The sequence below is a fragment of the Coptis chinensis genome, chromosome 3 (genome assembly GCF_015680905.1).
Source record: "Coptis chinensis isolate HL-2020 chromosome 3, ASM1568090v1, whole genome shotgun sequence".
Taxonomy (NCBI): Eukaryota; Viridiplantae; Streptophyta; class Magnoliopsida; order Ranunculales; family Ranunculaceae; genus Coptis; species Coptis chinensis.
Window position 1 is genome coordinate 10,761,304 of NC_141458.1, and position 72,089 is coordinate 10,833,392.

The 72,089-nt window shown below is 37.3% G+C and overlaps 4 protein-coding genes and 2 pseudogenes across 4 annotated transcripts; 4 read left to right on the forward strand and 2 right to left on the reverse strand.

The window, feature by feature from the left end:
• Positions 1-18,012: 18,012 nt before the first annotated feature.
• Positions 18,013-24,485, reverse strand: NUB1 (ubiquitin-associated (UBA)/TS-N domain-containing protein). The gene is made up of 11 exons (XM_086600540.1): positions 23,936-24,485; positions 22,565-22,687; positions 22,354-22,450; positions 21,553-21,588; positions 21,282-21,469; positions 21,079-21,181; positions 19,364-19,545; positions 19,199-19,276; positions 18,859-18,961; positions 18,671-18,764; positions 18,013-18,580 (listed from the first exon to the last, which is right to left on the reverse strand). Exons 1-11 carry the CDS (start codon positions 24,280-24,282, stop codon positions 18,189-18,191), a joined length of 1,743 nt encoding a protein of 580 aa, XP_086456666.1. The 5' UTR covers positions 24,283-24,485; the 3' UTR covers positions 18,013-18,188.
• A 5,837-nt stretch (positions 24,486-30,322) lies between these two features.
• Positions 30,323-31,934, forward strand: LOC147507877 (LOW protein: nuclease-like protein). The gene has a single exon (XM_086600541.1). It carries the CDS (start codon positions 30,455-30,457, stop codon positions 31,778-31,780), a length of 1,326 nt encoding a protein of 441 aa, XP_086456667.1. The 5' UTR covers positions 30,323-30,454; the 3' UTR covers positions 31,781-31,934.
• Positions 31,935-38,044: 6,110 nt separating this feature from the next.
• Positions 38,045-39,764, forward strand: LOC147507878 (Transmembrane amino acid transporter family protein). The gene is given in 2 exon segments (XM_086600542.1): positions 38,045-39,582; positions 39,584-39,764. Coding segments are annotated over 2 exon segments (1,443 nt in total). The 5' UTR covers positions 38,045-38,184; the 3' UTR covers positions 39,629-39,764.
• A 1,375-nt stretch (positions 39,765-41,139) lies between these two features.
• On the forward strand, positions 41,140-44,541 carry LOC147507879 (uncharacterized; annotated as a pseudogene).
• Positions 44,542-63,833: 19,292 nt separating this feature from the next.
• On the forward strand, positions 63,834-65,222 carry LOC147507880 (kiwellin-1-like; annotated as a pseudogene).
• A 364-nt stretch (positions 65,223-65,586) lies between these two features.
• LOC147507881 (calcium-binding EF hand family protein) lies at positions 65,587-69,487 on the reverse strand. The gene is made up of 8 exons (XM_086600543.1): positions 68,870-69,487; positions 68,565-68,632; positions 67,893-68,116; positions 67,674-67,757; positions 67,341-67,554; positions 66,334-66,630; positions 65,874-66,235; positions 65,587-65,785 (listed from the first exon to the last, which is right to left on the reverse strand). Exons 1-7 carry the CDS (start codon positions 69,087-69,089, stop codon positions 66,029-66,031), a joined length of 1,314 nt encoding a protein of 437 aa, XP_086456669.1. The 5' UTR covers positions 69,090-69,487; the 3' UTR covers positions 65,587-65,785; positions 65,874-66,028.
• Between the last annotated feature and the right edge of the window lie 2,602 nt (positions 69,488-72,089).

Genomic DNA, 72,089 nt, shown 5'->3' on the forward strand with positions numbered 1-72,089 from the left:
ATGCAATAAACTAAACTCAAAAAGTAATTAACTAGAAATCGGAAACTGGATGCAATTGCATTAAACTAACGTCATAGAATAACTAATGGAAAATTAGAAATTGGATGCAAATTATTGAAAAATATTTAATGGGAAATCGTAAACGGTATGCAAATACATCAAACAAACATCAAATAATAATTAATTAATGTAAAACCAGAAACTGGATGCAAATGCATTAAACTAAACTCAAAAAATAATTAACAGAAAATCAAAAACCGAATGCAACTGCATTGAACTAACCTCATAGAATAATTGGTGGGAAATCAGAAACCGAATGTAATTGCATCGAACTAACCTCAAAGCATAAATAATAAATTGGATGCAAATGCATTGAACTAACCTCAAGAAATAATTAACGGGAAATCGAAAACTGGATGCAAATTCATTGAAATAAGCTCAAACAATAATTAATTGGGAATCGGGAACTAGATGCAAATGCAATCTTATCAAATAATAAACTAGAAATCGGAAAATGGATGCAAATACATTAAACTAATCTCACGGAATAATTAACTAGAAATCAGAAACTGGATACAAATGTATTGAACTGACCTTAAAGAACAATTAACATGAAATTGAAAATTGGATGCAAATGTATTAAAATAACTGCAAGTAATAATTAACGAGAAATCAGAAACTGGATGCAACTGCATTGAACTAACCTAAAAAAATAAATAATGGGAATCGGAAATGGGATACAATTGCATTCAAATAACCTTAAAATATAAATAACGAAAAATCAGAAACTGGATGCAGATGTATTGAACTAATCTCAAAGAGTAATTAACAGGAGATTGGAACCTGGATGCAAATGCATTAAACTAATCTCAAAGACTAATTAACGAAACATCAAAAACTGGATGCAACTGTACTGAATTAACCTTAATGAATAACTAACGGAAAATTATAAAGTGGATGCAATTTCACTGAACTAACTTCAAATAATAATTAATGGGAAATCGGAAACTTGATGGAACTGCATTGAACTAACATCAAAGAATAATTAATGAGAAATTGGAAACTGAATGCAATGTACTATATTAAACTAACCTCAAAGAATAATTAATGGAAAATCAGAAACTTGATGCAAATGCATTGAACTAATAACCCTAAAACATGTTTGTATTATATGTAGGGAGAATAAATGTCTCGACAAATATAGTTTTACATTTTAAGAAGTGTTTATCATATTTTTTTTTTATTATGATTAAGAATGTCATGCTATTCAAGTAGCTTCAATATTATCTTCGTCACATTGGGCATTCTCACAAAGTTTCAATCAAACTTCTATTATTAAATCTAACAACAAAAAGAAGTTAATGAGTTTTATCAAGGTTTGATGCTTCATTTTTATAGAGAGTGGTGCAAAAAATTTGAATGACTAATTAATATAATTTTCATATCTCATAGCTATGCATAGTTGCTAATATTTTTTACAATAATTTAATATAACGACACCCGTTCGTAGGACGGGGTCAAAAGCTAGTGTAACACATATATTAATAGTTCTAACGAATATAGTGTATGTTAATTTTTTTTTTTCTAATATATATATATATATATATATATATATATATATATATATATATATATATATATATATATATATATATATTCAATTTGTGCATATATTCGTAACAACGTCAATTTCCAGGTTGATATAGATTTTTGTTCCGCTAAGAGATGAAAGTGTAATTTTGCCTACAAAAAAATATAGTCAAACACTTTTTTATTGGATGGAATTCCAGGTGTAAAATAAATTTGATATTAACTGATATTTGATACCAGCATAAATTGTCAACAATATAAATGTATATTTACCTTGATAATCTTTTGCATTCAGTGAAGTGCCTATAATGATCACATTATGCTTTGTAATAATGTCTTCTGGAATTGATTTGCCGATATCACCCCACAAAGCCATTGTTATTTCGGTGCCACTAAAAATTTGGAAGAATTTATTAAGTTACAACAATACATTTGATTTGTTAACTAAAGATATCAATGTTTAACTCACTTCTTATCCATGATCACGATCTCTTGTAAATTTGTTCCTGGTTTTTCTTTTTGCTTGCCAACTTTTTTTAATACACCAATAACATCTACGTGTTGACGTCAAAGGAACATTAGAACTTCTGGCATTTAATTTCTCTTGTGAAAAGAATGTTTAATCTAATGTGAAAATATAAATTAGAAAAAATATTTAACTTTAAAGCTGTAATATATAACCTGATAAAAGAGTTTTTCGTTTAGACCTTTCTTGAAGGTTTTTGAAGTCAGTGAAATTGAACTTGTGCCTTGCAATTTCAGTCACTTCTTCATCAACTGCTTCTATTAATGTTTCTGGTTTAAAATGAATCACAAATGGATGAACTACCGGACGATATGTTGTTGCTAACATCACATCAAAGCGTTGAATGAGGTAGATTTTGCCTTCTTCTATCACTTTTCCTTTTGCAAATTTATCAAAGGCTTTAAAGTTTTCCGATGCCAATTTTGCATGTACGTGAGTTCCCTATGGATAAAGAAAAAAAAAAAATTATTTCTTTAAAAATTATCTTAAATCAAATGTGATCGACACGGGCATCTAATAGTAAAATTAAAAGTCTCGCTTAAAACGCCGTTGTTATTCCAAGTGAATTGACTCCCACATTCTTGTTACGAACTTTAACTTCCCACTTGTATGTACCTGTATGGAGATTAGCAAGAAATTGACATGCTTGGGATGCCATTTGATAATGGTTGGTTGGGGAATAAGTTTTTGAAGTGGTTTCGATGGGTTTTCCTCTAAGAGAAGGTATAACTTTAATGAACTGATAAGAACTTTAAAGATAGGGTTGACAGATTATATAAGTTTGCTGAAGCAACAAAGTAAGTTAATATTGTTTATATGTCAACGTAATACAACTTAGAGGATTATTAATTCTTAAAAAGACAAAGGACATGTTTTTTGTATAATGAATATGTTGGCTACTTACGTTAAGCTTTAAATAAGTGTTGTAGATATGCAAATTTAAGGGCTGGTGGTGATAAGAATGTGTGGTACAGAAATGTTTGATCCCACCATTACTATGCAACCAACCAACTTGTTTTTTCCAGTTTTTTTTTCTCATCTATACTATTATTGTTGGTTGTTACCATGAATGAGTGGGGGGTTGTTGTGTAACTTGTGCATGATAGATTTGATTGACACTAATTTTGTTTGATACATGCAAGCATTATGTAATGTGTGATTGACAGGGATGATGTCCCACAATGTGGCAACTTTTTAACAATTCTTTTGATGGTGACTGGAAAATTAAGACATTAACTTCATGTACGTAAAATTTACTCCCGCCCGTGATAAAAATCTGTGGCTCAGAGCTGCTTGGGCCAGTGCTTACGATGAAATCAACCTAGTATTTTTTTTTCATTTTTTTCGTTATCCTCCTAGTCAATGACTTTAATCATAGCTTCGTGGGGGTGGTTAGCTATCAACTGATGATGTTTTTTTAATAATAAATTTGTTCTCAGCTAATGTCAACATCTACATATGGGCTGATGTAAATTTAGGTGTCGTCCGTAATAACAGTGTGCGGCTAAGAGTTGAATGATCCCACTGTCACTATACAACCAACCAATTTGGTTTATGCCAAGTTTTTTTTTTCTCCCATACGATCTTTTCGTTTTCTTTTGGAATGATTTAGCGGGGTTGGTTTGTATCAACTGTGGATGATATATATGGTCCACAATAATTGCGTTTGATATAAAATAACATTATTTAATGTGTTACATTAACACGATGTCTGTTTTACGTTGTAGCTATTTTTTATAGTAAGTTGTTTGTAGTTGTCATCAAAATTCAACTATTGTACATTACTGTTGTTATTTAATTTAAGTCTAATTTAATCAAACTGTAAAGGTCACACGAATTATCAAACTAATATTTTTAAGTGACACTACAAAAAATTTAATAACTAACGGATATTTGTATCTCTTCAGGGCGTTTTAACAATTAGTCAATTCTAATTTGGTGATGTTAAATTGTTAATATGTATGAAAGAAACCTACATTTGAATCACATTGACAATAATAACATCCACGTAAGAGCTATATTAGACTCGACTGGTATTTCAACTACGCCAAAGCCGTACTATTTTTAAGACAAATATATAGTCAATATACATTATTGATTTTTTCTTACTTTAAGTCTAATTTAGTATACCAGTCAAGCGGAGCTCAAATGTCTTAATAAAAAATTAATCTTAAATAAAGAAAACAATTAAATGTATAACGGATCTATGTATTTTTCTACCTCGTGTAAACTATTAGTCAATGCTCATTTGGCGATGACAAAAGTTGAACACGCACGAAAGGAACCCAAATGTGCGCCCCATCAACAAGCTACTTACGTTAAGATTTAAGTAAGTGTGGCAGATATGCAAGTTTAAGGCGATGCCGTTCTAATAAAGTGTCTTTGTCCCGAAAGCTGTTCGATCCAACGATTACTATGCAACAAACCAATTTATTTTTTTTTAGTGTTTTTGCTCATCTATACTATTATTGTTGGTTGTTACCATGAATGACGGGGAGCTGGCTGTGTGTAACTTGTGCATGATAGATTTGATTGACACTAATTTTGTTTGATGAGGCAAGCATAATGTAATGTGTTATTGACAGGGGATAATGCCTTACAATGTGGCAACTTATTAACAATTTTTTGTTGTCGAAAGTAGAAAAGTAAGAAATTTACTTCATGTATGTAAAATTGATTCCTGCCGCCCGCTTAAGAAGAATATGTGGCTCGAGTGCTTGGGCCTGTTCTTACGATGCAATCAACTAATTTTTATTTTTAATTTTTTCGTTATCCCGCTAGTCAATGACTCTAATCATAGCTGATTGGGGTGGTTAGCTATCAACTGATAATGTTTTTTTAATAATAAATTTATTCTCATGTGATGTCGACATCTATATATGGGCTGATGTAAATTTAGGTCTTATCCGTACTAATACTGTGTATGGAAGAGTTGAGCGAACCCACTGTCACTATACAACCAACCAATTTGGTTTATTCTATTTTTTTTTCTCCCCTACAATCTTTTCGTTGTCTTTTGGAATAAGTTAGCGAGGTTGGTTTGTATCAATTGTGTATGATATATATGGTCAACAATAATTTCATTTAATATAAAATAGTATTATTTAATGTATTACGCACACCGATGTCTGTTTACGTTGTAGCGACTTTTTATAGTAAGTTTTTTGTAGTTGGTGTCAACATTCAACTATTGCACATTATTGTAGTTATTTAATTTAAGTCTAATTTAGTCAATCTATAAAGGTCGATTTAATTATCGAGCTACTAATTTTAAGTGATACTAAAAAAAATTTAATAACTAACGGAGCTTTGTATCTTTTTAGGGCGTTTTAACTATTAGTAAATTCTAATTTGGTGATGTTAAGTTGTGAACATGTAGGAAATAAATCTACATTTGAATCACATTAACAATAATAACATCCACATAAGAGCTATACTATACTTGACTGATATTTTAACAACACCAAAGCCGTACTATTTTTAAAACAAATATATAGTCAATATATATTATTATTATTTTTAAAAAAATTAACTCTAATTTGGTATACCTGTCAAGCGGAGCTTAAATGTCTTAATAAAAAAGTAACCTTGAATAAAAAAAAAACAATTAAATGTATAACGGATCTATGTATTTTTCTAAGTCGTGTAAACTATTAGTCAATGCTCATTTGGCGATGTCAAAATTTGAACACGTACGAAAGGAACCCAAATGTGCACCCCATAAGCAATAGTAAGGTGTGCGTCAAAGAGTATAATTCAACAGTGTCTACGTGAGCGTCCGGTTTAATATTTTAACAAAAAATTTACCTATAGCACAATTACTGTGTGGCCTCATAGAATTGTGGAGTTGGTTTGGGCTAAGATGAGCATATATCAGAATTGTTGACATTTTACATACTGACATTGATTTGCTTGCGTAGGTTTCAGTTTGGGTAATCATTTTGACAACCTGATCTCTCAATCAATTTAATTTAATTTCTTAAGGACTGTGATGTTTATGGATGATGTGTCTCCGATAGTTAAGCTTCAAAAGTTGAGAAATTGTCCAAGTTAAAAAATAGCAAGATATCTTATGAAATAAAGTTTTTACAATCTCCTTTTAGAATGTAGCTGGTTAATTAGTCTAAGTTGCTCAGTCATGAAGAACATCATATAGATCAAACAAAAACAAACCAACTTGTTTTTTTCAGTGTTTTTTGCTCATCTATACTATTATTGTTGGTTGTTACCATGAATGAGTGGGGAGCTGCTGTGTAACTTGTGCATGATAGAATTGATTGACACTACTTTTGTTTGATACAGGAAAGCATTATGTAATGTGTTATTGACAAGGATGATACCTTACAATGTGGCAATTTTTTAACAATTTTTTTGTTGTCGAGTGGAAAATTAAGAAATTTACTTCATGTATGTAAAATTGACTCCTTCCCGTCAGAAGAATATGTGGCTCAGAGCTGCTTGGCCGTGTTCTTACGATGCAATCAACTAATTTTTAATTTTTAATTTTTTCGTTATCCTGATAGTCAATGACTCTAATCATAGCTGAGTGGGGTGGTTAGCTATCAATTGATGATGTTTTTTTAATAATAATTTTATTCTCATGTGATGTCGACATCTATATATGGGCTTATGTAAATTTAGGTCTCATCTGTACTAAAACTGTATAGCGAAAAGTTGAGTGACCCCATTGTCACTATACCCAACCAATTTGGTTTATTCTACTTTTTTTTTTCTCCCCTACAATCTTTTCATTGTCTTTTGGCATGATTTAGTGGGGTTGGTTTGTATCAATTGTGTATGATATATATGGTCGACAATAATTTCATTTAATATAAAATAACATTATTTAATGTGTTACGCACACCATGTCTGTTTACATTGTAGCGACTTTTTATGGTAAGTTTTTTGTAGCTGGTGTCAAAATTCAACTATTGTACATTATTGTAGTTATTTAATTTAAGTCTAATTTAGTCATTCTGTAAAGATCAGACGAATTATCGAGCTAATAATTTTAAGTGGTACTAAAGAAAATTTAATAACTAACGGAGCTTTGTATCTTTTCAGGGAGTTTTAACTATTAGTAAATTCTAATTTAGTGATGTTAAGCTGTAAACATGTACGAAATAAATCTACATTTGAATCACATTCACAATAATAACATCCACGTAAGAGCTATACTATACTTGACTGGTATTTTAACTACGACAAAGCCGTACTTTTTTTAAAACAAATATATAGTCAATATACATTATTTTTTTTTTCTTTTAATTTAAGTCTAATTTAGTATACCTGTCAAGCGGAGCTTAAATGTCTTAATAAAAAAGTAACCTTGAATAAAAAAAACAATTAAATGTATAACGGATCTATGTATTTTTCTAAATCGTGTAAACTATTAGTCAATGCTCATTTGGCGATGTCAAAATTTGTACACGTATGAAAGAAACCCAAATGTGCGCCCCATAAGCAATAGTAAGGTGGGCAGTAAAAATATAATTTCACAGTGTCTACATGACCAACCTGTTTAATATTTTAAAAAAAATTTAACTATTGCACAATTACTGTGTGGCATAATAGGCTGGTGGAGTTGGTTTGGGCTAAGATGAGCATATATCAGAATTGTTGACATTTTACATACTGACATTGATTTGCTTGCGTAGGCTTCAATTTGGGTAATCATTTTGACAACCTGATCCCTCAATCAGTTTAATTTAATTTATTAAGAAATGTGCTGTTTATGAATGATGTCTCTCCGATAGTTAAACTTGAAAAGTTAAGAAATTGTCCAAGTTAAAAAATAGGAAGATATCTTATGAAAGCAAGTTTTTACAAACTCCTTTTAGAATGTAGCTGGTTAATTAGTTTAAGTTGCTCACTCATGAAGAACATCATATGAATCATACAAAGTATCCTTCTAGGCCATTTTCAATTGTTGATAAGTTCTGAAAAGTAACTTAATTTTTTTGGAATCACTTTCAAAATATACTGCAAGGATAAAAGCGTTGTGGTAAATATAAAAGTTTCAAATCATATCTAGAGCAGGGAAAAAAATGTTTAATCTGTACAGAAAAATGAGTCAAATCGTTAAACTTGGTTGTTGGATTTTTGACTGCTCTACGTACACAAGCAAAATAAAGTGATATTTGGTCAAGGATGGTTCTTCTTTGGGTTTATATTGTATAATAATGAGACTTGGTCGCTATATAAATTAAACAATATACAGAAATTAATATATGTGTATAAAAAGTAATATTTAAGTTGACAATAGTAAAACGACTTGTTACTAAACACTGCAAGAAGCTAGGATGTCGTTGTAGACGACATTTCGAGTGTAAGTTCCAGGAAGACCCTTGATTGTCCCTTTTTTAACTAAAACTTTCGTTGTCGTTTGTGATACTCCTCTTGATAAAGCAACATAGAGCTGATCGTGCGAGAAAACATGATCGGACAAATAGACCCCAACATTTGGAATGGTTTGACCCTGTGATTTGTTTATTGTCAGAGCAAAACTTAGCTTAATAGGAAATTGTTTCCTAGTCATTTATTTCGAATGGCAAATTTGCATCCTGAGAAGGGCACAGTGGAATGCGAGGCAGGAAAATTCGATCACCAACGGAATTTCCAGTGACAATTTCTGCATCAATTACATGTGTGTCAAATCCTCTGCATATTAGTCTTGTTCCATTACATAGGCCATTTTTAGGATTCAAATTTCTCGTCAGTATAATGGGAGCCCCCAACTTTAGCTTCAATTTGTGAGGAGGTATACCACTCGGACAAATTGAATTCAAGTATTTTTGCTGGTATAGACCACGAGAGTCATTCTAAACTGAATCAAAAGAGTAATATGTGACTTCTTCACCGGGAAATAGGTCAATTATTTCATCATTCAACAGTTGGACAGTATTATTCTTAGGAGTTACTATCGCCATACTGATCATGTAGTCTTTGTTACCAGCATTTCTATCTAATCCTGGAAAGATTTCATTTATAAGCTTAAGACGTGAATGCTCATTCTCCCACGGAATGACAATATCTTTGGGCAGTTCAATTATGTCAGCATCACAAATAATTGGCTGAATCCCATCGCCGATGGCCATGAGTAACTCTGCAAAGGCTCGGTCATTTTTAGCACGCATATTTTCCTGTAGACGTAACACACGAACTTGCTCCCAAAGTGGAGAACTTGTTATGCATGCATCAATAGTATGTTCCCTTGTACCACGAGGAACAACTGGCAACACCTGACGAAAATCTCCACCCATTACAAAAACTTTCCCTCCAAATGGTAAATCACTGTCTGTAGTATCTCTTAAAGTTTTCTCTAACGCTTCAAACGCATAACGATGTGCCATCGTAGCCTCATCCCATATCAGTATGCTCGCCTGCCGTAACAAACTACCTAAATTGCCAGCTTTGCTTATTTTGCAAGTGGAAGTGGATGTAATTGGAATTGGAATTTTGAACCTAGAGTGGGTTGTACGACCTCCAGGCATCATGATAGCAGCAATTCCCGAGGTAGCTGTTGCAATAGCAGCAACTGCGGCGTTGCTCTGAGTCTTGCTAAAATTGACTTATATAAGTATGTTTTACATGTTCCGCCAGGGCCATCAACAAAGTATAGACCACCATTCTTCTATAGAACAGAACTAAGAATCTGGTCAAAAGCAATCTTTTGTTCTAGGTTAAGCTGACTTATAGAAGAAAGATCTTCTGAAGTAACGGGAATAGAAAGTTCCTCTGTGACCAAACTTGATATATCATCTTGGTCAACCTGATCAGAATGCATCTGGGGCAAATCATAATCTGAAATTGACTGTCCATATTGTTCCAAAAACAACTTAAGCTCGCTTAGCAAACGATTTGTCACATAGGTTGTGTTAAAACTCCCTAACGCGTAATCTTCGGCCATACAGCTATTAAATTCATTCCACAAAATCACGCATACTCGATAGGATTACAATAAACCGAATTGTAACAAATAATTGCCGTAGAGAACATGGCATCTGTAGTCCGGATGTTTCAAGCAAACATTGATTTAACGTCATTTGTCTCTTTCTAGCACCCCAATTCCTCGCCAGCCTTCTTTGAATGTAGGGTATAAATTAGATCCAACAGTGCGCAAATGTTCATATGATGTTGGGCCTTTGACATGGTTCAGCAGCATCCTTAAGTAAAATCTTTCACCTTCCATAGGGGAAATTGCAAATAGCCTTCTAATGACACAATTTTTGCCAGCTCTTGGTTGCCAATTCTTACTTGACTTATCCCACACATAATGCTCAGGAATTTCATGATAAAGATATTGTCTAGCAGCAAAATCCACCCTATTCAGACGGAAAAAATCGGTTAACATCGTGCAAGAGTTCCTATCATCAGCCAAAACATCCTCAATCAGCTGGTTACCTTGATAGGTTATTTCATGCATATTTTCCATGTGGACTTGCAAAGAATATACTGACGGGTATATTTGACTTAGTGGAAATTCGAAGATTCTCCAAAAGGCTTCTTGCGGGCAAATCCAACGGCCATCTACAAACTGCTTTATTTCATCTTGTTCATCTCTATTTGTCGACATAACTTCCATCACTACTCGGTCTGACCCCTTGTAAATATACTTGTACAAATACTTGACGCTTTTAATACTCAAGCATATTTCGACATTGATATGGCAGTTGTACTTTTTTAATAACCATGGATTATAAGGAACAACCCAACGATTATCTACACGATAATGCCGACCATGATTCTTAACAATAGCAAAAGCGTTGTTGTCCCGCCTCATATATGTAGCATAAGAATCACTGCCTTGATTAGTTGATGGAATGAATTGCTTTGGGAAATTTTTTGAACACTTTCGATCTCTCATGCAGACACAATTAGGATTAACATTACCGCACAGACCATGCATCATGTATTTAACAACAATCTCATATAGTTCTGCCTCAATAGCCGGATCTAGAATTTCTGCTCTAACAATCTTATCGTAAGCATCTGCAGTAGTTAACTTATCAGCCTCATCAAGGATTAGAAGGATGTGTGCATGCGGCAACCCTCTTTTTTGGAATTCGACTACATGAACATGTGCTGCCACTTTCCCAAGGATTCCTTTAACGAACATATCATTTTTCAACTCTTTCAGCTTGGCACGGAAAATCCTGACTATCAAATCTAGTCTATCATTTGGAACCTGGCCTTCTAACAACTCAGCTTCGATCTCTGACCACGATAGATTGCATGTCATTGTGATAAACAAATCTGGTCTCCCGTACTTTTGAACCAATGCCATAGTATCATGATATCGACGATGCATGTCACGGGGACAGCCCACAAAAGTGGCAGGCAAAATTGTTTTGCGACCGACATTGCCTTCAATTTAAAATAAAAAATGAATTTAAGGTTTTCCATTTGACTAAATTTTAATAAGTTTTTAAATTCAAAGTGTACCTGAATGAAGTTCCCCCGAACTTAAAGAGTCTTGCAATCCTTGGTAAAGTTCAGCCCTTATTTCTTGCTGGTGATCACGTATCCACCTCAATCTTAAAGTTGATATTTTAACATAGTTGTCGACTATGTATTGTTGTAGAAAACGACCACTACGGAGCAAAAGAGAATGATCATATGGGCGAATCTAATAAGGGAATTAGAAATTAGTGGCATCTAATTGGGTCAAAAAATATGTATATATAACATAATATTATAAAATGTTAGTAAGAGGCTTACTTGTAGCAAGTAACAATAAAATTGTTGACATGTAAGTCGGGCCCTATTGGAACAAAACATATGTAAATTCCATCCTGGACTGCCATGAGGAAGTAGAAGAGGGTACTGAAGTGGATTATAATAGCCTGCAGTGTCTGGCATATTTTCAAATTCACCAGAAATCCTTTGGGCTATGATGTCGCGTTCATTAAGGTTACTTGGATCTTCACTACCAACTAAAATCGTAGCTACTTGAGAAGACGTAGGAATACTATATTGATGATTTCCGGTTGGGTTATCTTTAATAACCAGCCGAACATTTGGTGATGTAAATCGTTGCGACACCTGTCGGAAAATTTGGACGTATGGATTCTCTTTTAAAACGTTATGGATGATAGCCAATACCCGTCGGTCTAGTACTCCATTTTCAGCCATCCGATAATCAAGTTCGTGATCTGTGTCATATATATACATTTGTAGAAATCTGGGTCTGTGTCCTGGACTTGGTAATAGGCCACCAATACGGTGATAAATAGCACCCCGAGCTTTATATGTGTAAATATCTTCCCTACCATCAGCGAGCGCATCATCAATGTTAACGCCCATAGAAGTGAAGGAAAAAACATGGTTGTACGCACGTATATTTTTCCTAAATTCAACGCCGATTGTTGATTGAGATGCATATAAATTAATCAAATCAGTTGGCGCTACCATAGGAGGTAAACTAATTGTCCCATTCGAGCAACATAAACTGGGTGGTTCAAGATTGAATAATTTTGCTCGACATTTAGAACAGTTCCGAGGTGGTGGCAAACGATGTGTTGCTACAGTAGAAAAGTCATCATAGCCTCGAGTGCAGTTATAATTACGCCTTCTTCTAGTCACAAAGCATGTTTGTCGACTATTCTTAATGTCACCTGAGGCAACATGCTTTCGATAGTTAATATACGTATTACATAAACCAAGTAACTTAATACAAGTAAATGGCTTATATAGATATTCTTAATTTAAGTAGTGAAGCCAACCTTGCACAGCGACAGAAGGTTCTCTTAAACACGCGTTGTCGCCTCCAATTCCATCAACATCTATTACAGCATAAGCATTTCTTAATGAATTAGTTGTAACCATGTCTCCATATTCGTGGTCAACATATGTTTATACAAATAAAAATAAAGTTATACACGATACGTGAAGGAAAAAATATTGAGTAATTATCAACGCAACCATAAGTTTAGATGTATAACCTATGAAAGGCTCGCCGTCACTGTCACTAATGTTATTAATGCCATTCCGATCTGGATTGATGGTATTGATATCATATTCGTCAGGAATTTCATCGGCATGGATTCCTAGAACTTAACAAAGTTACATTTTATTTTGTAAGTACCACGGTATAAATGGAATAAATCTTTTATCAAGACATAATGGAATTGAAATTACAGCGGAGTAGTTGGTAGAAGGGGGTTTAGCATTACCGTCATTGCTTGCACTTGCGGCTACAGTTGACGTTGCATCGATAACGCTGGAACCATCGCTTCCCAAGTTCTGAGCATATTGTCGTATATGAGTCAACCTTCTTCGCTGTGTAGTACGATCCACATAGAGTAATTGATCGGAAATATTTCTAGGTTGAGGTCGCAGGCGAGTTACCCTCTGAGTAATGCACCTGTTGGAGCGTAATGATACATTATAATTACTGCTTGCACTACCTTATCTATTTGGTGCTGCTTTAATAAATTATGAAACTTCGTTTACCAAGTTGCGAGCGTAACATCTTATATGAGTTAAACGACTTCGTTGCGTAGGTCGACCATCACAAACCAACTGGTTTGCCATATTTCTTGTTTGGTGTTGTACCTGAGTAACCATCTGAGGCATTAAATTGTTGGAGTGCAATGATTCCTCAGTGGGAATCAAGCGAGGAGCTACCCACGCTATACGCATGCGGTCTCTTTGAGCAGTTATTGCTTCATTTCTTTGTCGTCGCATTCGTTGGTAATAATTTCTTCGTAAACGATTTCTTCTTTCGACTACCTGTGTTGAATCCATATTAGCTCGCCTCTCTCGTTCCCTAATCTGCCGATTTCGTTGTTGTTGTCGTTGAGCACTATCATAACTTTGGAGATCTAAATTCGAATTACTTCCATTCAAATCCATATGCTAATGCTAAACAAACGGCAATACAAAGTAGAATGATTCAAATTTCACCGTGTATCTATTTTGCTAATGTTTAAAAGTGGAATACGATTAGAAATACTTGTGTACCTGAAATTGCGTTGGAAACAAACTTCAAAGATTTGGTGACCCAAGCATACGAGTTCAGTTGTTTCTCGTTGAAAACAATCTCGCTATGATTATCCACAGGACAGTGTATGACACTAACGCTGGCAATAAAAATCCTACAGGTAAAGGGCAACAAAAATTTCTTTATGTACCATCTTAAAGCAAATTTCCCAGTTGTTAACGTAAAATAATCATATGAAAATAATATAGCATATCCAACTAATAAATAAGTATATAAATAATTAATGTCTCATAATGCATTTGATTAAAAAGAATAAAGTCAGACTGTAACCAGTATGTAGAGTGGTTAAGGTGAACATGTTAGCTTTAGCTATTCATCATTTTTTTGCGTGCAATCTGTATGTGATGTAGTGATACAATTTAATAACATGCCAATTTTAAGGTGCTACATAGTCAATAAAGCAAAATGCCTAAACAATATTGTTGCCAAAACTATTATTGAAGAAATATTGTTAATGGCAAGTCAAAAAAAAAAATCAATCTTCAAACAAAACCCAATATGCAAAGCAGCTAAGTTTGATATGATAGTTCATCAATTTGAAGCCACAAAATACAATTTATCAACGCCCACACTCTAATTTTTTTTAGGAACAAAAAAAACTATGGTTCTATAACACGTTACATAGTTCATTGTAACATAATAAACATTTTATTATACCTGATTAATGCACTATGATCATATGCAGTTTTTTTTGCCACAATATACTATAATGTTTTTTGTACCACCTTTGTATTACTGGGTACCAAAATTCTGTTCAGTAAATTTGGGCAAACGAACCGAAAATTACCTGAAGACCACAGAGGTCAATAGTTAGTTTAAAAAGCAGTAAAAAAAATGTTAAAACGACAAATGTCAGGGATTGAGTCAAGTAATTTTCCGTTTCAGTTTACCTATCTAAATGGTTTTCAAAGTTGATGAATTAAATTTGGGTAGTTCAAATCGACGTCAAACTGTATTGAAATGGTGGTAAAAAGCGAACCAAAACTGCAAAAATGAATTCATTACAATTTAAATAACAAAAGAGCTAGGGAAAAAAAAAAAAAAAAAAAAAAAAAAAAAAAAAAAAAAATTAGTAGATACCTGGGGTGTTTGACGATTACAAATAAACACTGTATAGCATCAAAGGTTTTTTTTTTTTTGTTCTGCATAAAGCAGTTTAACGATTTTCTTATCAAACACTTATTACAAATGCTGCGCTGAAGTGAGGCGGAGGCAAGTATTTAAAGAGGAAAGAAAATAATGGTGGGGATATTAGAAAAACTTTAAATGTAAAGCAGGTTTGTTGTTTAGTGATGGTGGGGATGAAAATAGTATGTTGAATGAGGTGCTTCAAATTTGGGGAGGTTAGATTAAACATTCTTTCCACAAGAGAAGTTATAGCCACAGAGTTATGCATTTAAACGAGGTCCCACATAAGGCTTTTAGAAAATTAAACAGACACTTATCGGAACAAACAAATAGACAATAGGAAAAGCATGTAGGACTCAAACTCATGTCTAATTTGCACTGCTCAGATGCGTTAAACCCTGTGGAGTGGAGCCAAGCATAAAAGAGGCGTACATTTGATGATAACTTTAAAAATACATAAAAGCCCTCTGTATATGCACTTAAATTTTACTAAATCACAGGCTAGAAATGGAAAGCAAAAAATAAATTACAATGTTGTCCCTTTGTTCGCCAATGGATTTTTTTTTTCTCAACATTTAGTAAGGGCAGCACGCGGGTCTAAAAAGGCTGATTACTTTTAACGTGCCAGGTTATTTATAGTAGTAGTGATATGGGAGAAGCATGGACATGGATAATTGGACACTAAATTTGGAACACAAAATTTTAACCGTAGCAAAAATCACCTTTAGGCTCCTTGCATATGTCGAATGAAATACAAAGTGAGAGTCTACTTTGCTGTTCGTTGCTATACTTTTGACGCCTTGCTTGCTATGAAGCAAATATTTGCGCAGCAACTATAGGTGAGTTGTTGACTTGCACATAACTGGCTCAACTTCAATCACTCATGGACGTCATGGTTTTCTGGAGTTCTTTACCCAAAGGATTTTATGTGCAACAGATTTCACAAAAACTTGTGCAAACTTTTTCGTCACACCTAGCAAGGCCCAACTTTTTTTACTCTGGTTGTTTATGCTGTTACAGAAGATATGAAGATGGTAGTTGCTCAACTCAGTTGAAGATATGAAGATGGTAGTTGCTCAACTCAGTTGTAAATCTCGAATAAGTTGTAATGCTGTAGTCGTTGTCTAGCCTCTAATATGCTGATCACATGATCAACTTGATCAAAGCGCCCAAACGGTTGGAGTTCAAAGTTGTAGAAGATGAATAAGGAAACAAGTCATCCTAAAATTCTTCATTATGGGGCTAATAAGATTGATCTTTCAGTGGGAACATTGTGAAAGATTTGCTGGAGCGTGCAGTAATAGGATGTGTATACTTTGAACATCGTGCATCCATCACAACATCAGATAAAAGAAAAGAGCCATTTATTTAAGTTAAAGGAGTTACCTCCTACTTTCGCATCAGAATATCACAGTATAATACATGAAATTTCTCGATTTAAAGTGAGCGCACAGCCACTAAATTTCTGGTAAACCAAACAAGTAGACTGTAATACATTTTACAAATTCAATGTATAGACACGCCTTTATAACTCAGGCAAACTTCTATCAAACTACACATAATTACTCCATAACTCAAACAAACATGACTATATGAATAAAGCAGAACAAGGGAGTGAACCTAGGTTAGTTGTCTTCGTCGCCCCCACTTCAAATCGATCCACCATCCTGGGTTTCCTTGAAACGTGACAATGTGTCCCTGGCACTGGTTGTCTCAAGTGGTATACTTACATATGGAGCAAGGGACTCTTACATATGGAGGTAAATCTTTTAGCTCTATGACTTCAGATTGTGTTCTCATAATATGCTCCAGTCATGTAAGGATCCCCAAGCGCATAAACTGCATATAATGAAGGCCATTGAAGCATATGCAAACTGGTGATTCCATATGTCCGGGGATATGGAAGGATCATGATGTCTAATCTATGGAACAATAAATTTTCATCTTCCCTGCCGACGATTAATTATCTCTCTTCCAGCTCTAAACCAAAACAAATCTCAAACTTCCATAACCTCTGAACATATCCACTATATATATGATGAAGATGATTGGGTGTCAGCCTGTGCGGATCGATACAATCTCTCCAGAATTCAATACAATCTCTATGAGCTTAGAATGCAATTCTCTTGCTGACTTGTGTACATGAAACATCCTCAACTTTGATTGTGGAAGACAACTTTGAGAGTGGAAGACAACTGTGTAATATCGTTTAGTTGGGTGATATTTGTTTCAATCAACAGTACTACTATTACTGCCCTATTCTATTTTTTTTTTTCAGGTTTTAGCATCTGTTTCTTCTCTCACATTCAAGAGAGTCAAGTCTTTCCATTTTTGCACTACTACTAATAACCTCTAATTTCCAACAAACAAAACAACTATTGTTTGAAATACTACAAAATTGAGGAACAGAACAAGAGCACAATTTTCTATTACCACAAAATTGAGGTACAGAACAAGAGCACAACTTTCTATTACCACAAAATTGAGGTATAGAACACGAACATAATTTTCTGCTACCGCAAAATTGAGTTACAGAACACGAACGACAATTTTCTGTTATCACAAAATTGAGGTACAGACACGAGCGCAACTTTCTATTACCACAAAATTGAGGTACAGAACGAGAGTGTGACTTTCTGTTACCACAAAATTGAGGAACAAAACAGTAGCACAAGGATAGACTGCTCACACGGGCCATAAGCCCAGGGATTCAAAGACATGGCAGAGACGCAATTCTTATCAAGTTGGCAGAGTTGTAGCAGCATTTACATTAAACATCTACCAAGCAATTCATAGATGACTTAGCTTTTTTCTTGTTTATTTATACAAACTAGATAACCATGATTAGATGTGGGTTGTTTCAATCAAAATAATGCGATATGCACAATATATTTACAAAATGTCCAGCAGATTGATTTTCAACACCCTACCAAGTACTTTCTAATTACCCCCTGTAGAGGCTAACAAAGCTAAGTACTCTGTTATTGCTTCACCTTCTACTGTGACTTCAATATCATAGTCTGCAAACGCATCCCCTGTTAGCTCGCTAGCAATGGCATTTTCCATCTCTATATCTCGTGCTTCCATACGATTGATACCTGATGGACCTTCCATACCATCTGACAGACCTTGCATACCGTCCACATTGTTAGGAGTGTCTGAGCTAACAGTGTTCTCTGCTTCACTACTAGTATCCGAGCTTTGAGAGTTCTGTTCTGAATCTGCAGAAGATACACTGCCATGAACAGCAACTGTGGGATTAGGCCCAGGTCCCGCAGTGAGTAAATTTAGTGCCCGTTCATGTGATCCTGTAGCTCGCACTGCTGCAGCCACTGCATTAAGTAATAGTATGATAAGATAATTATGTAATTTCATTAATGAAAAACACAAAGAAACCAGTACTAATAAAACACTTTATGCACCTTTTGATCGTTCAAAACCCATAGCCACAAGCTCCTCTATGGCAGCATTGGTTTCTTGTCTAAGCCTTTTCCTCCTCCTTGAATCAATATCTAACTGCACTCCAATCAAGAAAATAGAATTAGGTAGTCTGAAAAGGGTCATTGGGTAAAATGATCTCACACATAAAAGAAAGTATAGTATTCACAACCTGAATCATGGAATTTATTTCTGGATTTGTCAAGTCATCCAATGCCTTTCCAGTATCATTTTCATTCCTTCGAAGTGCTTCAGCTGCAAGCCCCTTCTCAAATCTGTCATACATGGAAATTATTGGGTTAAAAGCAAGCTCATATGCTACATACCTTTTCCAGGTTATTAGCAGTACTAGAGGAAATAAACAAGCAGTTAAGATTGTCCACTCTAATAAAAAATTGGAAATACCATAATACCTACTATCTGCACATTAACCACCACGAAAGACAAACAAGTACCTCCTTAATATCAAAGGACTGATACACTTTTTGTGAACATATAATAGACCTGCTTACCCAATTGAGACTAATTCGTTTAATCTTTGAAGATCCACAGCTTTCCTAAGGGGAGTCATTCCATAACGTTTCTGCTCCCTACAAATTTTAAAAATTTAGTAATAATTACTATTAAATTAATGAAAGAGACATCATAGAGTGAACAATGTAAATAGTGTGACCAACATGATTTCCTTTCTTCGTTGAATATCATCCACCATCCTTCGCTCGTTCTTTTCCTTCTCCTCAACAAGAAACTCAACAGCACGCTCCACATGATGATTATTCATTTTCAGTGCCCTCTTTGCCTCCTTTTCTTTGTAGCCCATGCTCTTAAGTAGTAACATGAGTTCCTCGGGAACCTGAAGCTGTTTATTTAAATGGGAAAATGTGAGAGATAAGCTGAAGAAAGATTAACTCTTGATAAAGTGCAAGCAGATACAATTCCAAGAGCGCATAACCAGCAAAATAAATTGCACTGAGATGACTGCAATAAAAACAGTAAAAACTTGAGAATGAATAAAAGTATAAAACTGATAAACCAGCAAACTCAAACAGCAGTAAGATTAGTTCAACTCACAAACTAATACTAAAGCATAATAGTGACATATGTTTCAGTTTCAACCATATAGGCTGGATTTTAAAGAGCACTTTCTTCAAACATATAGCCTATTACATTTGTGTAGAGAACAGTCTACACACATGCAACTTATTTCCAAACACAAATCATGACAAGGGTGAGTTGTTTGCTGGATATCAACGAACACAGAACCCAGTCTGCTTCGCTGCTACATGCACTGTTTCAAGTTCCACCTATTGGGATTTCCATTGGTTTTCGAGTTTGGTCATACAGCTTGTGCATGTAGAAACGAATCAGGGTTTCCAGTTTCAGCATCTTAATGTGGATTTTCATTAACCCTAGACCTCATTAGGAGTCATAACCCCATTCTTAAGATTTTATTTCAAAAGTAGATTGCTCATACCATGCCATCAATGCAGAGGTGCGTCTTAACTTCTGGAATCAGAGTCGGTCATCTTAAAGAGTAACAGAATGGTTAATCAAATCATGACAAGGGTGAGTTGTTTGCTGGATATCAACGGACACAGAACCCAGTCTGCTACATGCACTGTTTCAAGTTCCAACTATTGGGATTTCCATTGGTTTTCGAGTTTGGTCATACAGCTTGTGCATGTAGAAATGAATCATGGTTTCCAGTTTCAGCATCTTAATGTGGATTTTGATTAACCCTAGACCTCATTAGGAGTCATAACCCCATTCTTAAGATTTTATTTCAAAAGTAGATTGTTCATACCATGCCATCAATGCAGAGGCGCGTCTTAACTTCTGGAATCAGAGTTGGTCATCTTAAAGATTAACAGAATGAGGACATATCAAATCAGGAACAAAGTGAGTGTCATCCCTAGTAGGTGCTGAAAACGATGGTTGTGGAACTGCAGGTATGATCCTAGACTAAGAAATAAGTTGCACATACTAACCACTAAATTGTTTTTTTGTGCATGGTAGTTGGATCTGAAACCATTCTTCTAGTATCAATACCCACGGTAATTAATCACTAATTTAGGCTATTGGATAAGGATAGTTTTGCCTCAACAGTCCACTTGTTCTCATAACGTGGAATTTACAAGGATCGAGTGTTTATTTATTATTATTATTATTGTTATTAGTATTGTTAACAGAAACAACACTTTCAGTTTTACTATCTGTCTATTTAAGTAAAGCACATCTCAATTAGTAACAGAAGCATAACCACATTACGAAGGGATAAACTTTGGCCAACTATAAAGCACATTCATTCTCTAAGAGTTTGACACTTTGACCAAATATTTTGGAGGAATATCTGAAATCGCAACTCGTAAGGGACAATAGATAAAAGACAAACCTGAACGTATTTAGCTTGTGCAGACGTCAGTGCCTTCTTACATTTGTCAAACTGTGCACTGTGATAAGCCACAACCCCTTCCAAAAGCTCCAACCTCAAGTGCCTATCAGTACATACAGTGGGAATTAAATATAGCAAACAGGCAAAGCATCTTGGTTTAAAATAGCAAGATAAAATGATAAGGAATAAGGAAAAATACTGACAGTGCCAACTCCGGCTGGCAACCTCCTTGGAGAGTTCTAACACGTGTAAGATCCTTCCCATGAGAACGCTCAATCCCTTCCCGAGCTTTTGCGAGCCGAACACCAGCCATCGAGAGCCACGTTATGTCACGCAGCATGAAATAACACCAGACCGTGTCTATTTGGAGTATTGGGACATTGTCAATCATCTGGAAGACAGAAGGGTTAACCAATTAAATAACTGATACTACACACACCGAGGAAGCAAAGATGATCTTGTTGTCAGACTCACCTTTAAAACCTTGGGATCACAGAGAGAAAAAGCCTCCTAGAAGAAACAAAAAGAGAAAGGATTAGAGTTGAAGCTGTTTGCATTGCACCACAAGAAACAAAACGTTGGCTATCTGTACAATCAATGTCTGACATGTTAACGTTTCACATCAGTTCCGTTGCATGGCACTGAAGGAAGACAGAGAGAGAGAGAGAGAGTTTTATCTTCATTCCTTTGATTTATTTGTCTGTTTGTAAGTAAAATTTGAAGCATTCTAGAAGCAAACTCAGACGATTTCTGACTGTTGATGACGATGTCCAAGTTACTGGTGGAAACACCGTATCGTAAATCAATAACACCAGTATCTGGAAACCACTTGGAGCCATCAGCAACCAAGAATATTTTATTGGCACCCCCAATCAACTAAATATTTGATTTTCAGAGACAGAAGATACAGAAAATAGACACAAGGACAAGTTCACTAAGACAATCAAGAAAGTAATTCTAACTGGAAGCACTGAATGGTGGACTGTGCCAGATAGCTGGTAGCAGATTGACCAGCATCTGATTGAAGGATCACTGGCACTTAGCATTTTCTACACTCTTAACTGTCAATCCCGAATCAGAGCAAGAGTTATTAGGAAAAAAAAAAAGGACTGATTATAGATGTTTACATTCTGACGGAAACAATTGTTAAAATGATGAGAAAAGGAGAACAAACGAACTTTGAACTATATAAGACAAGATCCATCAACTGAGCTATAAGTTACAACATCATATACGAGTGAAACAAAAAGAGTTTGAATATTCAAAACAACATACCTCTCCCATGGAAAGCACATCCAATGCATCCTTATACATCTGCTTTTTAATGAGATGCTTCCCATTTGCATGAAGCATCAGGCCCATCATCACCCCCCTATCATAAAACAGTGCAACTTTCAGAGTAACATTAATCTTAAACAACAAGGCAAGATGTAGTCCTCTCAAATTTTAATATAAGATTTATTAAATTTGTTGTAAGAAATCGTACTGCTGATCGGTTTCAGATCCCAGATGAACTTTCTGCCCACTTTGATCTTCAACTTCTAAATTGAAATCTTCAATTGGCAAAGAACCCTCTGCATGCCTTTTGGCTAATGCAACAGCTGCGGCCCTGTAAAATCTCATCGATTTAAGTAAGAGTTGAACAGAAAGAGGGACAAGTCAATAGTTATCTCAATGAGCAATGCATAGAGAGGAGGGAGAGTAACCATGGGATGGTTTTACTAGCAAAATGCATGTAAACTGAGCATGTTCTTTAAGGAAAGGAACGAAATAAACTAATAAGCAGCCCATAACACACCCAAAAGTAACCTTAATAAGAGGAAGATAGAATCAGAGAGGAATATATGACACCTGAATATACTAAAAGACTAACTAGAGTTCGGACTAACACGTTAACATTGTAGTTAGAAGTCTGCTTGTGAAAGCGGTGAAGAAACAAAAATACAGATTCTGTATTCTGTATTCTGTGCAGAAAACAAGACTACATAAAAAGAGAACTGGTGAGAAGTCTTACTTAGTAACTCATAAAGATGATGGATTTGGAGGAGGAGAAGACCGTATAAATAGACAGTAGCAACATAGTAGAATAATTTTGGTGGAGAGCGTGGTTAGTGGGTCAGGGTTAGATCAATAGACTGTATCTCATTTTAAAGGTCTGGATGAGGGCACCTAATTACTTTCTTACATTTGTACTTGATTTTTTCTATTCACTGTGTAATTGTGATTGTTCTTTTAAGCCTTTGGCTTTATTTAGAGTACACTTATCTTTTTGCGAGTATGATGAGTATAACGGTTTTGACGCTAGGGAGTGTACACGGTTTTGACGAGGAATGGGGCAAAAGCAAATTAGCTATGGCTATGTGTTCTCATACGTAAAAAGCAGTCAGTTGCATGATATGCCCATCCAACCTCTTGATTTGTTGTATTTATGATTACAACCTCTCAAAAATAAACGTCTCTCCAAAAAACCAACAAAGTTGTCTGAGAATCTTCTTTAACAATTACTACTTACATAGTAGGATACTTTAAACTAATAAAAATCATTGCTTTCAAGGTTCCTTATACGCAGATTATCATCACTAACATGATACACGCCAAAACCCGACCGATAAACAAATTCCATATGCAACATCTTCTTACCTCATAACTTATATCTAACCTAAATATTTAAAAAACACTGTTCATGTGTTTTCTAAACTAATCAATAAATAGTCCATACCCAAAAACTTCTAATAATCAACAAAACAAAGACTACCCATTAACAAACATTACAAAAACCCATCAATTACCCAAAACAAAGTAACTTAGCATCATCAAAATCATCAAAATCATGAAAAAAAGAGAGAATACCACTTACTTAATTCTCCCAAGTCGACGTGATCGTTCTTCCTCAGCTAAAAATTCATTCTTTATAACATTCCCTTGATCAGAACACACTTTAGCAACAAGAATTTTAGAATTATTCTTAATACCCAATTCACACAACTTCTCTTTCCCTTCACCATCTTTCAAAACTTTCCCACCACAAATAAGGCTAATCGAATTTAGTTCACAGTTTGCTCTCTTTGATACTTGTTCTCTTAACATAGGTATTGTCCACACATCTAGTTCCACTTCTAATATACCTGCATATGCTCCTGCTAACTTTAGTTTCGCCATTATAGTTGCTGGGTTGTTCGTTGATGATGATGGTTCAGTTTCCATTGTAGTTTATCAAAACAAGTTTTCTTGGGGAACAAGTTTTCTTGGGGAACAAGTTTTGAGAAGTTGGAAGGAAAGTAAAATTGAGTTTGGCTTTCGAGGAAGGAGCTTGTATTTGTTCATGGAAAGTAAAGTAAAACAGAAAAGGTTCGTGTTTTTTGTTTGTTTAGGAGAGTCAGGGAAAACTTTGCTATCTGACTCAGAAGATTTATTAGATGAGCATCGAATGCACAAAAGTGTGCCAAATGGGTTGGGCTTTGGTTACTTCAGTTAGGCCTTCATGGGTCAGGGTCAGTTATTTTTTTCGGCTTTAGGATTTGGGCTCGAATTATACAAGCCTGATAATTGAGTCCAGCGTCTATCCAAGTCTTAAGGATACTTTGAGTTGCCATAAATTGTTTTAGCTGGTTCTCTCTTGTCTGTTGATATATTGTTATTATTATTATTTTAATTAGATATTTCAATTTGAAGGATCAAACTCTAGTTTTAGTTTTAAGTGTTGAGTTATATCATCTGTTATCGAAATTTGAAGCTTCCATAAACAAGATACATGTCATCATTTGGGTTTTGTCTTCTAGTTTAGGCTTGGTTGAATCATCGATGATCATAGCACTAGCTTTTATAAACCATATCCATAATTCAAGGGGCGCTGGATTGACATCCCACTTTATGGGATTGGCACCCCTTTGGCAAAAAATAGAACAATAATGGTTATTCTTTATATGTCTTTTTACACCCCACATGTCTGATAGTTCTACGACATCGGGTTGCCGCGAGATCCCATATCTCATGGTAGATAGTTGCCGCAAGATCGCACAATCCACGACATCGGGTTGCCGCAAGATCTTATATCCCATGGCAGGGAGTTGCTACAGAATATTTTTTTGTGTTTTTTGTTTGTTTCTTTTTTCACTTCAAATTTTGTATATTAAACACATACGGCATATAGATACCTCATTTTCTTTTTTATAGTTTATTTATATACTCCAATAACAACACCAAAACCATGAAAACAAACTTGTACAATCAAGGCATAATTTTGCTATCTCGCGACAAATATTTTCATATGATATAAGAAAAACTTGTGATCAAATTAATGAAGAAGAGTTTTGATAATTAACACAAACAAAGACTCCATTTTAGTGAACACAACTATCTTGCGGCAACTAACTTTTTTTACGGTGGCTATTAAAAAAAATTAAAACAAAAAAGAACCCACGTTAACAGCCTTCCATGGGATATGGGATCTCGCGGCAACCCGATACCATGGATTGTGCGATCTCGCGGCAATTTCTTGCCATAACCGTTTTTTTATGTGATTAATAGAGGGGTGCTAGTCTCTCTCTCTCTCTCTCTCTCTCTCTCTCTCTCTCTCTCATAAAATAAACATAATCAAAAGCTATGTTTTATAAAATCTTCAACAAATAAATCTTCTTCACTAATAGAGATTTGTCTCAATATGGTATGATGATTGAACTGAGATTGCATTAGCAACCACTTCTACATACATACCTCATTAAGTTCTTACACTATGAACAAATCGAGTTGATTTTACTCGAGTTCAAAATGGAGTTGTAAGCAAATATTCAAATAGTTAAAAAAATATCTAAATATATATAATTTTTATTACCCTTTTGACTATAGACCCACAAAAACAAAAACAATGTTGTACTCCTTGCCCAAAAGTCTTCATCGGTAGTTCATATATCCATAAACCTAGCATCCTTAAAAACGGAAAACGATAAAAAAAAATCCCTAATTCACTCAAAAGTTTGATTCTTTCTTAGAGATTAAAATATTAGAATGCATATACACTCGAAAGCAATGACATTGCTAGGAATTTCGGATACATAGGGCACTTAATTGGAGAAACTGTGAATTAATCTATCTAGTTGATGAAAATTGTAGTACAGAAATTGAATTTAAAAGGGTTCATGTTTGTTTAGAGTATGTTGGTGCATAGAAACAGAGTTAATCAGAGATGAATTTGGATATAATCACGTAACAAATTTACCTGAAGACCAAATAGACACTAATTAACCCTTCACATGTTAAGGACATTGGTACTATGTATTGTGTAAACTCTTAACACACAAACATAATGAAATATTATGTATTGTTGCTACTTGTGTATAATTAGAACTTAAGATTTCACTTGAGGCACGTGCCCTAAGTCACTTTAATATGCATGATTCCGCCACTATTAGAAAACTAATGTGGTGATTGCGTTAAAATGAGTTTAAAAGGAAATTGAGTATATTAAAATGATGCATGGTTACAAAAGATAGTTTAAAAATCTATAAATAGATAGATTAAAAACCGATATTTACATTTGAAAAAAATCAAATGAAAATAATAAGATAATATCTTGACCCATATATATCATCCAGTCTACCTCTGCCTTTTGAGCTCCTTATTTATGAGTATACAAGCCTAAGCACATCATCTGAATAAGGTTTAATATTCTTTTTGCTATTTTTTTTAGCTATCTTTTTTTGAGCTAATCTTGCAACAATCTCCTTATAAAGATGATTTGGAAGACCATTATTGTTTTCAACTATTGTCCTCCACGTAAAGCTCTCATTACCAATTTGTGCTCATTTTGTTGTAGCTTTATTAATGTTATTTTTCAGCAAAAATGTCTTGGCTTCAAAAACATATCTAATGGAGCTCCCTACTCGCCAGAGAGCAAGGTGATTTGCTGCTACGGCAAAATCTCTATAATGAGTACAAATGACTTTTCTTAAAAACCAATTTAAAAGAATATTGGTAAGTTTTGGGAAACTTCAAAAATAGATATTCTAAAGTGTCAAAGTCTTACGTGCCAGTGTTTCACAAAATAGTGAAAAAATTGCATACAATTTTAGAATATTTTGCATGTGTGCCTCCCAGTATTATTCGCAATTAATTTAACAACAATCCCTAAACCCAGATTTTTGTTTCACCAAATCATACAAATTTAAGTTGTATCATTCTATCACTAATCTTTCATTTTCCTTGTCGTAATACCGAACATTCGCAACAAAAGAACAAGAGTCAAATTCAAAAAGATTGTCTACATATTCAACAGGAGCAATTGTTGGAATTGGAAAGATTTTGACATCTTTCCATTCACTTTGTTTTGCATAATGAGTTAGTCCAATCAATCCACTTAGCCCATCAGGACCCACAGTACAGTAAGATGTCAATTGCAAACATGTAGGAAATTGATGTTCACGTCCAAGATGAGAAATATCTTACTATCACTACTGCTTGGATATGAATATTTCACTAAATGTAGTATGAGTTTGCTTTGTGAATATGATGCAAAATATTCTAATTCCAACGGTCAAAACGTTTGCTCCGCTCAGTTGATTAAACAAACCCCAATTATTCATAAATCTATATGAAAAGTAGTTATTTCATAGATCATGTTTACTAATTTGCAAATTGAAAAAAGATGATCTTAATCGGTGATTTGCATGAGTTTAAGAGGAAAATACACTTCACATTTTTAATTCCAACATTTGCACTTGTTGTTTTTTTTATGATTTGAGAGAGAGATTTGAGGCCATCGTTGTTGTTGTTTTTTTTTGAGAGTATGGGGCTTTTACGAAGTTTTGTTTCATTTTCAAGTTGTTAATTACTTAATTACCCCCGGCATACTATTCAAAATAAGGGCGTGTATTTGGTTTTTTTTATTCCATAACATATGAAAAAAGACCAAAACGTTTTTTTTTAATAAATTACTATACACACCAATAATAAGGTTAACAAATAAATCTTCTTCACTAATAGAGATTTGTCTCAATATGGTATGATGATTGAACTAAGATTGCATTAACAACCACTTCTACATACATACCTCATTAAATTCTTACACTATGAACATATCGAGTTGATTTTACTCGAGTTCAAAATGGAGTTGTAAGCAAATATTCAAATAGTTAAAAAAATACCTAAATACATATAATTTTTATTAGCGTTTTGATTATAGACCCACAAAAACAAAAACAATGTTGTACTCCTTGCCCAAAAGTCTTCATCGGTAGTTCATATATCCATATACCTAACATCCTTAATAACACAAAACGATACAAAAAAAATTCCCTAATTCACTCAAAAGTTTGATTCTTTCTTAGAGATCAAAATATTAGAATGCCTATACACTCGAAAGCAATGGCAGAGCTAGGAATTTCGAATACATAGGGCACTTAATTAGATAAACTGTAAATTAATCTATCTAGTTGATGAATACTGTATTACAAAAATTGAATTTAAAAGGGTTCATGTTTGTTTAGAGTATGTTGGCACATAGAAATAGAGTTAATCAAAGATGAATTTAGATATGATCACGTAACAATTTTACTTGAAGACCAAATAGACACTAACCCTTCACATGTCAAGGACATTGGTACTATGTATTGTGTAAACTCTTAACACATCAAACATAATGAAATACTATGCAGTGTTGCTACTTGTGTATAATTAGAGCTTAAGACTTAAGATAGTTTAAAAATCTCTAAATAGATAGATTAAAAACTGATATTTGCATTTGAAAAAAGTCAAATGAATAAGATATCTATATCTTGACCCATATATATCATCCAGTATACCTTTGTCTTATGAGTATATTACTCTTACCATGAGATTAAAGATTGTCTAAGCTAGCAAATGCTTTAATTTTAGACTGAGTTCATTTTGATTAAAACTAATTACAAAAATGGTTACCATACTATTGTGTTATATGCAATTGGACATTGAGTTTGTTTGCTTTTTAAAAAAAAAAAAAAAAAAAAAAATAAAATCACATCCATCATCTCTTACAGAGTTTCATTGCGTATAATAGATTGACGACGTGACCACTAGACCACTACGTTATACCGATAAAAAAAAACACTTGGAGAAAAATCTTTCCACCAACTACTAACATGCTTTATTCTTTCTCTTTTTTCACCTCCTCCTACTAATTTGCGCATGGAAGATTTTAGAGGATTAGAGAGAAATTTTAGTTTCTAAGCGGCCTTCAAATTTCAACAAAATTGGAATAACACCACTCCATAAACATAATTTCAAAATAAAATAAAACGAGACAAAATGAGGAAGAAGAGTATTTTCAAATAAGTCGTCGAAGTTGGATCGAACTGATTCTACAAAAATAGCTAAAACTAAAAAATAATTTGAGAAAACTGAAAGGATGTAATATTGGTGATTTAATTTGCAGACTCATTTGGCCAAGAATACTAGCTTAGTGGCTTGGGTTGGCAAGTCAAAAAAGTATATAGCTTATATTCAAGTTAATTAGACATGAGGTTTGTGGCGAATTTTTGTACTTTTGATAAAAATATTTGATCTTGGTGCCTCAAGACAAACATAAATATTATGTGTATATTTGTTGTACCTTTTGATTTTCGATTACTAGTTTTGACAGTTGGAAAATGTGTCCTCAGTGTCATGTAAGTGAGTGTGGTATGCCTATTTTATATTGTTATTTGAAAAATTGCATGTTTTTATGTTTGAATTTGGAGGATATGAAGATGTTGGGAGTGTTATTCATGGTTGGAAAATGATAGTAAAATCATATCTAATCTTCAGCCAGTGTTCGAGTTAGTGGGACGACCTAATATAATGTGAGCATTGAAATTATGTTGAACTATTTTGTTTTGAATTTCCTTTATGTGGAATGGTTGTAAATGAGTGATGTGAGCACTGAAATTATTTTGAACTATTTTGTTTTGATTTTTTTTTTATGTGGAATGGCTAATCAACAAAAAATAAAGACTAATCAACAATATTTTCGTCCCGTTTGCATTTGATACATTTGGTTTTTTGGCACCTTGAGTTGCTTAGGAGGGTGCATAAAGTGTTAGACATAAATGTGATGACAGTTGGTTCTCACGAATATGTATTTATGAGGATTGGTTTTGCTATTCAAAGGGGCTAGCGGCGCAATTAGCGCGCTTGACCTCTAAATCATTGGTTTGATTTATTTTTCATATTAATAAATATATGTTTTTGATAAAAAAAAAGAAAAAAGAAAATCGAAATTTCTGATATATCTCACAACAATATCTCAAACCTGAAAATTTGCACATAGTTCGATCAAATTTGGACTAGGAATGCAACTTTAGCAGCAATCCCAAGTTTTGTAGTCAGACATCATTACCCAATTCAGACATTTTCCACTTGACAAACCATGACTGAAACTAAAACCACCACTGGAAAGCGGCCATACCGTCACTACCGCCACCACTTAAACCACGAAGAAAGACTCCACCACCAAAACTACCAACAAAAATTCTCCCCACTCATTCCTTTACTTACTTCAACTACGACAGCTGTCCATAATTTCCTTACCCAAAATGACCTTCAACTCCTTCCTTCACAAACCCTCTCATTAGAATCCGAAATTACCTCGACTGCCCTTTCCCTTAACAAACTTAACTACCTTCTTCAATCTTCCTTAAACCCTACTAAAACCCTTAAACCTAAACCCCCACCTGTTTTTTCTACTCATTCTCAATGTTGGTTTCACAGATTCCTCTCTTTAAAGAATAATGCACAACAATGGGTTGAAACGTTTCGAATGTCCAAAAGTTCATTTGATTCTTTACTTGAAAAACTAGCCCCTTCTTTGGAAAACTCAGTTTTAGTTATACCAATGCATTATATTCTAGGTAGTGCACTTTTTAGGTTGGCACATGGTGGGTCGTATAAGGCGGTAGGGAGACGGTTTGGGATGGAGTCGGAAGATGCTTGTCGCGCGTTTTATGAGGTATGTAAAGCTGTTAATGATGAGTTAAGTGATTTATTTGAGTTGTCTACTGATTTGAAAAGAGTTGTTGATGGGTTTGGTTGGATTTCGCTTCCGAATTGTTGTGGAGTATTGGGGTTTAGTCAGTTTTTAGTTGAAGGGAATGTTGGGAGAGTTGTGGTTCAAGGTTTAGTGGATTCAGAAGGGAGGTTTTTGGATGTTTCGGCTGGTTGGCCAAGTGAAATGAGTCCGACTACGATTTTAGCTCAGACGAAATTGTTTTCTAGAGTGGAAGAATCGGAGGAATTGTTTAACGGGGCTTTGTTTGAACTTCAAAGTGGTAATTTGATTCCTCAGTATATATTGGGTAATTCTTGTTACCCTCTTTTACCTTGGCTTTTAACGCCTTATCCGATATCAAATATGGATGAGGACTGTATATCAAATTTCTCTGAACAATCGTTTAATACCACACATAGTAAAGCAATGGAATTCGTTAGTATGGCATTTGCAAGAGTTAGAGCTTGTTGGAAGCTTCTATCAACGAAGTGGAAAGAGGAATGTGTTGAGTTTCTCCCGTTTGTTATACTTACTGGTTGTTTGCTGCATAATTTTGTGATAAAATGTGGTGACCTGGTACCAGATGAGATTGAGGTGCAGTCCAAGGATCAGGAGTTTCCGGTTTTCGAAGGGAAGGGAAATGTGAACGGTGAAAGGATAAGAGATACGCTTGCATGCCATTTGTGTCTGGTAAGCCAGAGGAACTGAATCTCATATGTATATAGAATTTCGCTTTGCTTTTTCTCAAGAGTATATATTTTAAATTATGTAATGGAGGGATATATGTTTTGAGTAGGTTTTGTTGTACTCTAGCTCCTTGTACTCCAATGAGAATTTTTCTGTGTGGCTTATTGTTGTTAAATTTTCCGATCTTCAATATCTGTTGGTTGTATTACAATACCTAGATATACCTCCAATATTTATTTTCTTATGAGAGCGTATTAGTAATATTCACCATATACACGAAGTTGTTATGGCTTGGTGCGTGGAGTTTGACACCTTCCTGAGTGAAAATCTAGTCTTTCTGACATTGTTGCATGCTTCGTCTTGTACACTAAACACTACCGAGTTTACTACAATCATACTCCATCAGTATCATCGATCCAAACCCTTTTTTGCACCAATAGTAATTGACGTTTCTTAAGCGCTTCGTAATCTTGTAAAGCTTTAAAACCTTTCCCAGGATCTTTTGGCATATCACTTTTGTCTTCAATACCAGATGCATTTAGTTTTCTCTTGTCATTGTTGTTCTCTTTTGGCACCCTTCTGCATACACTCAAAGAAATGTTTGTGTGAGTTTATTTAATAGGTGGGGAAACATGGTACGATGGAGTTTATTCCCCACATATCTAAACAGGCTCAAGTACTTTATGCCAGTAGAGACATAAGTGACTATATAGTGAACTAGTTTAAAATAATTTTTATATATCAAACAATTGAATATACATTACCTAATTTGAAATCAAGTGATTTAAGATTAGTGAGGTGGGTATATAATAAAATGCATATAAGATTAGTTGGTCTCTATTTTAGTGTTGCAGAAGGGGAAGATTAATTGCATTGCATTTGGTCTGTTGAAGAGGAGAAGGGTTGTTGTATGACGATCTTTTGCCGAATGGCATTGATCAATTCTCCATGATGTGATTGTCACAAATACTTTCTGTAGTGTGACTGACACAAGCTCACTTCAGTCACTACCCCTTTTGCCTTAATTTAATCTGCTTTCACAAAATGAAAATTGTGAATGCTCTTTTATCTATGACGCTCCACATTCAAAGACTGCCCTTTTTGCACTCTCTTCTAAGCAGATCATTGAGAATTTGAGAGACCCTCGCTATTACCCTCGAGCTTTTGTGCAACCTTGGTAAAGTCGTAAAGTAGGCCCTGACCTTCACTTGATAGCACAGTCAGATTCTGCTGAAATTGTAATAAAAAGAGATCCACTAAATTCCTACCCAAGTAGGGTTTCATTTCAAAGGTGTTTAATGCGTTATTCTTTTCTATTTTCCATCTCTTTTCCTTTTGAGACCTCATTGTATGCTTCTTTTATTAGATAGAAAAAGATTTTCTACGGAAAGCCTATAATAAATAGAAAGCAAAAGACAAATAGATAAGTAATTCAGATGCACAACTGTCGGATGGAATCCTCAATCAAATGAACATCTGCATCAACTCCCCCAAACCCAAAAAAGGAATTCTCTTAAGAATATAGATTCTAACCTAAAAGAAAATGATAAAGATGCATGTGCTGAACTCCTAACCCAACTTAAATATGCTTAATTCCTTGGAAGATTAGAGGTAGCCAGGAAAATGAAGACTAGAAAAGTGGTGATGCTAACAAACTTCCAGAACCTAGCCTCTGTTTTGGAACAACAAGTTGGCCACTTTCCTGGGGAGCGGCTACTGTTGCTCATGACATCTATTTCAGTAAAATAGCAAAACTTGCAGCTCCAAGTGTAGTGTTTAGGGATTTCGACACCCTCCTTCTTGGTCTGGATTTAGCAGAATCCCTAATCAATGATTGTATGAGTTTGCCACCCTGCAGGAGCCCCCTAGTTGTGGTTGCTCTCCATTGCTTATGGAAAACAAAAACTTATCGAAGAAAAATAGTGAATGCTCTTATCGGTTGCGCTTCTTCTTAAAGTCATGTATAAACGTTGTGGGGATTCATTTGGGATAGAGGTTACGCACAATTTTGTGGATACACATTGATGGATGGAAGTAAATTCTGTGTTGGTTGCAGGTCAAAGAAGTCATTACCTGTTTAACAGGGTAATGGATGCACATCTAATAAATGATCAGATAACCTTTTGGCACTCTTCAGTGCATCTGTAGTTCAGGGTTGATTTGGGATGAATGGAGATATTATCGAGATTATGAGAAGTGAATATATATTGGAGCTTTGACTAGAATGTTGTAAATTTATCTAGTTAACACTGTTCTTATTTTTCTCAGTGTTTTAACCTGAGTAGTCATCTTTTGCGTGCTGACTGTTTTAAGGATTCCTCATAAAACACCAATCAAGTCAGCAGATTCTGTCTGGTATGCCCTCTGTGGACGCTTGCTCATATAGTGAACTTGGAGGAATTGTATGGATAACTGATTACAAAACCCCTGGAAAATGTGATAACATGTAAAGGAAGTTAAATAGACGTGTGGGAATCAAGGCGATGTGGGGTTCTGATTGGAGACTAGGGGATTAATTAGGTACATGCTTTAAGGTGAGGGATGAGTCTCATCCATAACCAGAAAGGATTTCCCAAACACTCAGCTAACAGATTGGGTTGAGAAAGAAGGTTATGCAGACCAATGGCAAATTCCGTTTTGTACATTATACAGGGAAAGGAAAAAAAGGAAAAAGATCTACGGTCATTGCTAAGCTTCACATTGCATTTGATCTAATTGGGATGCCCAGGTGTTACCATATTAATTTACAAAAAACCTTTTGGTGTGTGGCAATGGCCATTTCTCAAAGTTTGGTGGAAGAACAAACGTTGCCAGAGATGTCAACTAGTTATGTTTCAAGGTTTGTTTTGTTCTTGTGGAGTTTCTTGTGAGTGATAAGAGAAAATTATTGAAACTGAGATTAGAGAAAAAGGTATGTTTACAGCATGATTGATACATATTGATAATTCCAATTTAGGATTGTACTAGAGGTCGGGTTGACAGATTTCCCATTTGCTGTGTCATTAAATATTCCACAAGAGGAGATCTACAAATGTGCTTGAGAACGAAGCCATTGTACCATCTTTGGTAATACTTCCAGACGAAGTTTTATTGAGATTATATGACATCTCTCTTAAGTAATAGTTGAAAAGCGTAATAGAAACATCTAAGCAAATCTGAATGACTGTAAGATTCTTAAATGGATTGTGTGGTCAGACGGGTTTTTGGGCTGAGTATTGCTTACTGAGGCCATGTACTTTTTTGGGCTGGATTATGTGGAAGAAACGAAATGAGAAGCATCTTTAAAGGTGGCTCAGTGATGGCAACCAATCTTTGCATTGACGTCAATGGTCAGCAGCTAGGTTAAGTGGCACTCAAACGAGAAGCGAAAGAAATTTGAGGAACTCGTCAACGATTGGAACAGGATAATCGGAGGTAGCAAGTGATGGCTTGGGGTATTCGTTTGTGTTGTTTGACTTGGGTCCTCACTTGCAACTCGAGGTTATGTTGTATGCCCGTGTTTGTCCGAGTGAAACTTTATTTATAAAGAAGTAAAATGGTAGCTCACTTTAAACATATATAAGGTGTCTATTTTGAAAAGATAACAAGCAATATTCAAAATTGGAAATCAAGATGTCTTTCTCATGCTGGGAGACTTGAATTGATTCATTCTGTCCTCTCTTCTTTCCACGTTTACTGGGCTAGGACTTTCATTCTTTCCATCTCTATCCTAGATGAGATTACAAGAATATGTAATAAAATCTTCTGGAGTGGGCTTTCAATGGAAAGATGTATGTATCACGCAAGTAAGGGTAGAACTGCTCTAAGAAAAAAAGGAGGACTCGGCATTATGGATTTGAGATTATGGAACAAGGCATCTTACCTTGGTCTTGTTTTTAGACTTGTCTCAAAAGATAACTCTCTCTAGACAACTTGGACATAGCAAAATCACATTAAGAATAATTATTTATGGCACCTCAAGATCCCGAAAAATTGCTCATGGGTTTGGCGCCATATCTTGAAGTCTAGGGATGATGCTAAGAAGTTCATCAAATACAGCATCTCCAATGGTGAACTCACTCATGCTTGGTATGATCCATGGTGCTCTGCGACTCTTCTTATTGATTTGCCCGAAGCCATGACTCACTTGCAAGTTTCTTTGGATGCAAAAGTTAGTTCTCTTCTAACAGCAGGATTTTGGAATGATATTGTATTAAATCTTCCACAAGGGCCTCTAAAGAACATGATTTTAGGAACCACTATCAATAGATTCTTATAGGTTGATAAGATTATTTGGACTCCTAGTTCTAATGGCATTTTCTCATCCAAGTCAGCTTATAAAGCCTTGCGAATTCCAAGAGAGAAAGTGATATGATATAACCTTGTTTGGGGCAAGCATGTCATGCCCAAACATTCATTCACTGTTTGGCAACTATTATTTGCAAATAGTTTGCCTACACAAGATAGGTTGGTTAAAAATAAGGTTCTTCAGACATCAAATTGTTGTTTGTGCAATAGAGGCAGAGAGAATTCAAATCATCTATTTTTTGATTGCTATTACTCCTTCTCCATCTGGAGTTGAGTCAAATCCTATATAAAGTCTTAGTGCTTTCACTACGACCTCGAATAACGAGTGGCACAAAATTATGAGAATCTGCAAATCTAACACATCATCAGCTGAGATTCTCAAAGCATTTGCCTGTGATGCAGTTAGTTTCATTTGGAATGAGCGTAACCAGCGAAGATTTGAACGTAAGTCACAACCATGACAAGTGGTTTGTACTTCTCTCATAAACTCTATGAAGGTTTATCTCCAGGGGCTTTTTGCAAACGTGATTCTAAATCAGGATGCTAAACTCCTTATAGATAGACTTGGTATCATGGCTACCTATAGACAAAGTACTCCTACCAGTTGTATCTGGACCAAGCCTGATGGAGACACAGTCAAGCTCAATTCTGATGCTTCGCGGATGATGATCATCTTTGAACCGGAGGCACCATTCGAAATTGCAATGGAGATGTTCTTCTTGTTTACTCAGGTTCAGGAGGTACCAGGTCTGTTTTATATCAAGAAATGAAAGCCATCTATTATGGGTTACTTGGTTGTGAGATATTGCAAAAAAGGCAGATCTTAGTTGCTTCAGACTCTTTAAATGTGATTCATATTTTATTAGGCAAGGAAATGGCTCCTTGGTGTTGCAATGGAGATGTTCTTCTTGCTTACTCCTGTATATAACAAAGATACTTTGCACATTACAAAACTAGTAATGCTAGACCGACCCCCCTCATTTGACCTATTATTTGGACCTACTGACGTGTCAAAAGTCATAATCATTGATTTATATAGATACGTGTCTTTGTGTACAGGGGCGGCTCAAGACAATCAGGGACCTTAGGCAAAGTTCAAATGCCAATGGATGCGAGGAATTTTTTCGGTTAGAGAACGCGAGAAACGTTGGAGAAGGCGAGAGAAACAAATGGTTATCTAACGTTATTTCATAGATTCCAATGTATGTTATCTAACCCTTAAATAAGGGCCTGAAAAATGATAGTGGGATGAAAAGAAAGCATTGGGTTGAATTATATTGGGCCCCTTGGAGTGCAGGGCCCTAAGTAGCTGCTTATTTTGCTAGGGGGTTGAGCCGACCTGTTTGTAATTTGCAAGTAATTTGCAATACAAACCAACGTTATCCAAATAGTAAGTCACATAGGTCTAAAAAGTAGGTCCGTATAACAGTACTCCTACAAAACAAGATAAATCTCATAGAAGTCTCTATATAAAAGCTAGTAACTCTAATTATCCTATATATACACAAGAATTTCCTTAAAAGACCACAAATTTCAATTGGTGAAATTCCCATGTAAATTGAAAAAAACAATCATAGAAGATTTGGTAGAGTTGCAAATTGCGATTGAAAAAAAAAATGAAATTACTTGAAAATTTTGTTCGGAAAAAGGCCTCAAGTTTTAAGTTCGCTTAAGACCTCAGCTTCCCTGATCTGATTAATATGGACCAAAAGCACCCAAACTGTCTTTAGACTTCACAATCCACCGGGGTGGGGTGTTCTATGGGGTGCCTGTTTTTGGGGGAGAGGCAGTTAACTAATGACCGCTACACAGATATGCAGTTACCCAAAACAAAATCTAATATGAGATTTCAGATTAGATCTAAAACTTTGGATTTTGGTCCCAGATCATTTAAAGTGTAGCGTGCCATCCACGTGTCTTAACTTCCAATCAACGGCCCTCTTTATTGACTCAAAAAAAAAAAAAAAAAAAAACAAATCCAGCAGCCAATCAGACCCTTCCTTCTTTCTCTGGGCAGCTCAGAAAAATCATCAAAACCAGAGTAAGTCCTCATTTTTCTTTCAGATCTTTAAATATAATTCAAATTTCATGCATTATGATCAATTAGTATTAAAGTTTTGATTTTTATTTAAAAAAAAATGAATAGTGATTACACTCCCATTGACTTACAATTGAATCCCGAAATCAAAGATAATAGATACAATGTCTCAAAATCACATGTAGAGTTACAACCCCTTGATGATGGGGGATTTGAAAATGATGATTTTAGTGATGAAGATTTTGATGGTGATCTTCTTCTTATTGGGGATGTTAAGAATAGTAATAATAATGGGTCAGGAATCCCCGGGGCGGTTTTTAATCTCGCTACGTCGATAATTGGGGCTGGTATAATGGCACTACCAGCTACAATGAAGGTTTTAGGATTGGGTTTGGGATTTGTTTTGATAATCTTGATGGGTATTTTGTCGGAAATTAGTGTCGAGTTGCTTATACGGTTTTCAGTTCTTTGTAAAGCAAGTTCGTATGGCGATGTTGTTCAATCTGCATTGGGTCGCCCTGCTAGGATTTTGTCTGAGATTTGTATAATTATTAACAATGCTGGTGTTCTAGTGGTGTATTTGATTATTATGGGGGATGTTATGTCAGGGTCATTGCATCATATGGGTGTTTTTGATCAGTGGCTTGGTTATGGATTTTGGGATCATAGGAGGTTAGTGATTTTGGTAACTGTTGTGGTTTTTCTAGCACCCCTTTGTTTTTTGGAGAAGATTGATTCATTGAGCTTGACTTCAGCTGCTTCGGTTGCTCTTGCGGTAGTTTTTGTCTTGGTTTGTTGTGTTGTTGCGCTTATTAAGCTCGTCGAAGGGAAAGTAGATACTCCGAGGATGGGGCCTGATTTTGGGTCTAAGAAGGCGATATTGGATTTGCTTGTGGTGATTCCGATCATGACGAATGCGTATGTGTGCCATTTTAATGTTCAGCCTATTTATAATGAGCTCGAAGGTCGATCTCCACAGAAGATGAACCGTGTTGGGAGGATTACGACAGTTTTGTGTGTTGCAGTCTATGCCTCAACTGCCATCTCAGGGTATCTTCTCTTTGGAAAGGATACTGAATCTGATGTGCTGACAAATTTTGATAAGGACCTTGGCATCCGTTTCAGCTCTATCCTAAACTATATTGTTCGAGTTGGCTACATCTTTCATTTGGTTCTCGTCTTCCCTGTCATCCATTTCTCCTTGAGGCAGACTGTAGATTCCTTGGTGTTTGATGGATCGGGTCCGCTTTTGGAGAATAGAAAGAGATCACTGGCCCTGACAGTGGTTCTGTTGGCATTGATCTACATGGGCTCTACTATGATTCCCAACATTTGGGTAGCTTTCAAGTTTACAGGGGCGACGACAGCAGTCTCATTAGGTTTTATATTTCCATCTCTTATTGCATTGAGGCTGAATAAGCAAGGGGAAAGTTTGACCCCTCGGGAGAAGTTCTTGTCGTGGTTTATGTTAATAATGGCATCTGCAGTTAGCATTGTTGGGAGTAGTTGGGAACATCTACAGCATCAATAGCACATCAAAATGACCCACATGTTGATTCGTGTAATGTATGTATCTGAGACAACCGGTGTTAGGACTTATTCAGAAATTCATAAAAATTGTTTGCTGTTGATCTGGCACGGAGCTGCGGACCTGCTTGAAAAGTGCCATGACTTGCATAAGAAGACTGAGGAAGACCGAGGAAGGGCCATCAAATATCATTTCCAGTTACTTTAGTTGTGCAAGGAGACCGAGAGAACGGTTAGGGTAGACTGACCGCAGAGAGCTGCATATTTTTTTTGCCATCCTTTGTAATCTCCCCTGTTTTTCTTGGGGAGTGATAAACAAATATTTAGATAACATTTGTGAAAGAAAACTTGAAATGCTCCTACAGAAGGAAGTAAGTTACTTTCTCACAATTGGAAAGATAAGTAGAGGAATTGGTTGATGTTGTTTCCCACTTGATTCATCATTTCTTGCAAATTGTTGTTGTGAAATTGTACGATGCAACTTCAGTGCTATATGAATGAATCAACTGATTTCCATTTTGATTTGGATAGCTTGCTTACTTTAACTACTTAGCATGACTTGTTGGGGACTCAGGGCTTGCTCAACAGGTAGGTAATTCCTGACAGAAAATGAATAAACACTTAAAGCAATCTTTAGGCCACAGTGGTCATAAACTCATAATCGTAGAGAGGTAAACATAGGGCCTGATATCACAAATGTCAGACAACCAGTTTCCAAACAGTACCAGCTTTTATATAGAAGCCATTTTCATGCTTCGTCGGGTAACCTAGAGAGTCATATGAACATTCCTAATTTTATTAGTAAAAGGATATGGTTATCGATAGTTTTATTTTTATTTATTTTTCCATTGTCTGCTTTCTAGGAGTGTACAATTAATATCTATATTAGAAATTAGGAGAGGGCCAGAAGTGCATACTGTTTCGTACATGGATTCAATTGAGTGAGGAATTTCTTAGTTTTCAGCTTACTTCTGTGTCGACAAGGTTGTCCAGAACTTGAAGGCTGGGATATGATAAGGATAGGCTGAGACATAATATACTAAAACATTGAAAATAACTATTACCACCAATAATTCTATTTTCTGGTAACTTATTACCACCAATAATTCAATTAATTAATATAATATCTTATAAGCTATTGCATATTTCTTGATTTATACAAGAACACTGTCCTGGTATACGCTTGTGGTCTTATCATATTTGAACTCGAAAAAAGCATATTGATATTAACAAGGAACAACTTCGTGTGGGAAAGTATACAGCTAAATCAATAACAAGATCAAGTGATTAAGAATAAACAAAGTTCGACAAGTGTTTTGTCACGCTATCTAATTCGACTAGTAATAAACCTCCACTTTGACTGCCAAGGTACGCATGTCTGAAGAACGTGACTAATATCAGGATCTCAAGATTAAATTTTAGTCATCAAGCTTAAGTGAAAGCCGTCAGAAGGTATCTTGCAATATTATTTAGTTACACACCAGAAGATATTTAAGACGCCTAAATTGCTCCTTTTTGCCACGAGACAACCACCTTAAATCTTAAAAGCAGGTTTTTCTTATAAATAGCCTTACTTGTGCCCTGCATTAAGCATTACAACACTAAACCAGGGAAACATATAAGGTGAGAGAGGTCGAAGATGAAGGGAATCTTCTGTTTGAGTGTATTAGTTCTAATCATCCTCAACTTCAGTATGAATATTCTTGAAGTTGAAGCTCAAACTTGCAATCCAAGTGGCAGAGTGAGGGGAACAAAGCCTCCTCCAGGTCAATGCAACATGGAAAATGACTCCGATTGCTGTAAACAAGGAAAGATGTACCCCATATATAAGTGTTCGCCACCCGTGTCTAGCAATACAAAGGCAGTCTTGACACTCAACAGTTTTGAGGATGGAGGAGATGGTGGTGGACCATCAGAATGTGACAATAAGTACCATTCTGATGACAAGCCAGTGGTAGCACTCTCTACAGGATGGTTCAACCATGAAAGTAGGTGCCTTAAAAACATAACAATCAGCGGAAATGGTCGTAGTGTTGTGGCCATGGTGGTCGATGAATGTGACTCAACTATGGGTTGTGATAAGGACCATGATTACCAGCCCCCATGTCCTAACAACATTGTCGATGCCTCTAAAGCCGTGTGGAAAGCCTTGGGAGTGCCTCTCAGTGACTGGGGCGAGTTGGACATCGTCTGGTCTGATGCTTAAATCCGTATTATGCTTAAATATCTTGGCTGTGTTTGTATATATTTGTGTTTCTTTCTTCTTCTGTTTGTCTGTCTTCTTTCTTGTCCAGTTGTTGCTCAAAACCGTACTTATACATCTGAATCAAGTTATTAAAATTGTCTGCAGATCATACTAAACATTGTGTCTTAGTGCTTTAGTGGCTTGTCTGACTTTTCAAGTAGTGTCAAACTGAGACACTTGTAGAGCCCTTTCAGTTTGGAAAAGAATGCATTTCTATATTATGTAGAGATTAACCTGATAAATATAATCCACATTATACGGCAACTTCAGCTGATCGAGTTCAAACAATTTACCCTATGAACTTACAAATTTTCTTCGGTTGAAGATGTACTCTCGTTCTTAGTCCCTGCAGCTAAACGGAACCTGGTAATACTAAAAACAAAACCGAGATGTGGTCAAGTGCTGAATGAAATGAAATATCGGCATTAACCATTCCAAGGTAATGGACTAATGGAGGAATTCGAAGAAGTACATGTAAAGAGAATGAAGTTGCATGTGTCTAAATCTGCATCTAAGTGAAAACCACGCATTGAGGAAGCCGTAGTAGGAACTGAAATTGGTCTTCTAATCCTTTTACGAGTGGCAACCTGACTCAGACACTTCCATTCAGATTAATCTCAGGACTTTCGTAGACACAGAACTGAATTATTCACAGAAGGGATAATGGTTGATAGATAGGTTTCACTACGTAGGTTAGAACCGTACCTTTCTTGTTTTCGTCCATCTAAGACGAACCACATGATTAGTCGGAGATGCATAAATACCAAAGATTTCATATTACTGGAGTTGAATATTCGATTGAAAAGATTGGAAGAAAGGACCACTTCCAACATCTCTAGTACATTTGCATTGGTAAGAATTTGATTGTTGCAGGAGGACGAACTTTCATCACGTGCAATCTGATCTACCTATAGCTGCATACTGAGGGAATAAGATTCTATATGTTTGTGTTTTAATTTTAGTTTTTGTGTTTGGTAAGATATTCCTCCCCATCATTTAGTCCTGTATAAACATGAAGCACCAGCCCTGTTCCTGAAGAAGAAAATGAAGCTTAATTACCTGTCTTACATTACCAAGGAGCAATTTTCCTAACATGGTTCCAATTTACATTGAAGTGCTATACACTGGATTTTCAGAGGTCCTGCTCATTCGTGAAAAGGTACAACTACTCTCCCTGCCTTGCCCATGAGTTACTGGAGAACTAAACTATAAAACAAGAAAATGAAATCATGATTAATTGCTTAGAATTCAGAAACTAAAAAAATTCAGATTTTTTTTTATTCTTGTCCTTATGTCCTAGAAGTGATAAAATCTCATATATGTATACATATTGTAGCTATTCACTTTCTCGATCTTAAGAAACGAAAAATCTTCAGAACTTGTTTTGTGCCTCAATTCCATCAATTAAATATCTAAGCAATTGCATTAATTACCACTTGCCTGAGACTACAAGCCTGTCTTTTTATGTCGAAAGTCTGGCTGCCATTATGCTTGAACTCGATTGATAAAACCATAATGATATGAACAATCACCAACTTCGTATACGAAAAATAGCTAGAGAACAATAGGATGCAAAAGAGAACTTGACTGACAGAGACCCAATGTAAGTACGAAAATATTAACCTAACTACATATAACAAGATTGGGAAATAATTACAAATAGGTTAATGTCCTTATATGTAATGTATTATTTTATCAGATACTGATAAACCAATACTTGATTGCCAAGGAACTCTGGAGAATGAGACTAACATTTGGATCTCAAACTTTATATAAAGTCGTCAAGCATAACTGCACAAGTGAATATATATTAATAGAGGGTGTAATGCTATATAATATCACACAATTAGCTACAAACCAAAATAAATTTAGACGCCTAAACTGTTATATTCTGTCACAAGACAACAGTCCTAAAACTTAAAAGCGGGTTGTACCTTATAAATAGCCTTACTTGTGCCTCTTCTTTGCATCAAGCATTACAACAACACTTCACTAGGGAAACAGATAAGGAGATAAAAGCAGAAAATGAAGGGATTTTTCTGTTTAAGCATATTACTTCTAGTCATCCTCAACTTGAACACAAATTTTCTTGAAGTTGAAGGTCAAACTTGCAGACCAAGTGGCAGAGTGAGGGGAACGAACCCTCCTCCAGGTCAATGTAACACAGAAAATGACTCTGATTGTTGTAAATACGGAAAAATGTACACCACATATACGTGTTCGCCACCCATCTCTGGCAATACAAAGGCTTTCTTGACACTCAACAGTTTTGAAAGTGGAGGCGATGGTGGCGGACCGTCGGAATGTGACAACCAATATCATTCTGATGACAAGCCAGTTGTAGCACTCTCAACAGGATGGTTTAACCACGAAAGCAGATGCCTTAAAAACATAACAATTAGCGGTAATGGTCGCAGTGTGGTGGCTATGGTTGTCGATGAATGTGACTCAACTATGGGGTGTGATAAGGACCATGATTATCAGCCCCCTTGTCCTAACAACATTGTGGATGCATCTCAAGCTGTGTGGAAAGCCTTGGGAGTGCCTCACAGTGACTGGGGCGGGTTGGACATTGTCTGGTCTGATGCTTGAAGCTAGTATATATCATACTTGAACGTCTTTGTTTATGTTTTTTGTACTTGTTTTTCTTCTTTTTCATTACTGAGTCTCTATATGTTTGTCTTCCTTTTTCCAGTTGTCAATTTGTTCAAAACTGTATATGTACATTCTAAGTCACGTTATTGAGAAAGTTTGTAGATCATATTTATATGTTAATGTCAATATTGTGTCTTAGTGGTTCGTCTATCTTCACAATTGTATGAACCAGTAGTACTATGAACCTGAGACACCCTTCAACCTGAACAAAAGATGCAATTCTGTAGAGACTAACCTGATATATCCCCATCAATGTTTTAAATCGTGAAAGCGCTTCAGGAAGAAAAAAGATTCTAAAGACGTAAAGATAACCAATTGAAACACGTACTTGGAAAATTTCAAAAGGTTGGTTAGATTGGTCACTTAATAATACTTAAAGTTTGATTTCTTCTTTCTAATGAAAAATTAATGCGCTTCAAGAACGCCTCAGCGCTTCATGAACGCCTCACACATTGAAGCGTACCCTACGCCTCAAACGCGTTTATAAAACACTGATCCCCATTACATCCGATACACCTTCTGCTGAGTTCTAAGAGTCTACCGACACTCTTTTAGTTTCTATAGGAACTTATGAATTTTCTTTAATTTGGGTCTTGGTCCCTGCAGCTATGAGAACCTCTCAATGCCAAAAACAAAACCAACGCCATGCGGCTCATATGCTGAATGAAATGATAAACATTAGCTATTTGAATCAATATGCATTGAGCAACCATTATCATCCGTACGAGGCTTTTCCACCATGTTCTCGATTCAAACACTTGCGCAGAACGACATGCTACCCAAATATTATACAAGGTGCAGGAGATGCATAAACTTTTCCAGTCGATCAACTTGATGAGTAACGCAATGAGTTGGAAAGCCAAGTTTAACACTGGCTGGGCAAGGCTTCATAGAATCGGAATATATATGCTGTCCAACTTCCGATCCTTTACGAAGGGCACAACCTGATTGAGACTTTAATTCCCATGCAAATATAATATCTCAAGTAGCACTGTAGCAGCAGTAGACTTCCTCTACTCACTGTAATGAATATCATTTCAGGGACTTTGTACTAAACTGGCCGTAGGTCATTCTGGGTTCATCTTTTGGTGTTACTAGAGCGTGAATTCGTGAGCTTAGGTTTTATGCACATTTCAATCAATAAAGATTACTTATAGAAAAAAAAAACGCAGTAGACTTCCTGAGTTACAGATTAACGAGATATGTACGTCCAAATGATTAGGGGGGAGGGATCGGAATGATGATTGATACTGTACATAAATGTTACTGTGTGAGAACCTTTCTTGCTTTCGTTCATCTAGGACGAATCACAGGATTAGTGGGAGATGCATAAATACCGAGCTTAACTAATTTACATAATACCAAACGTCACTAGGATTCAAAGTTGAATACTCCATTGAAAAGTTGGAAACAAAAGGACTGATGTGGGAAGATTCCCACAATAATTTACAGCCCTTAATACAACCGATGATTGGAAAAGGACCAACTACTCTCCTTGCTTTACCCATGTAGGCACATATAAAGAGCTAGAAGCAAGATTTGTGGGATGTTATTGAACAACTAAATTATCAAAAAAGAAAATGATTCATGATCTTAATTACATATATTTCAAAAACTACACAAATTTCAGAGTAATGTTTTGTACTTCTCATCCTCTTGTACTATTAAGTGGCAAAAAACTACTTGCTTTTTTCATGTATACACATATATCATAACTATTTGCCCTTTTTCTCTTAAAAACAAAAACCTTCCAACTTGTATGTACAAGTGTACTTGTACCCCTACGAACGATCATCATTGGGTACTACTATAAGAGCCGCCGCCCACTAATGAGGCGAGCTTGCTTGCCCACTACCATGGCAGTCCCGCTTGCCTACTAGTGAGGCGTACTTGCTTGCCCGCTATTGTGGCATCGCTTGCCTACTAGTGAGGCGGGCTTGCTTGCCCGCTATTGTGGCAGTCCCGCTTGCCTACTAGTGTGGCATTCGGGCATGCCCTCTATTGGACCAATGACACTGCCCACTAATATGGCACCCAAGTTATATATAGCAGGTTTGGAGATATGTTAAGGGATTTTTTCCATATGAAGCTTTTGAAAAGATTTCATACAAAGAGGGAAATATCTCATCAAATAAGGAAAGGGTATTTTAAGCAATAAGATTCCTATAAATACCCGATCGACAATCATTTCGAACAAATAACTACGTTCATTTGAGAGACTTGATTCCAGAGAACGATTTGGATACGTAGGCAGCCGTTGAAGGTACAGTCTCAACAATTCATTACAATAACCTCCCTTACGAAACCATTAGTGTGTTTGGGCGAGTTCTTACCCAAACATAATTGGCGCCGTCTGTGGTTCTTACCAACGAACCTTCGTCCACGTTCTTTCTTTCAAGATTCGGTAATGGCAAAAACAATAAGATCTCAAGTGAGCAAGAACGCAAGATTACAACAAGAAGAAGAAAACAACTTACCCAATCCCGAAGTTCCGACTAGTCAGACCTTGATGAATCAACCAGTCGCTCCAGATCTACAAGCTCAGCCTTCAAACCTCCAGGTGCCACGACAACGCAGATCTAGGCATTACACAACTTCGGGCTCAATAACTCATTCTCAAGATCTAGAGGCAAACAAAGCGGATTCAGAGAATATGGAGATAGGAGATGAAGATGTGCCTTTAGAAGTGTTGCGTTAGAGATTCAGAAGAGAGAAAGAACATAACAACTACTTACAGAAGCAACTGGATAAAGGGAAGCAAGTACAAAGGGATGGCGCCGATGCTGCATCTTCTACACCGGCAAGAGCCCCCAGATTTGGTGAAAATCGGAATGTATTCAACCGACTACAATTTAATTACGGTACATCCCATCCATTGGAGCCTATCCCTGAGCATCATCAGAATCACTCATGGTCAAGCAGACATACATCCCATTCAAGAAGGTGATCCAGATCTCGAAATACCAACAACACTAGGCGTAGCAGTGGTCATAACATGACAAGATCATTGAAGGTTGATCATAGCGCATCAGAAAGGTGGACAACATCCACCATAAGGCGCAATGTTGGACGCCAAGATCAGGACCTCAGAGACGAATTGCAACATGACCTTAGACATGGCTTGAATGCAGCAAACCGATACAGATAAGTTAACAAAGGTCAGCCTAGAGTACGGCGACACCAAAGAAGCGCCTCCCCAGTTCGATAGCTTAGCCCTTTTTATCGGCATAGGTCTCGCAGCCCAAGGAACCAGCCAAATATTGAAGCAAACAATAGTTGGGGCTTGGGGGCGACAACACCGTGAGATGCAATGTGGTGAAATTACTCCTCAAATCGGAAATCTATAAGTCACAGGCGCACAATTCATAGAACAACAAATCAAAGACATTGTCAAGAAAACAATAACCAACGTGGGTGTCGCTAATGCACGATGGAAATACCTTGCAGTGAATGAAGATGTCGTTGGGAGATTTTTCCTAAAGATACAAAATGCAGAGCATCATGAAGGATTCAAACAACCAGACCTTCCTAAAAAGCAGGAGGAGACCCGAATGATCATGTTATGGAGTTTAAAAGCAGGGTAATTCTATGGCGCAAAGATGACCCCCTCCTGTGCAAACTTTTTCCATCTACGTTAAAAGGAGAAGCTCTACGTTGGCTTTCCAGCTTGCCAGCTCAATCTATCGCGTCATTTTAGGAATTAGCAAACAAGTTCACATATCGGTTTAAGCATAATTGGACACATCTTAAGGATGTCAACATCTTGCTCAACACCAAGCAGCAAAAGGATGAAGCATTGGCAAAGTTCGTAATTCGTTTCCGTCAAGTGCAAGCAGAGGTCACCGATGTCCCTGACGTAATGATCATTCATGCATTCAAGGAAGGAGTCCATTTCGATAAAAATGGAATTTACAACTCCCTTGTACGGGACCCCCCACAATCAAAATCCAATTTGTTTGCACGAACGCAACATTTTATTAACGTGGAGGAAGATGTTAGATCAAAAGCCTCAAGAGACAAAGACTTTCGGAGTAAAGACTCAAACGAAGGTAAAGGCAAACAGGAGCAGAACATATCAGAAGGGCCACAGTAGAAGTCAGAATACAACAAGGCTAACACAGTTCGTGAGGAAATGAAGCTCACTCCATTATATGCCAAGTACGATGCGATATATGAAAAGATCAAGGGACGCAATTTACTTTTTCCTCCACTACCCTTGCCTGAAAACACTATGTCTACACGTGACAAAAATCTTTGGTGTCACTTCTACAATGATTTCGGCCATGAAACAGGAGAGTGCAGATCCCTCAAGGGAAAAATATAGAGGCTAGTCGACAAGGGACAATTAGATGAGTTTGTGCTTTCAAAAACTGTGAGGCAAAATGTAGCAATGACTAGCCACAATGTCATACTAGTTGGTCATGCCAAAATCAATGATGTTTCATGAACAAGGCAAAAGTGTGAACAACGAGCCAAGTTTGGTTTCTTGCGAGAATTTTATCACATCAATAACATTGATTTTGTTGAAGGAATTCGTTCAGAAACCATAGAGCATGGTCCCCTATGTTTTAGTGATAGAGATCTAATTGGCATCCATCATCCTCATTATGATGTTGTCGTCATCTCAGCTTTCATTGGATTATGGCGAGTTCAGCGCATCATGATAGATACTGGAAGTTCTATCAACGTCATTTTTGCAAGTTGCTACAAGAACATGCAGCTGTCAGAAGATTTAATTATTGCAAAAAGTACTCCAATCATTGGGTTTGACGAAACCGTAACAACCCCAGTAGGAAGAGTCTCTCTACCAGTCACGCTCATGGACAAGTCCATCGACATTAAATTCCTCCTGATGAATTGTAAGTCCCTTTACAATGCAATCCTAGGAAGAGACTGACTCTACAGCATGGGCGCAGTAGTCTCTACTTTCCACCAGGCAGTAAAATTCCCATCTTTTGACAAAATTTGTAAGGTGCGCGGCGACCAGATGGTTTCCCACAGCTGTCACAAAAAAGTCTTGGAGGAATATTGTCAGTCGGATATGCGGGGAAATACAATTCTCAGTAATTCGCAAGCAATGTCTAAATCAGAATCAGTCACGCACGGTATTTATACTGCTAGTTCACAAAATAAAGGACCACCGACTATCGACCGCCTCTTAGAAATTCAAATTGGGAATTTAGGCAGAGAAACAACTTTCATATCGGCAGAACTGACGGAAAATGAACAAAAAGAAATGGTAGCACTCCTCAGAAAGAACAAAAAGATCTTTTGCTTGGTCAGTCGAAAGCGGATGCGGGGAATCACCCGAAGTTGCATGCCACACACTTGACATGGATCCTACCATCAAGCGGTTATTGAGAAGCCAAGCATGGCCCCGGATAGAAAACTCAAAGTCAGAGAGGAAATTGATCGGTTACTCTCAACTCAGTTCATACGGCCAAGTTCATAGTGGTTGTCTAACGTGGTTGCAGTGCCCAAGAAAGATGGTAAAATGAGAGTGTGTATTGATTTCACGAACCTTAACAAAGCTTGCCCGATTCATCCCTACCCTCTTCCACGAATATCAGAATTGGTAGATGCCACGTCTGGCTACCCACGCTTATCATTTACGGATGTGTATTCGGGATACCACCAGATCCCGCTAGCTATTAAAGACCAAGAAGCAACTACACTCATCACTGACCAAGGGATTTTTTGTGACCAAGTTATGCCTTTCGGTTTAAAAAAACGGGGGCTACGTACCAGAGGATGATCAACACCATATTCGGAGATATGGTAGGCAAGACAATGGAGTCTTACATTGATGACATGGTTGTAAAATCCAAACACAGTGGCAATCACATCTCTGACTTACAATCAGTGTTTAACAGAATTGACAAATTCAACATGCGGCTAAATCCTTTGAAATGTGCTTTCGGACTGATATCAGAAAAATTTCTAGGGTATTTGATGACTCGTCGAGGCATCGAAGCTAACCCAGAATAGATCCGATCCATTCAAGCCATGCCCTTTCCAAAAACAAAAAAGGAGATTCAACAGCTCACAAGGCGTTTCACAGCACTAAATCGTTTCATCTCTAAATACTCGGACCGGTGTCATCCTTTCTTTCAGACGTTAAAAGACTCAGCAAGGTGGAATGATGATTGTGAAAATGTCTTTCAATCAATTAAGAACTACCTAGTCTCGCCACCAATCTTAGCCCGGCCGACTATAGGGCAACTTTGTTGGAGCTTATTTTGGTTGTCGCTCTGAATCTTGCGGTAAGTGCGATCCTGTTCATCGATGGAGAAGACGGTCGTCTGATCTTCTTCATTAGTAAAACACTAACGGGGGCGGAAATCAGATATTCGAGAATTGAAAAAATTGCTCTAGCGTTGGTTCATGCTGCCAGATGCCTCAAGCCGTATTTCCAAGGAAGACTGATCAAAGTATACATGGAATATCCTCTACACAAAGTTTTCCGAAGTTCCCAGGAATCAAGTAGACTCACGGAATGGGACATCTATTTAAGTGCTTATAGCATCAATTTTGAACCTCGCGTTTCAGAAAAGGGTCATGCACTTGCATCCCTAATGGCAGATTTCCCTATCGATGATTTTGTTCCCGAAGTCAACCAAGACAGCGGTATCTATAGCAAAACGGCTATAGTTAGGAGCGAGGAAGCCCTGCCAAAGCATACTGACCCTTTATCCGATTCATGGATTGTTTACACGGATGGCTCACACAAACATAATTGGCGCATCAAAAAGTCATGGAGTTTGCGTTTGCAAAACCTTACTCCACTCATCAAAAAGTCGTGGAGGTTGCGTTTGCAAAATCTTACTCCACGCATCAAAAAAGTCATGGAGGTTGCGTTTGCAAAACCTTACTCTACGATATCAAAAAGTCGTGGAGTTTGCGTGTGCAAAACCTTACTCCACACATCAAAAAGTCGTGGAGGTTGCGTTTGCAAAACCTTACTCCACGCATCAAAAAGTCGTGGAGGTTGCGTTTGCAAAACCTTACTCCACGCATCAAAAAGTTGTGGAGTTTGCGTTTACAAAACCTTACTCCACGCATCAAAAAGTCGTGGAGGTTGCGTTTGCAAAACCTTACTCCACGCATCAAAAAGTCGTGGAGGTTGCGTTTGCAAAACCTTACTCCACGCATCACAAAGTCGTGGAGTTTGCGTCTGCAACACCTTACTCCACGCATCAAGAAGTCATGGGGTTTGCATATGCAACATCTTTCCCCACGCACCAGAAATTCGTGGAGTTGGCATTTGCAATACCTTACCCCACTCATCACAAATCACATAGCAATCAAGCTGGAATGACTATATAAATGCAAAATGGTTTATCATGTCTATCAACAATATTGAATTTCTGTTTCCCAAATTTTACATTATCACCTAGGTGTTCTTCACTATAAAAGAGACTGTGTACGCACCGACACTTAATACAAAGCACTCTAAGTTAAGTTAACCTTAACTAAGTTATTCATATGGCATCGCAGAAATTTCAATCACATTGTTTCATTCTTTTGCAGTAATATGATGTCTATTCTTCGCCGCAAGGAATGAATTCCATCCGGCAAAGAGGGCGGTGTATGTACCAGTGTACTTGTACCCCTACGAACGATCATCATTGGGTACTACTATAAGAGCCGCCCACTAATGAGGCGTGCTTGCTTGCCCACTACCATGGCAGTCCCGCTTGCCTACTAGTGAGGCGTACTTGCTTGCCCGCTACTGTGGCATTGCTTGCCTACTAGTGAGGCGGGCTTGCTTACCCGCTACTGTGGCAGTCCCGCTTGCCTACTAGTGTGGCATTTGGGCATGCCCTCTATTGGAGCAATGACACTGCCCACTAATATGACACCCAAGTTATATATAGCAGGTCTGGAGATATGTCAAGGGATTTTTTCCATATGAAGCTTTTGAAAAGATTTCATACAAAGAGGGAAATATCTCATCAAATAAGGAAAGGGTATTTTAAGCTATAAGATTCCTATAAATACCCAACAATCATTTCAAACAAAGAACTACGTTCATTTGAGAGACTTGATTCCAGAGAACGATTTGGATACGTAGGCAGCCATTGAAGGTACAGTCTCAACAATTCATTATAACAACCTCCCTTATGAAACCATTGGTGTGTTTGGGCGAGTTCTTACCTAAACACAACTCAACTCGGAAATGGTATGTAATTGATCTGTATAGTTTTAAAACATTAAAGTTGACTTCATATTTCCATCCAATATTGTCATCAATTAGAATATATTAGGAATTGCATAACTGTGTCTATATTAGTGTGGCCTTGTCGCCGTTAGTTATGCTTGAACTCTGTAATCCGACAATGATCACCAACTTTGTATAGGAAAGATAGGAAACAATAGGATGCAAAAGAACTTTACAGACAGAGACCCAATATAAGTACAAAAATATTAACTAACTATAACAAGCTTAGGAAATAATCAAGTGTAAGTACCCTCCGTTCTACACTACAGAGCACGTGTCCACAAGGCACGACGCCTTACCTCAGCTCGTCCCATAATATCAGAACGTACCAATGACCTAACACCCAGGTCGTCACCAACAGTAGTTACAACCATACATGGAAAGATATCAACTAACACAATCCTGGAGCTCAGTCAACGCAACAATCAATGAGTCATTTACTTTGTAACATCAGAGTAATGGCAAATCATCAAGATAGCATACAAGGTGGATCTGCAATCCATAATGGTTCAGACACACATCTACAAATAGAGATAGATGAACTACGTAAGGCTTGATTCAAGTTTTACCTGGAGAAACTTGATACGTAGGCAACTCTTATCCCAAGAAGAGTGCAGCCATTTTCTATCCAACAGATCATCAGGTCGTAGTCCCAAAACAACCAACATCTACATTGGCGCTGTCTGCCGGTTCGTTTCCTTAAGAAAATAGCAACCACGCACTCTTTTCTCAAGCCCACGAAGCTGGTCAGCAAAACCACAATGGAGCCCAACCTACAAGCATTGGCAAACCAGATGAAGACACTCCAAGAAGTCTTCATCACTTTGCAACAGGAAAACCAGACAATGCGAGAGAATGCCAACTCCAACACCAACAATGGCACCACAGAAGCAGGGGAGCACAACATTGTTGTAGCCCTAGCCAACACCACCAATCAGCATTTAGACGACTTCGCGTAAAAACTAGAGAAGTCAAGCGAAAAGAGCCAGCGCGATCCAGATCGCTCAAAAGATGCTGGAGACATACAAAGCATCACCATTCATCCAAGATATTAGAGACAAACAACCTCCTTCAGAGTTCATTCAACCAAAGTTCCCGTTGTACGATGGTACCTCCTGCCCAAGCAAGCACGTAGCCCGCTTCAGCCAAATCCTAGCACTATACATCCATCCTAACTACGACTACCTGAAGTGCAAACTTTTTTTGGCCAGTTTAAAGGACGGAGCAATAAACTAGTTTTACACACTCCCTCCAGATTCAATCAACAACTTTGGCAAAGCATTCTTTGAAACATTAAGTAGCGAGTTTGTCCACACCGAGAAAGAAGCGCCGACACGGACTCCTATTCGGCTCGAAGCAAGCTCATGGCTAAACGATCCGAGCCTTTCTGGGGCGTTTTAAAAGGACATACATTTGGAGTCGAGGACTTCGATGGACGGTTTTGCAATTTCTGCGTTCACAAACACCCTCCTGGACGACTCCGACCTAACAGGGTCCCTCATGCGCAACAAGACAGACACCTCAGCCGACCTGTATCACAGAGTCGACAAATACATAAAGTACGAAGAGTGGATGGCCAAGCGCAAAGGCAAAGAGGTCCTTGCAGACAGCAACGAGCCAGATCCCAAGAAAAGCAAGCAATATTCAAACAACAACAACAACACCAACAACAACAAGAGATCCAACGCCAGCAAACCCTCATACACAAAGAGGGAATTCTCCAACTTCTCCAGGACGCCAAGTCAAATTCTGAAGAAGATCTACACAGCGCCATACTTCAAACCAAACATCAACAAGGTAATAGCCATACCAGAGCGTCCATACTGTCATTTCCACAAACTCCACCACCACGATACCAATAATTGTTGGAGCCTCAAACACTACCTCCAAGACCTAGTGGAGGAAGGCAAATTAAACGAGTTCTTTCTTTCGGCGATTTGAGGCACAAAATTTGGATGCCAAATGCCACGAAGCGGGGAGCGGCAATGAGCGACACGCCAACAACGAAAGCGAAGCGAGGTAGATCAACAGGATGATCTAAGTCTCCAGGTCGGTCAAGGCACAACAGGAGACATCACTCCTCCGACCAAGATGAGGACAAAGTAATCAACATGATTACAAACACCTTAAACCAAGGCCGAAACCTCGGTTAATATATCGGTGTACCGGAGAATATCGGATATATCGGAGTTCTTTTGGGAGCAATCTAAAAAATCGGATACCATCTCTCGGATCTCGCCCATATATCTCGGATATATGATCAACAATATTAAATTATTAACCCACCAACCGATATATAAGAATATCGATTATCTCGGCGATATAAACTTTCATATCGGAATTCCGATATATCTCGGAAAAAAGCGATAATTTCATTCACGGAAGAAGATCGGTGTACCAATTTGTCGAGATATACAAGGTGTGCCTAAACAACGAAACCACAATGATGCCTTGGTAGTGCACGCCAAGATCAATTTCGGTTGGGCGTTCAATGATGCCTTGGAGTCATCATCGATCAGGGGAGCCATGCGACATCTTTGTTCTATCAAACTTACAAAGACATGCACTGCGGACTTCGGTGATGATAGAGTCCAATGCACCGCTCTATGGGTTCAACGGAGATCGTACAGATGCCATCGTAGACGTAATCCTACCAGTCTCCATTGGCGAAAAAGAGGACATGGTCAAAACATCAACACGCTTTAGTGTTATCGATGTCAGGTCGTCCTACACTACCATTCTAGGACGCTGTTGGATCCACAAAATCCAAGTTATTCCATCAACCCTACACCAGGTCCTACGATATCCTGGTCCCAGAGGCATCATGGAGCTCAGAAGCAACAAACTAAAAGTCTACATAGACGACATGGTGGTCAAAAGCGAAAAGGCAGGTGATCACATCTCCCACATACAAGAGGCTTTTGAACGACTTCACCAAAACAAGATGAAGCTCAACCCAACCACCAAAAATCGATTTTGGGTAGCCTCGGGGAAATTCTTAGGTTACCTCGTCTCACAAAGACACATTGAAGCAAATCCAAAACAGATCATGAGCTTTTTCCTTGAAATGCGGAACCAACCACAAAGCAACAAATCTACAAGTTATCGGCATGGTTTATTACCAGCGCAGGTTCATCTCAAAGAGCATCGACAAATAGGGACCATTCTGCAAATACTCAAAAAGGAGCAACTTTCAATTGGACGGAAAACAAGATGTCACAAAGCCTTCACCGACTTAGGAAATCCTATTTATCAACTCCACCGAATCTGTCCAAATGCGGAAGAAGGAGAAACACTACGGTATGGGATATACCTTCAAGAGCACGACAAACGCGGACCATTCCTACATCGGCTCAAAAGTTCTCTTTTCGAGAGCATGATGGAGTCGAGAAGCCGGTCTACTTCACCAGCAAGACGTTGGTAGATGCAGAAAAGCACTATTCCCCGATGGAGAAAGCAATGCTTTCTTTACTCTACTTAGCTCGGAAGTTCCGACCTTACTTCCAATCTCACAACATCAAGGTCATCACTGACGTACCCATTAAACAGGTATTGAGTTCTAGCAACAAAACAGCTCGCATAGCCAAATGGACTGAATAACTAGGAGAACATCACATCGAGTTCGTTCCCAGAACGTCTCGCAAAGGCCAAGTCGTTGTTGAGTTCTTGGCAGATTTTCCTGTCGAAAATATCAACTGGGAACCCGAGCCAATCACATCACTCCATCAACAAGCCACCCCAGACACATGGCACCTCCACGTAGATGGTGCATGCAATAATAGTGGCAGTGGACTGGGGGCTGTATTACCAATAAAAATCGATTTCGCAACGTCCAACAACGAAGCAGAATACGAAGCTTTGATCACAGGGCTCCGAATGGCACAGCAACTACAAGTATCAAAGTTTAAATTTATAGCGATTCCCAGCTAATCGTGAAGCAGATCACAAAAGAATATGTCACAAACGGAGCAAACTTGGCAAAGTATGCTCAAGTCGTTTATGACATAATCAGTTCGTTCAAAACGTTCTCCTTAGATCATATTTCTCGATAGGACAACAGACATGCAGACAGCTTGACTTTCCTAGCCTCCAAAACACAAGAGGCATGTCCAACCACAGTCTACATTGACATTTTGGAACGACCTGCGTACCATAAAGAAAGTATCAACAGCCTCACAGATTTCCAACCCTCATCTGAAGAAGAAATCATCCAATCTTGGATGGGCCCATTCCTCAAGTTCATCTTACATGGTGAGATCCTATCAAAAGCAAAGCATGCTCGTGCAATCCAACTCCGAGCCCCAAGGTACACAGTGATCAATGGAAGACTGTTCCGCAAATCTGCTGGAGGACCCCTCCTAAGGTGCATAACTCCAGGGGAGGGACAACTCATTTTCGACGAAATCCACAAAGGTGAATGTGGCAACCACGCAGGAGCAAGATCACTAGCACACAAAGCAATCGCCCAAGGATATTATTGGCCAGGCATGCATATCGAGGAAAAAAAGTACGTTCTTAAATGTCTCTAATGTCAAACTTTTGGCCACAATCACCTAAGTCCAGCAAGGGAATTGATCAACATAGCCAGCCCATGGTCGTTCCATATGTGGGGGCTAGACATCATGGGACCATTCATCCCGCAAAAGAAATCAGGGCTCAAATACGTCCTAGTAGCCACAAATTACTTCACCAAGTGGGTTGAAGCAATCCCATTAGTCCAAGTTAAGAAAGTCAACGTAATCAACTTCATCTGGACTAATATCATCACTAGATTTGGTCTACCCCACACCCTAGTCATGGACAACAGAATGTAATTTGCTGGCACTCAAGTCAAGGATTTTCTACAAAAATGGCGCATCACTCAAGCATTTTCTACACCATATGCACAAAATAATGACCAAGCAGAGGCCACCAACAAGGCCATCAAAGAAAACCTCCAAAAGAAGCTGGAGAGCAAGAAAAACCAATGGCCAAAGCAACTAGAAAACATCTTATGGGCATACAGAACAACAGCTATATCCAGTACAAATAAATCTCCCTTCACACTTTGCCGGGCGAGGCGGTGATACCATCGAGAACTCACAATCACAACTACATGTTAGACATTGTTGAATCGAGTCAATGACAACATCTTGGCAAAAAGTGAATCTCTTATAAGAGCAGAGAAGGCTGCCATGAATATCCCTAGCTTCGGTACCACCAAACAATCCAATGTTCTTACAACAAGAGGGTCGTCCCAAGATCTTTCCAAGCTGGCGACCTAGTCCTCAAAAAGACTTTAGCACCAGCCAAGCTCGACCCAACATGGGAGGGCCCCTACATTGTTGACAAAGTCGTTGGAAATGGCGCATACTAGATCAAAACCTAGCTCGGTGATAGGCTTCCCCGACCTTGGAATACAGCTCTCCTCAAGCGCTTTTATCAATAAGTTTTTCTCAAAGTACATAAGTCAATATGAATGAAATCTCATCAACATTGTTGAGTGCAGCTATCATTTTTGTATTACATGAGCACCTTGGATTTCACACTACGCAGCCCGACCTAAGACATCACAATGTCAGGTCAGATATCAAAGATGGAGTTAAGAACGACTCAACAACAAATGACCACGCGATGGTTAAGTTCATTCAATTCAAATCAAGGTCCCCCAAAAGGACCCTAAACCAACCTAACATCAACACCAGGGTTAAGTATGGTTCAACTGTAATTGCCACTCAAAGGCCAATTATCAGACAAATTCAATCTAGGGGACCCCCAAAAGGACCCCAAGTCAACTTACGACCTCACAAAGGGTTTAAGTCAGACTCAAATATAATGGCCACTCAAAGGCTAATTATATCAATAAGGAGTTCCCCTAAAAGGAATGAATCAGGGCGTATACCTGACACAAGACGAAGTGAAGCCTAGGTGCCAACTATGCAAAGACATCAGGTCGTACTCAAACGCTTTACGACCTGTACCTTAAAGACGACCTAACAAAATCAAGCAGTACATAAGGACGAACACTATGCAGCACAGGTCGTCAAACAACAAATCAGTAGCAACAAAAACAATAACATGCATACTTCAAACCAACTTCAACAAGTAAGTAATTTAAATATTTCTACTTCAATACAAAATCGGTTAGATACCAAGGCCCCTAGGTTATCCCAGGAAAACGACCTGAGTATCCCCATAAAAAAATAGTATTGTATCTGTATCAAGAACAAAAGCTGTTTAAGTATTACTCAAAGACCCCCCCAACCCAAGAACAAGACATTCAAAGACCTCTCAACCCAAAGACAAGCACAAGACGTTCAGAATCAATTCACACAAAGAGAGTATCCACATTCAAAGGGTCCAAATCAACGCCTACGCAACACCGGCGGTAGCGATCAACAACAACCCGAAACAAATGAAGGAGCAATTTGGAGCAACCGGTGGCACAACGACTTGGTCAGATGGCATATCAGATGGTCTATTAGCATCTACACCAGCATCTGCAGCAGACACTGTTGCAACCCCACTTTCAATAGACATCTTAAGGCGATCATACTTATCCAATGCCTCAAGATAATCATCCAACAGCACGTACTCATCGCCACTCTCCACCTTATCCACTAAGTCATTGTATGCAGTCTCAGCTTGTTCAGCAATGGAGCGCAGCCTCTTACACTCATCAACCCATTGTTGAACCTCCAACTTTGTGGAATCCAGAGCGGGTTGTAACAGAGCCACTTTACCACCAAGCTGTTGCACCTAATCCCTCGACCACGCAACCTCACGTTCTCTCCACTGGCTGTTGACACCACCGGCCCGGCTACAAGCTTGCTTCTTTGTCATCAGCTCCTTCTTATAGCGATTGGGAGATAGACATCATATCCTTCAGCTTCCGATACATCGCCAGAACCTAACAAACAAGACAACAAATGTAGACATTAAAAGGGATCAAAATCAACAAGACCAAAAAGGAGCAAGCTCATAACGGAAGAATACTCACAAAGCACAACGACCGTTCCATCTCCACAAAGTTCACATCCAAACCCTTACCATCCAGCTTGCGCCTATCCCGGCAAGTGCAATACTTTCCAACAAAGCCCCACCAACCAAAGGAGACTTGAAGCTATAGTTACCATTCACAACAAACTTTGGCAGTAGATTGTAGGGGTCCTCATACGTAACCAGTCTATCAAGGACATCACTATCACTCTTTTTACGGGGGCCCGTACTTTCTGACCCCTTGCCCTGCTCAGTAACAGGCTCAGCATCACCAACTTTCTCCTTACCTCGGGCCTTAACCGCCCCAACATCAGCAGCCACATCAATCAAGCTTATCTTCTGCAAAGGTGCCCGACCTGAAGACGAACGACCTACAGCAGCACCAGGTCGGTCTCCAAACCCAATTCGGGCCTTCTTAGCCCCCTCCGACTCAACCACTTTGGAACGCCTTTTCAGATTAGGCTTTCAGAACGAAGTGGGAGCATCACCCTCCCCACCAGCAGCACTTCCAACACCCGCATCTCTAGAGGAGAAGCAGTTGGATGCAGACCGATCTGCATCACCAGAGGAGAAGCGGTTGGATACAGAGCGCCCTCCACCCCCCAGCTCAGAACGTTGGGGTGCCAAACGATTTGCATCACCCAACTCAGAACGTTGAGATAGCAAACGATTTGCGTCACCCAACTCAGGACGTCTGGAAGGCTGACCCTCCAGCCGCCCTCACCGGTCCAGAATAGTGTTCAGCAACCCTACCAGACGTCCTAGCTCCACCAGAACGGTTGTCACTAGCACCTCCACTCCATTTCACTTCAGAAACAGGTGCTTTCTTGTGACTCTCCCTCTTCATGGCAGATTCTGAGTTAGAATCAGAAAGTTCAACCACCACCTTGCGAGCCCTAGCCTTCTGCTCCAGCCTCTTACGGTTGATTTTCTTCCCTCTGCGCTTCTTAAAGTAATGTGCAACCTCACCCAACAAAACCTGCTTATCTTCCAAACTCAAACAAGCAAATCTTTCAATCACACCATTCTTCGTACGAGAAGGGATAGAAACCTCTGCAAAAACAAACCCAACAATAAATTAGAACGTCCAAATTATAATATAAAACACACACATTACGACCTACAACCAACGACCTACCACGAGATTGTACAACACGTTTATCAATCTTCAAGCCAGGAGGACAATATCTACCCGTAGCAAACAACGCCCTCGACTCGGTCCTCCTTGCTTTCACCCCCCACAATAACAGGAGACTTCCCCTTATAAACATGAAAACTAAAGTTCATAACACCCAATCTCCTAAAAACAAAGTGCTCAATCACATCGTTTAAACATATGTTGTAGCCCCTGTCATTCAATAAGTCCAACACATGGAGAACCCTCTAAATGTTCCCCACGAGCTGACAAGGGGCTTTCCCCAAAAAGTTCAACACCTCCACAGTAAGACGGAAAAAGGGCAGCCTCATCCCAGCCTTCAACTGCCCATAACAAACAACTACTCCTCCACCCCAAGGAATGTAGTTGTTAGTATACAAATTCTTCTCCCCAGCCAGATCGTACATGACCAAGTCGGATTTCACCCAACCAAATTCCCTCCTTAAAGCGGCATAACAATTCACCGACTTAGGCTTCCTCTCATCCACCGTCTCTAACCAGGAAGACGACGAAGCCTCATCACCACTACAAACCCTCTCCCACTTTCTTCACTTACAGTTCTCTCTCTCCATTTACCAACTTCAACCTCACCACTTACACTATCACTAGTCATAGACATGACACAATCAAAAAAATAAAGAAAGCTCAAAATTTTAAAGTGGAAAGACGAACCTGATTCAACAAGGACGAGAAGTTTTTTTCTTCTTTCTTTCTCTTTCACTCAAGACTATTTTTTTTTCCTTTGGTTGAAAAGTGAACAAACAAAAATCTTCTACAAGTCAAAAACCCCTCAACTGCCAAACACCTCGAGACAATCAAAACGTTTCGTGTTCCCAAAACTTAAATCATTACTCGCCCACAAATCGCCGTAAATTTGGGCCCACGAATCGAGCCCAATAGTTCCCGCACATTCCCCAAAACCTAAATTCAAAACAAAACAGCTGTCAGACATGTGCCTTTAAACTTTACTTTTTAAACCGTTCTTATCCCACGCAACCAGCTGTCCATAGAACGGATAAAAAAGGGGGCTGTGTAAGTACCCTCTGTTCTACACTACAGAGCATGTATCCACAAAGCAGGACGTCTTACCTCAACTCGTCCCACAACATCAGAACGTATCAACGACCCAACACCCAGGTCGCCACCAACTGCAGTTACAACCATACATGGAAAGATATTAACTAACGTAATCCTAGAGCTCAGTCAACGCAACAATCAAGGAGTCATTTACTTTGTAACATCAGAGTAATGACAAATTATCAAAATAGCATACAAGGTGGATCTGCAATCCATAACGGTTCAGACACACATCTACAAATAGAGAGAGATGAACTATGTAAGGCTTGATTCAAGTTTACCCGGAGAAACTTGATACGTAGGCAACTCTTATCCCAATAAGAAGAGTGCAGCCATTTTCTATCCAACAGATCATCAGGTCGTAGTCCCAAAATAACCAACATTTACATCAAGCTATAAACATATTAATGTCACTATGTAGTGTACTGTTCTATCAGATACTGTAATACCGATAAACCACTACTTGATTGCCAAGGAACGGAACTCTGGAGAATGAGACTAACATTTGGATCTAAAAAAATTTATTTGAAGTCGTGAAGCCTAAGTCAATATCATTGGAAGGTATAATGCTATATAATATAAATAGCTACAAACCAAAATACATTTAGACGCCTAAACTGTTTTATCCTAGGTATTTGTTACTGACGGACTCCATATTGTGTTGGCAGACTCCAAAAAAAAACAATTATTACAAGTGTGCCATTGGTCCCAAAAAATTGTTTTGTGTTGGCATCTCCCAAACCAACGTGAATTTCCCCTTTTCAGCCCTTCTCTTCTATTCTCTTCTTATCTTCTCTTCCACCATCCTAAATCTTAAACCATGAAAACTATATCCTAACACTAACATTAAACACTAGGGCTGAATATGCACGTGACTAAATTTGAATATGCATGTGTACGATTGGGTGAATGAGAAAATTCGAAAACCCAAGCTTAAGCGACCGGCTAGGGGTCGTTTGTATTACACACCAAGCGGATGCGGTCACAAAATGCGATTTGAGTCCAAAATGATGTGGCCATGTCGTTTGGCATATGGACTAAAAAAAACTTGCCGGTGTGGGCACACCATTTGGACTTAGTCCCAAACGACATGACCACATCGTTTAGACTAAGTCCCAAACGGTGTAGCCATGTTGTTTGGGATTTGAACTTGGATAAAAATGACTTGTCTGTTTTTTGGTCTCTTGAAAGGTGTGTCCACACCGTTTGGACTTAGTCCCAAACAACATGGTCAAACGGTGTGGCCATGTCGTTTGGGATTTGAACTTAGATAAAAATGACTTGTCTATTTTTTGGCCTCTTGAACAGTGTGTCCACACCGTCTGGACTAAGTCCAAAACGATATGGCCACACTGTTTAGACTAGGTCCCAAACGGTGTGGTCATGTCGTTTGGGATTTGAACTTTGATAAAAATGATTTGTCTGTTTTTAGGCCTCTTGAACGGTGTGTCCACACCGTTTGGACTTAGTCCCAAACGACATGGCCACACCGTTTGGACTAGGTCCCAAACGGTGTGGCTATGTCGTTTTGGACTTAGTCCAGATAGTGTGACCAGACCGTTTAGTTTGCACAACGAACGACCTAGCCGGGTCGTTTAAGTTTGGGGTTTTTGAAATCAACTTTTTGGGACCAATGGCACGCTTGTAATAATTTTTTTTTTTTTTAGATTTTTTGAGACCAATGACACACTTATAATAATTGTTTTTTTTTTTGGGTATGCCCAACACAATATGGGTCCATCAGTAACAGGACCCTTATTCTATCACAAGACAATAGCCTTAAAACTTAAAAGCAGGATGCTCCCTATATATAGCCTCACTTGTGCCCTTTCTTTACATCAAGCATTACCATACTACACTAGGGAACGTAAAAGATGAGAAAGGTAGAAGATGAAGGGAATCCTCGGTTTAAGTGTATTACTTGTAGTCATCCTGAGCTTGAGTACAAATATTCTTGAAGCTCAAGCTTGTAAACCAAGCGGCAAAGTAAGGGGAGTAAAACCTCCTCCAGGTCAATGCAGCACGGAAACAAGGAAAGATGTACACCATATATTAAAAAGCGGATAATGATAGAAGTTTGTTTTATTATTTTTTCTTTAAAGTGAAGCTGATCGACTTATATAGACTCCACGAAACAATCTCGGAGGATATCTAAAAGTTATCTCTTAAGTTGTTACGCATAATGATCTCTTAAGTTGTTCTGAGAAAATGGGATCTGCGACACTTGTATAAGACCAAGTCTTCCAAGTCTTTGAGTCATTTGTAGATTAACGACCCGGTGTGTTATGTGCTCTATTACTCCCCTTCAAACTTGACGTGGGTTGGAGCCAAAGTCCAAGTTTGCTTTTAAATCCTTCAAAGACAGCTCGAGTCAGAGGTTTCATGAAAATATCTGCAAGTTGTTTTGCTGAAGGAACAAATCTAGTAACGAGTGTGCCGAGAGCAACTTTCTCACGAACAAAATGATAATCAATATCTTACTTACTCGTTGGAGACTATAGAAGCTCTGATACCATAAAGAAACAGATAACAGTAAGTTGTTTTTATTAATTTTCTTTAAGTGAAATTGTTCGACTTATATAGACTCCATACAGAAACAATCTCTGGAGGATATCTAAGATATCTCTTAAGTTGTTACAGACAATGATATCTTAAGTTGTTACAGAAAATGGGATCTGCTAACACTTGTATAAGACCAAGTCTTCCAAGTCTTTGAGCTGTTGTAGATTAACAGACCAGTGTGTTCTGTGCTCTATTATATATAAGTGTTCACCACCAGTGTCTAGCAATACAAAGGCAGTTTTGACTCTAAACAGTTTCCAGGAAGGAGGAGATGGGGGTGGACCGTAAGAATGTGACAACAATAGTACCATTCTGATGACAAGCCAGTGGTAGCACTCTCAACTGGATGCTTTAACCACGAAAGTAGGTGCCTTAAAAACATAACAATCAGTGGTAATGGTCGCAGTGTGGTGGCCATGGTGGTTGATGAATGTGATTCAACTATGGGTTCTGATAAGGACCATGATTACCAACCCCCATGCCCTAACAACATTGTCGATGCCTCTAAAGCTGTGTGGAAAGCCTTGGGAGTTACTCAGTGACTGGGGCCAGTTGGACATCGTCTGGTCTGATGCTTGAAATCCATATCATACTTAAATATCTTGGCTCTATTTGTCTTTATTTTCCGTATTTTGTTTTCCCGAGTGAGGTTCTATATGTTTACCGTCACTTTTTCTCCACTTGTTCAAAACTGTATTTGTAGTTTTTGTACCTATCCGTTATGAAATATAGTTTGAGGATAATGTTTGTATGCTAATATGTGTCTTAGACTCTTAGTTGGTCATTGTATCTTCCATTGTGAAGAGAACCAAGTTGCAAGCGTGCGAAGACCATACAGCGGGCAAACTTACTGGGGACAGACGGACATGTCTGTGGTCTAATCCTTTTAGAAGTGACACAACCTGATTTAGTGTATAGTACCAACCTGTATCACTAGTAGTGCGCTTCAAACTTAAAAATAGTCTGTCAAGTGCGAATATCTGCTTGAAGTGTTTGGCGATTTCACGTCCTTGTCTAGAGTCTAGACAACAAAATGAATTTCCATTTTTTATAAGACTCTTAGAATTAGAAGAGCAGTGAGGAACATAAGAGCCTTTGGTTAAATGTTACAAACAGTTTGAAGAGACTATTAATAAAAGTGGAATCGTATGTACATATACTAACAGAGACCAAGTTTTACAGTTTTGGCTATAAACAGTGTAAGCTTCTCGTGGGGAAGATGTTGCAGCTCATACAAAAATCTTTGACGATGTGGTGCAATAGCTTTCTCAACCACGGACCTGCACAAGAAATGCAAGTGTTAAAGTTCGCTTCCAACACAGTATGGGTAATGTATGGTGAACAAGAAAAACAAAACCAGTGACTAACCTGTTTTCCTACTTATTTGCTGCCATCACGAATCATTAAGACCTTTATATTCCTCACCACATCCTTCAATTGCAAGTTCATGGACAAAAAGAAAAAGATAAGGGAAACTACCCTGTATTTACACTAATTTCTCAGGTTAGAGGGCTATCTTTTGATCAAAAGAGGGTGTTCTTGAATGAGCAACAGTGCGACCAGCATGATATTAAACCTATAGCACCTTCTGTAGCAGGCTGGGAGATATCCTTTTCCCGCCGTTGAAGAACTCTTACAAACTCATTTGCACTTAAAGTTCCATCACGATTCGCATCAAACACATGGAAGATGATATCTATCACATTATCTGTTAGTGAGACACCACATACCTTGCATAAGATGGAAGACTATGTCAGAACAAGATACTACTTACATAATGAAGTAAATGTGCAAAATAAATAGAAACATAGCAAGGCAGCAAAAATACATTGGAGGCAGCTCGTTGGAAATCTTTCTTTGTCAGAAAACCATTAACTTTCCCATAACTGAAGATTGCCAAAGAGAGCGGCTGCACTTGTTTGCGCAACTCTGCAAAGGCCTTGAAGTCCTCCAAGGTAATGCGCATCTCTCCGAGACGTGGTTCAGTGTTTATCTCATCAACGCGACGAAGGAACTTGCTTATATGGCTCATGTCAGCAGAAGCAACCATTGACAAAGCAAAATCCTTAGCTGAAATAGTTCCCCGTAGCTTATAATCATAATGAGCAAACTCCAGGCGCACTATCTATAAAATTCATAGAAGATATTTTTATTAAGGTAGAGAACTTTGAGTGGACAATAGATCAAAACCTTGGCTAAAATGAGTATATAAAGAAATTGGAAAGCTTGAACAGATTATAAATTAGAAAGCAGTGGCCCAATGGATTCAACGGTGATGACTTATCTGTGCTTACACTAGACCAACAATTATGGAATTTACTTAAACATTTAGGTCTGAAGGAAAGTCAACAGAAGTGCATCTCAAAGAGTAAAGATTCTAGCAACTTTTTGGTTCGCCATGTTATCCTTCTATTAGCAACCTCTCAGATGATTTAGAGAAATGAAAAGGAATTAGTGATTCAATCAAGAAGAAATTGTCTAGGTAAACATGTCTAATCTGATCGCCAGGAAGCATCTTAAAAAATTATTTATCAGGTATATCAAGACATAAGAACGGTATCCATGTAGGGAGCATCTTAAAAAATTATTTATCAGGTATATCAAGACATAAGAACGGTATCCATGTATTTTATCAATTGGAAAATTCTAATTGAAAACCTCCTCCGTATAAACTACAAAGACATTTGAAAGTAGCATTCTCCTTGTTAAACTTATTTTCTGGAAAAAATAGTCTACTAATAAACCACACTCTTTAGTGCACAGTCAAACACACAGTGTAAAGTCATCAGTGTTCCGCAACAACAACAATAAAAAGGCAAAAAGAGAAGGACATACTTCCTCATGCAATTCTTTCAAAAATTCAACAAATCTTGAATGTTGAAGACATGAATTTCCATCCTTCCCAAAAAAGAACTCAAGCAGGCCTCCATTTTCAACAGAATGCCCAACTTTGAACCCAGTCCTTAGTCCATCCCGATGATGAGCTCCCTGCCTATTATGAGTCCGCATCAAAGCCATTACTTTCTTAAACTCTTCCCTGTCGATCTCTCTGGTCCGAATGTAATCAAACAATATGAACTGATCAGTACATTATGATAAAGAATGTAAATTGTAATAAAAACAATATGAACTAATCATTGTACATTGTACATTGTGCAATGAACATACCCATTATTATCAAGGTCAAACATCTTGAATGCTACAGAAAAGCTTGATTCAGGGATGCTTAGTAGAGTGACGAAAAAAATGTACCTGTTAAAGAAACATTATTGAAAAGGATATATTAGCCTTTGCATGAATCAAATCTGGTTGAAACTAAAGACTAAACAATGTACATTTCAGTAACCATTTAATAGCAAACTTGTAGACAGCAAATTGGAAACTCACTCTGCAAAAGATACAAGCCCATCATTGTTTGTGTCAAAAAGCATAAAAAAACTTGAAGGAGCACAACGTAGCTCTCCCGGATCTCGTTCCCCTCTCAAATGCCCATATCTAACAAGGTGCGACTCAGATGGAGGAAAGACTGGAACAACGGCTCGCATCAAGTCTGCTGGTGTCATAAACACCTCTCCTTCTGGGCTCCGATGAGACGCAAAGTACTCAAAAACCTAGAAGAAATGGATCAAGAATAGATATAATAAATGTGATATACTCATTCATTCATACACCACCAACTAAACCATAACCCAACTATGTATCTTCTGTGGACCATAAGAACATCTCATCTCAATGCTCAAGGAGAGCGATGAATGCAGTTTAACCACTGAGCCCAAGAATGACATTGTGTCAACTGTCAACTAGTGACAAATAAAATCCATAACAGAAGGGTGAAAAAAGCAAATTAGAAAGAATGCCATCCCCCATGAAAAATGATTAGAAACCCAAAAAAAATTGTCCACAGACAAAATTGTCTATCGCACCCTAAACTTGTTCTTATTATTTACAGATTACAAGATTTATTGAGAAGCTCAAACAGTAAGTAATGGTAACAGGATATCGCTTGAGAAATATTTTATGTGGGATTTATAATATTTCCAATAAAATATTATTCAATACCTTTTCAGGAGGACTTCGCATCCTAATACGCTTTTCGTAGTTAAAGAAAATCTTCCGTCTAAAAGAATCTGCAATGAGATCCAACAGCAACTAATTAACAATCAAAGTTTTAATCTTTCCTAATAAATATCAATCACTGGTCAAATAATCAATAAGTAGAATCTAGATGTAATTGATATTACTAAATTAATTGAGTGAACATTCCATAGGCATTATGGGCATCAACTGATCTCGATTGCACCACATTCAAAACAATTATAACTCTAAAAAAAATTGAAAATTTAATTAAATAGAAAGAATTATACCTGCAAAGATGTACTTGTTGTGTTTGGTTTCATGGTCCACATTAGGTACACATGAAGTGAGGTCAGAATCGTCTTCTATTGCGGCGACATTATTATGATTATGATTATGATTATTATTATTATGTTTGGGCCAATCAGCAAAAGAAAAAGAAGATTGAGCTGAAGAACAATACCAATACCCAATACCAGAACCCAAAACAAACCCCGGGATCAATTTCATCAACCAACTTAAATCTAAGCTGCTGTTAGTAATATATCTCGATGCAGCTAAAGAAAGAAGAAGAAGAGGTTGTTTCGGGTTGATTGGAGAGTTGACGAATTTGAAGACGTTGGATTGTGGGTAAACGAGTGATGGACGGTGAAGATTTTCTTAGAGATGAAAAGGAAGACATCTTACGTACGTTCAGACTTGAGAGAGAGAGAATGGTTTTGAAGGTGAGAGAATGAAAAACATGGTTGAACGGTTAAAAAGTATATTTGATCCGGAAATTAAGGTGGGCCCACCGTCAACTACATTGAAATGTTATCCTGTTTTTTTTTAGACTTTTGCGCCAATTGTTTTCCGGCTTCCGCCTGTCGTCTATTCTCAATGCGTCAATGAATCAGTTTGGGTTGGATTCGGAAAATTTCAAAACCGAACCGATAAGATAATTGGGTACCTGAAACCGAACCAAACCGATCTGATAACATATATCTACTATCACCTCTCTTTATATTAAAGCATAGTACGTCTTATGTTGACAATCTTTTTCCTAGGTGGCACATTCTTGAGACATAAATATCAATCTGATAAGATATATCTACTATCACCTCTCTTTATATTAAAGCAAAGTACATCTTATACTGACAATCTCTTTTCTAGGTGGCACATTCTTGAGACATAAGTATGACACGTGGACACTCTTAATTAATTATAATAAATCTATATAATAAAATAGCTTGGTCTTTAAGCTCTTTGTGTGAAGTCTACATCGGACGGCTAACAGTTAATACAGTCAGTACATTTGACAGCTCATAGATAGTTAATAAAGCAGCTTGGTTTTTTATATGTTTATATCAAGTGGTCAGGAAGAAAATAGTTTTGGGAGATCCTACGTCCATGAACCACTTTCTTTTAATCAGAGTCCCACTTATTAAAAATTCCCAAAAGAAAAACTGTAAATAAAAAAAAAAAAAATCGCCAAAATGAAAAGAATGGAAAACCCTTTCTTTCTTTCACTTTTTCCTCTTCCTCACGAGTTCGCCAACCCTTTCTTCTTCCTAACCAATAAGTTAGCACCTTGGTGGCACACTCCTTCTTCTCGCCCTCTCATGTTCGAGCACAAGGATCTCCAGACGCAATCATTAGTTTAAGGTAAAAAAAAAATACACTATATTTCCTTTTCTTCACGCCATAAAAAAACACTCCAAATTCAACTCTTTTAATACTTCTTCAATAACATTTTTCAAATGGTGGAGATAACGGGTACTCTCTTTGTAGTTCTTTGATCTTCAATTTTTTTTTTTCAATTTTCTTTGTTTAATCCTGTATAATTGAAAGAATTGTAGTTTACTGTTTTGGGAATTGTCTCGGTTGCATACTAAATTCTAACATTATTATTATTTTTTAAAAAGCGAGTAAGGATTGAGAGAGGAAAGGAACTCAGCCACACTGAAACTGAGTAGAGCACATAGTTGAATATCAATTTTAGCTAGAGTGTTGTGACACTATGTTCAATTTTCTAAATTTATTTGTATTAGTGTTCTAGAGTGAATGCATTGAAATTTCTACTACCCATTTTATCATGTAGCTTTATGGCCGGTTTAGTTCCAGTAAAACTCTATGTCTCTATATATTTAATTTTACAAAAGTCAAAAAAACGAATTGGAGGTACAGCTGACATAATTTTATAAGTATTTTACTTTTCTAATGAATCTGTTGATTACTGAATTGGTTGGATTAGTTTTCTAGAAGTCCCATATATACTCTATTGAAAAATCAGCTAGGTGAATGTGGCATATTCCTCCAAGTATTAGCCTGCCTAACACGAACATTTAACTCAAACACAAACTACAATAGCAAAGGTCAGCTTTCAAATTCGACAAGTACCATGTCATCATGAGTATTACCACTATCTTTTCTTTACTTAATATGTATCATTTCTAGATAAATGTTTTAGAGAATTATTGTTAGGCACTTATCTATTCTTCTTCCTACTTATTTTGGTATTTCAAGTAAATTTTTCTTCTTCGTTCCTACTGATTTTGGTACTTGCATAAATCGATCTACTCAAATTCAAATTATTGTAGGCAAGCAATATGCACAACTATAAAATTCAGTATGTTCCCTTTTGTTTTGGTAAATCTTTGATGATCTATAATTTTGAACTTCCGATTTTAATGATTTTGACATAAGATATTATTTTAGATTTTATTACTCATCATTTGTCTTTGCTTAAGGACCTTTGAGGCATTATAGTGTTAGGCATGTTAGTACTTGAAGTTAGCACATGCATATGACTATGTACATTGATATACAATAATCTTTGAAGCAATCACTTGATATTTGCTTTCCCAAGAGTCTTGACTTATTTGTTTGAAATTGTTTGATAATGGTTACAAACTATAATTGCAATTATCTGAGCTTTTGTTATTAGTTGCAATGATAGTGTTGTATCATTGATTTCTAATAAATAGTTCGTTTTTGTCACAGGCACTTGAGTGACAGATTTTTATGAAAGAAAACCAAATGCACACATCATGCCAATTCTACCAACGATGACAACCTGATTTTTTGGGTCATATATTGAGGCAATAACTATATTTTGTTATAATAGATATTATGAAACCTACAAGATGCTCCTGTTGAATGTATTTTTTCTTTTATTTTCTTTCTCACATACTTAGTTCTTACATTTTCTAAAAGTGTTGTATGTGTCAGAATATGTGCTCATGTTTTAATCAAAATGTTAACTTTATTTTTTCAAGTTTTTTCTATTGAATTAGGTGGATATGTTTTAGTTATTTATGAGATTTATATCCATGAGACTAATTGTTGCAAGTGAAAATCCACATTATCAATATTGAAATTGAAGGTTTGTACATGCTCTGCCGCCGTTAAACTATAAAAAATGATTGCATGACCTCAAAGATATACCTTACTATTTGTTGAGTCATTGGTTTTATTAGAATGATCATGCATCATGTTTATTCTTGGATCGTGTGAGGCATGTTGTTTATT

Excerpts from the sequence above, each read along its gene's own strand:
- LOC147507877 (XM_086600541.1), top strand. The coding sequence starts at position 30,455 with ATGACTGAAACTAAAACCACCACTGGAAAGCGGCCATACCGTCACTAC.
- LOC147507881 (XM_086600543.1), bottom strand. The coding sequence starts at position 69,089 with ATGAAATTGATCCCGGGGTTTGTTTTGGGTTCTGGTATTGGGTATTGG. Across the intron at positions 68,117-68,564 it reads TGCGAAGTCCTCCTGAAAAG|GTTTTTGAGTACTTTGCGTC; the intron begins GTATTGAATAAT and ends CATTTCTTCTAG. Across the intron at positions 66,236-66,333 it reads TCCAACGAGCTGCCTCCAAT|GTATGTGGTGTCTCACTAAC; the intron begins GTATTTTTGCTG and ends ATCTTATGCAAG.
- NUB1 (XM_086600540.1), bottom strand. The coding sequence starts at position 24,282 with ATGGAAACTGAACCATCATCATCAACGAACAACCCAGCAACTATAATG. Across the intron at positions 22,688-23,935 it reads CGTCGACTTGGGAGAATTAA|GGCCGCAGCTGTTGCATTAG; the intron begins GTAAGTGGTATT and ends GAGATTTTACAG. Across the intron at positions 22,451-22,564 it reads GGATCTGAAACCGATCAGCA|GGGGGTGATGATGGGCCTGA; the intron begins GTACGATTTCTT and ends GTTTTATGATAG.